Here is a 72,089-nt window from a genome sequence, read left to right as displayed (position 1 = left end):
CAAGTAACTGCATCCTGACAAGACTTTCTGTTTCAGTCGTCATTTCGTCAGAAGATTCTCGATTCGTCGTCAACCGAAGCTTCGGATACATCGAGATTCAAATTGGTAGAGAAGGGATCATTATGTTCAATGTAGCCCTCTTCCAATATACATCACTGATTTCAAATTTGTACAGATCTATGGAGTCTTGCCATTTGCAGACTACCATTCTATCAAATCAATTTGAGCTTTTTATCCAATTATTTGCACTCTTATTTGTTTCAATTCAACAAATGTTTTGCATGTTTTAAATTGATAAAATGTCATTGTTTTAAACAAATCAATTTTTCAAAATTTTTGTTTTAAACAAAGTGAACATTCACAAGATTGAAAGGATACTCAAGAATATCTCAGTGCTCTCCCGAGGGTGGCATGATTTCCAACAGGTAAGACATTCGTTCATATTCCTGGTTTGGTTGTATTTTCTTTCTTCAGATCTTTGTTGGGGCTGTTCCTCAAACAAAGTTGTTGTTGGGGTTGTTCCCCAGTACAGTCGCAAGCAGAGTGTTGTTGAAGACTTCGCTTTCTCCAGCAGCAGTTTTCCCCTAGCATGAGTGTTTTATTGTGAAGTTTCGGCGGTTGATGGTTTGTCATCTTGGTGCCCCGTCACTTTCTCCAGTGGGTCGTCTGCCCCAGACTTTATCTGTCTCCTCAGCACAGTCATGAGTATAACTGATTGATTGATACTCCCCTCGGAGTCGCGAGTAGAGCTGTTATTAATATCCCCACCAGGGTTGCAAGTGGAGTTGTTACCGCTTTTCCCCGTGCAGTGTGCCAGCAGGATCTGTCTGTTTCCTCAGCACGTTTGTTTTCTTTTGAAGACTCGGTAAGTCAGTGGTTTGATACCCGGTACTTTACCTCTCCCCGGCGGAGTCGTCTGCGGAATTGTTGCTATCTCTCCATCAGAGTTATTCTCTTCAGCAGAACAGGATTTATTTTCCTACTCGATGTTTGATTGGGTTGGTATCTCAGTATATTTCAACCATCTTTTCCTCAGCATAGTCTGCAGAGTGTTTGTTGCGGCAGTTTCGCCTGTTGAATACTCTTTCAATCCCCAGTATGGTTGGATGATGGCTCTAGCCTCCAGTGAACGGATTTATTTCCTGACTGTTTGTGATCCCCAGTAGAGTGGCTTATATTGCAGAATCTACGTGTTGTGATCAGTTTACTGTGTATTCTCCCCGAGTGGAGTGGTTCGTTGCAGAATCTTTTTGTTTGATCTGTCCTCCCTCAGTGGTTTGTTCCCGAGAGTAGCCGACAGTTTTCCCCAGTAGAGTTGCTTATGCAGTTACACTCTATTTGGATAATATCATTCTCCCTCAGTGGATATTCCCCCAGCGGAGTTATGTGGAGTTGCTTCTACAGCAGTTTGTGCTTATGCATTTGTTGTTTCTCAGTTTGACACTGGGATCCCCTGCAGATATCTTGGGTTTTCTCTTGTTCCCCTACAGATTCGTCTTGGTGGCCGTTTCGCCCGTTGTGACTTTCGGTACCCTGATTGGGTTGTTTCCTGATATCTATGACTCTCTGCTTCTTCAGCAGTACTCACAGATCTTTGCTCTTCAGCATGTAGATCTCCGCAGATTGGCTCTCCAGCTGGTTTTTCCCCTGGAAGTATAATACCGGACGTTTTGTTCCTGAACCTGTTTGTGTTAGAATTGTCTGTTTTGTCAGCATTCATCGAACATAAATCACGCATATTCATGCATATTCATAAACATTCAGATATTCATGTTGCATGTCTCGCCATATATCTTTTGTTTGTCGTGTCTCCTGCTATGGTGATATAGATCTCTTTACAGATCTCCCCAAGCAGATGTCGGGTGTTTAAAATCTCTCCATATAGAGTCAACCCCATAAGCAGAAAATGTTGTCTTTCCTTCTGCAGTTCCCCACTGAGATATATCCTCGTGGATGACGGTTTCTTCCGTTTCCTCCCAACACATGTATTGGGATGGATTTTCCTATTTGAGTTACATCCTCATTAGGACGTGTCTTTATTCAGTCCGTCTTTTCGGATCATTCCCGAATTGGCTATTTGTCAGATATCTTGTGCTTCCCAGTGGGTTGTTCCCCAGTGGAATGTTTTTGGGCCTCTGCCTACAAACCAGCAGTTGTAAGTCCTACTTTTCCTGGCTTTCTTAACAGAATTTGTGGTTATACACCTTTTATTCTCCAGCCAGAGTTTTTGGTTTTCTACCTACTACCCGGTAGTTGTAAATCCTATTTTCCTGCTCTTCAGCAGTTTGTGGTTTGTTATAAACCCTATTTTGGTTCCCGTGCGGATTTGTGATTTGTTCTATCCCCACGCGGAGTTTTTGGTCTTCTACCCCGTTTTCGGTAGATGTAAACCCTAATTTTGTGGTTATCTTCATCTAGTCTTTGATGATGATTTTCCTTTGCTTGTATAAGTTGCTCAGATCAGCACTTATATCCCTAGCAAGTCTTTTGTGGATAATTGCCGTATGCTAGCAATTTTATCCCCATTGGGTCTTTTCACCGTATGCTAGTGATTTGTTCCCCGGATCATTGGTTGTTTACCAGTGCATCCCCAGCTAGTCCCTGTGGAGAATTGCCGAATGCTTGCAATTTATCCTCAGCAGATCGCCTTTCATTTACCCTTTTGTTGGTAATGTCTGTTGCTCCTTTTGATTGGTTATCATTATATACCTGATTTGGTATCCCGATGCCTTTCTGTTCGGTTGATTTATCCTTTGTTAACCCAGTAACCGGTTGTGGATAGTCTTCCATGCGAGTATATTATTCACGGTTTGCCGGTAATGAATAATATATCTCATGCACTCTTCAGTCGAAGCCCTTTTGCGTTTCCCTGTTCGAGTAAGATTCGTTATTTCCCTTTGTGGAGTCGAATATTCTTGTTGTTGGATAATTGCCGGATGCTTGCAATTTATCCCTTGAGTTGTCTTTCGTTTACCCGTATGCTTGGTATCGATTGTCTCTCTTTTTGGTTAGTCACCTATTATATACCCAGTAACCGGTATCTCTGGTGTCTTTTCCTTTCGAGTGTATTATTCACGGTCTGCCGGTAATGAATAATATTTCTCATGCGCTCTTTAGTTGGAATCCTTTGTTGATTTTCCCCAACTGAGCAAGATTCGTATTCTTTGTAGAATCGAATAGCCATCCTTTAACCAGTTTGCGTTTTGGATGATGAGTGTTTTGGAAGTGAAAACCAATTCAAGTTTTCGGTAGATCACCTATTATATGCCCAGTAACCGGTATCTCTGGTGTTTCTTACCATGCGAGTTTATTATCTACGTTCTGACGGTAATAGATAATATATCTCATGCGAGTATCTTATCCACGGTCTGCCGGTAATGGATATTGTATCTCATGCACTCTTTGGGTTTGTGTCCCCAGTTGAGTAAGATTCGTTTTCCCGTTGTGGATTCGAATGTCCATCCTGTAAGTCGATTTGCTTTTTCAAGCCCTCCTTTCGGATGATGAGTGTTTTGGAAGTGAAATCCAATTCACGTTTTCGGTAGGTCACCTATTATATACCCAGTAACCGGTATCCCTGGTGTTTCTTGCCATGCGAGTGTATTATTCACGGTCTGCCGGTAATGAATAATATGTCTCATGCGCTCTTTGGTTGGAGTCCTTTGTTGATCTTCCCCAGTCGAGTAAGATTCGCATTCTTTGTAGAATCGAATGTCCATCCTTTAACCAGTTTGTGTTCAGGATGATGAGTGTTTTGGAAGTGAAAACCAATTCACGTCTTCGGATTTTATCCTATAAACAACCCAGTAACCGGTTCAGGATAATTTTCCTTTCGAGTATATTATTCACGGTCTGCCGGTAATGAATAATATGTCTCATCTGAGTATTCTATCCACGTTCTGACGGTAATGGATATTATATCTCGTTCACTCTTGGGTCAATCTTTTGTTGTTTTCCCCTCAGAGTAAGATTCATTTTCTTTGTGGAATTGAATATCCATCCTATAAACAAGTCTGCTTTTCTAGCTCTCTTCAGGGTGATGAGTGTTTTGGAAGTGAAATCCAATTCACGCTTTGGTCGGTCACCTATTATATACCCAGTAACCGGTATCCTTGGTGTTCCCTCCTTTCTGCTCCCTATTATGACCTCGGTCCCCCTGTGGAGTCAGATTTTCCTGAGTTTGTTACCCGTATGCCTGGTAACATCTTGTTTTCTTTGCTACTTCCCCAGTGGAACCTTTTGTTGCTTCTCCCCAGGAGTCAGCTTGTGTTTCTCCAATGGATTTATTTTCCTTTGGAAATCTTTTCCCAGTGTGAGTCCTTCACTCCCCAGTGAGTTCTCCAGTCTGTTTTCCGTTTTTCTAATCAGAGTCGTGTCTTGTTCACGCTGTGTCAGTTTCGTCTTTCCCCAGTTGGGAGTCGTGTATTGTTCACACATTTCTTTTTCTTTTATTATCCCCATAGAGTCTTGTTAGAGTCTCTGTTCCTGGTGAGTGTACTACTCCGATGGATCGTATTTTCTTCTGTGTGAATCATATTCCCCACAGAGTTTGTGTCTTTTGCATACATACATTCGCATCATGAGGTCTCTTAGGGACCAAAATTTGTCTCATTACTGTTATTTAAGCCCATTCTACCGCGTCGAGATGAAGATTTCTAAACTTCACTTCTCCGGCTAGAATGACCTTAAATAGGGGCATCTGTAAGACCCCAATTTTGGGCCCTAAGATCCCTCATGGCCCATATCATTCATATCATGGCCTCAAGGATCAATGCATGCCTTTGCTTTCCTCTTAGTGGGTGATTGCCTTGTGGGTTTGTTTCTTGATCACCAAGCATACTTTGCATTTGTATATCTTTGCTTTCATATGTTTATTAACCAAAAAGTACAAAAATATTGTCAGTCTAACCTTGTTGATTGCAGATGAAGCAATTAGGTCAAAATCAGTCAAAGTCAGTCATTGCAGTGGATGGTGGCCATTCTTGCAGAATTTGGGTACCATGATCAATAATCAAAGGTTCATACATCTTGGGACATCATTTGGAGTCAAGTTCTCAAGGAATTAGGGTTTGGAATTCATCAGAAATGCTTCAGTCATTCAAAACCCTAGAAAGGTCAAACTTGGTCAACTGTTGATTTAATCAGAGATTTGATGGATAGAATTGATTTGAAGAAGTTCATTCATGCTTGTATAAGCCTCATCTATCATGTTCAACCTCATCATGGAAGAAAATCAAGTAGAATCAGAAAATTTCCAGAAATAGAAAGTGGACCTGTAATTTCAACTGCCAAAAATGGAAACTTCTTGATCCTCAACTTACATCATGATACAAGCTTCAAATGAATTTTTGCCCAACATGAAAGTTGAAGATCTTGTCTTCCCATTTTCAAAAAGTCCAAGAACTCTCAAATCCCATGTATGGTGGTCAAGATATGATCAATTCATTTTCACCATTTTTTTGAACTTCAAAGAGCCATATCTCTCAAACCATAAGGCCAAATTTGGTGGGGTTTTTTCCTACAAACCACATTTTTCATCCTCTTTCCAAAAATATAAATTTCATAACCTAAAACCTTACCATTCAAAATGGCATTTTTGGACCTTTTGCATTTAAATTCAAAGTTTGACCAAACTTTGACTTTTTGAATTAAGACTTTTTTCATCAATTGGCCAATTGGGAAAGGTTTAAAATCACATTTGAAACTTGCCTCAAGTCCTAATTCATGCACATTCCATCACCATACCACAATTTTGGATAAAAATGCAAACTTGGCAATTTTGCAAAATGGCTTCAAAGAGTAAAACAAAGTACAGCAATGCATGAGTAACATCCAACAGCAGAAGTGTGGTCTGTCTACAGCCTGTTGTGAGGCCCATTTCGACCAAATTCACACCTCCATTTTCCACATTTTCCAAGTTGGCAATTTGTACATTTGGTTTCAATAAGCAAGGACATGTTAACAATTGATGTGCAGACCACAAACAGCATTTTGTTTGGTCATTTGCTGTCTGTACCAAGGCCCACTCGACCACAAATACACCTCCTCATTCACTTGTTCCACAATTAGCAAAATGTGCATTTGGTTGTTTTAACATAAGTAGGATTAAGCATCCCTTAAACCAACTCTAAACAGCCACATATAAGGGCATTTTCCTGACATTTCAACCCTAGTTTTGACAACCACCAAGTTCAGAAAACGGTTTTCTCTCACTCTTGCATTTTTTGCATTTGAGATTTTTCTGCCAAATTTCCCAAAGCCCTCGAGTTCTCCTTTGTTTCATTCATCATCCATCATCATTGCAAGCTCATTCCAAGTGAAGAATACCAACTGGAAGTGAGGGTTTTGTTCTGTTTTTCTTCAAGCTCTTACCATGGTGAAATCGAGATTTGGAATTGTCAAGCAAGTTTGAGCTAAAGATTTTCAAGAGTCCTTCATTTCAGACCAAGAGCTCCACCTGTTCAAGCTCAAACCTACAAACAACCACTGCTCCACACTTTTCTTCAAATCCAAGTAAATTTTCGAAACTCTAATTTCTTAAATCAATGCTATGCCATGTGTAGAGTGTGTTCTTGTGGTTACATTAAGCTTGAAATTACCAAAAATGGTTAAGTATCATGCTAGTTATGTTGAAATGAAATTATGAAATGGTTTATGTTCTTGCTCGATTTGTGACAACCAATGAGTTTTAGGGGAAATGGTTGGTAGATTCATGTTAGTTAGAGCTTGCTGGTCAGTTGTGTGCCTTTGCTTTTCATTTCTGAAAAAATTGTTGTTAAGCTCGATTGAACATGATGATGATACCCTGTAGCTGCAACCTTAAACTATGTCCAGATTTTTTCTCATGATTTTGTTTGGTCTGTTGTTTTCAAATGTTGTATGAGGATAGTGTTCCATGACCATGTTTGTTTATTGTTGCTGTTTACCTGGTGATGTTTTGGTAGTAACATGAATATGCCATGCTGCTTGTTTTGAAAACCCTAAGGCTCATTTCCAAAATTCATGCTTGTGTTGTTTTGTTGGTCATGTCATGAAGAACATGGTTACTACCATGCTGTTTGCTTGATGTTTGTTCATGATGATTACATGATTGATGTTCATAATGCTGTTAGAACCCTAGCAATGTTTCAGCAACTCGCATGAATGTTCTGGTTTGATATTGTTTGTTGTATAAAACATTAATGTCCTGCTGTTGTTATTGGTATTTGCATGATCATTTGTTACTGCTATGCTGAAAATGATGCTTACCCCTGCTGTTTTGCTGCTATTTTAAGCTGCCAAGAAAATCTCATGAATATGCTTATGCTGTGTTGGTTGATAATGCATGATGGTTGTATGTTTGGTCGAATCATGTTGTTTGATGTTGGTGATGATTGCTTGAAGACACCATGAAATTGATGCAAATTAAACCCTGCTGCTGTTCATACCAAACCTTCCCTGGCCAGAATTCTCATGTCTATGTGTGTTTTGCTGTTGATTAAAGCTGCTTAATGATGATATTTCATGGCCATGATTTTTGTTAAAATGCTGTTGTTCATGTGTTGATGATTTATATGATGAACATGATGATGATGTTTGTATGCTGTTGTTTCTAAAACCACTTGTCCTGTCCAGAATTTTGCCTGAATGTTGTATTGGTGTGTTGCTGTTTAGATGTTCATGAGTATGGTTGCATCATTGCCATGATTGTTTGAATGCTATGTTGAGATTTCAATTGCTTTGATTTTGCTTGAAAATGCTGAAACCATGTTGCTGTTTGTTTAAACCTTGAGCTGTCCAGAAAATCCACATGATTGATGTTTGATTGTGTTGGTCGTGGATGCTTGACTTGTGTATTGTTACATGTTACTGTTATTTGATGTTTTTTCGATTGATTGCTTGAGAATGCTGAGCCATGCTGTTAGAAACCCTAAGGGTTTATGTGAAAACCAGAACTTTTGGATTGTTTAGCCCATGCACTGTTCCATTGGCTGAAAGCCAATAGGAACATTTCGTTCCCCCCCCCAAAACGATGCAGTTTAGTTAAGTGAACCCAGAATTACTAGAATGCCACCGTTGACTTCATGTTGACCCCATATGCCATGCATTTTGTTCATGCTTGCCTCCATATTTCATCCAACTTCAATGAATTATTTCTCATTCAATTTAATTCAAAAAATCCTGAAATTTTTTCCATCATGATCACAATTGAGTCTAGTATTTTATGGTGAATTTTAATTAATTTTCCATGTTCTGGATTTTAAATGATAAATGATTTTTCAACATGTATGCCAAAATGATACATTGTGCCATTTCAATTGTGAAATACTCATGTTGCACCCAATGAGCTTGAAATTTTTTGTGGTGAAACTAGACACATTGACCTTCATTTCCATATAAAGTTTGTGCATTTATCATTTGTGGATTGAGAGTTATGATTTTCTGAAGTTATGTGTTACATTTGGTGCTATACCATGATCATGTATTTTCCCAATTTTTGTTCACATGCTTCCTCTTATCCAAATAACCTCAAATTTTGCATGAATCATCTATCACATGTCTAGTTTGTGTATGAATTTTCTTGGAATTAATCATGCTGTTTTCCATTTGATTGTGAATTTTCTTCCATGCTTAGTCATTTGTTGACTTTTTGTGCTATGCCTTGCCAAATCTTTTGTGAAATTCTCAAATCTTATTGTATGATCATGAAATTTCATATGTGATAACTAGACATCTCAAGCTTTGCATTGGTGTTAATCTCATTCATTTCTCTTCTGTTTTCAAATTGATATGATTTTTTGAAGTTGACCCATGCTTGTTGACTTTCACCATGCTTACTTGACTTTGGTTTGACTTCATGATTTTACTTGACTGCCTTCCTCTCATCCAAATGCCATGAAATTTGACATGTATACCATGTTAGATGTTAGGATTGAGTGAGATTTATTTCATGATTTTTGAAAATGTTTGAGTTGACTTTTGAATGAAGTCTTTGCTGTTGACTTTTGTATGCTTCCTTTGCCATGATTTGACTTCTTTGGTTTACAAAATGACAATGATGCATGATTTAATTATGAATCCAATTGAGAATGCTTCTTGAATGTTTAGACTTGGTTTGGGTTGACTTTTCCTTGCTGCCTTGACTTTTTCTTCCATCTTTGACCCTAGGCTAGTCCTAGTGGTCTTCTAAGCTTATGTTGAGTTCATCTGTTTCAGGTTAAGCACCAATGCCTTGAGGATCACTCAAATGTGTTTTAGTTTGATTGTTTAATGTGCTAACCCTTGTTTTGTAGGTTGACTCATGTACTTGAGTCCTTGTGCCTTGCACAATTGGTCCCTCTGGGGTTGACTTTTGTTTATCCATTTGCCTTTGGTTTTGACTGTTGAACTGTTTGCTAATAAGTTTGACTTTTTCAGGTACTTTAGTTGCTTAAGTTCTTTGAACTTGCTTGCTTGCTTTGCTTTTTAGCATTTGCTTTGAGGTATAAACCTTTCTTCTTCATGTAGTCTGGAGACCCGGTCTGTTATTTGACCGGGCAAACTGTCTGAAGTCCTCCTTAAGAGGCAATGCCTGTGTTTGTTTATATTTGTCCTAAACAGGAAAAGTCCTTCAAGTAAGGCAATTGGTGGAAGGTAGGGATAAGTAATCTATCCCCCACTATTCAGTGTGTCCTCTCTTTGCTCCCATTACATGGTTGAAGCAATGAGATAAATACCCAAGATCTAATCGAGTCAATAATGTGGAGAGAGTTCCTACTTTCTGAACTCCCACACTTTCTTTTATGCTCTCTCTGACCTGAGATAGAAGCAATGAGGCACACCCCTCATCTCCTTTTCATCTGCTTCACCTGAGCCTCTCAATGGCAAGGTTAAGAGCGACCTTCACCTATTACAGTGGACTTTCAAAGTCAAACCCTCTTGTGTGAGCCCCCATTGTTTGGCTATAGAGTGTGTTGTTTGCTATTCATTGATTGATTGATTGCTCCATTTGCATTTGTTTGCTTGTATGTTATGCATCTATCATCATCATCAATTGCCATTAATGCATGATCATCTCATTTGCTTTTTGTGATGCTATCATTGTTGTTTGCTCATTGAGGTCAATTGTAAGTCCATTGCTTTGGCATTTGCTCCTATGATATGGAAGGATAGAGTGTAAGACCTCATTGGTCACTTATATCTTCTGTTTTATCTGTTTGCATGTGAGGATACAGTTATAAGTCCCTGTAAGTTGGCATCTGTTGTCCTGTGATCATAATCTGATTTGTTTGTATGTGAGGATACAGTTATAAGTCCCTGTAAGTTGGCATCTGTTATCCTGTGATCATAATTTGATCTGTTTGATTTGTATGTGAGGATACAGTTATAAGTCCCTGTAAGTTGGCATCTGTTATCCTGTGACCTGTTTGGTTTGTTTGTTTATGTGAGGATACAGTTATAAGTCCCGGTAAGTTGGCATCTGTTGTCCTGTGATCATAATTTGATCTGTTTGATTTGTATGTGAGGTTGCAGTTATAAGTCCCTGTAAGTTGGCATCTGCTTTCCTGTGATCATAATTTGATCTGTTTGATTTGTATGTGAGGTTGCAGTTATAAGTCCCTGTAAGTTGGCATCTGCTTTCCTGTGATCATAGTTTGTTTTATCTGTTTGTATGAGAGGTTGCAATTATAAGTCCCTGTAAGTTGGCATTTGCATTCCTGTGATCATATTGTTGCTTTTGTTCTTGTATGTGAAGATCCATTGTAAGTCCCTGTAATGTGGCATTGGATTTCCTAGGACCATACTGTGGAGTTAACCTAAGTCCAGATAGATTGGCAGTTGACTTCCTTGTTTCATTCTTGTTTTCTTTTGAGGAGATTAGTGTAAGACCATTGAGTGGCATCTGATATCCATTTCTGTTTTAGGAGACTGGTGTAAATCCATCTATTGGTATCCGGTATCCGCTTTTATTTCTTTTCCTGTGGAGATTAGTGTAAGTCCATTGAGTGGCCTCTGATATCCCATTTTATTTTAGGAGATTGGTATAAGACCAGTGATTGGCATCCGGTATCCGCCTTTCTGTGCTTTGTTTGTTTATTATTATTCATTGCTATTCCAAAGGACACACTTGAATCATTTGCTATATGATTTCAAGAAGTGAACCTTCTAAGAAGTTTTACTTTCCATCCTTATCCATTCATCATCCATTATGTCCTGAACCTTTTCACACTTTATCTTTTAAACTTGACCTAAGTGTTGTGCAAACATTCTCATTGTTTTCTAACTAAAAACCTGGACTCAAGTCCTTGACCTTTTTTCAAACTTCATTTTCATAATACTTATTTGAATTGATCTTAATCATACTTTGACTCCATTTTCATAATCATAATCAGTAACTTCACTCATTCACTTGTTTTGGCTTTGTCCATTAATCTTTTCATACATGAGCTATAGGTTTGATTTATCTTAGTGGTTGATGTTAATCTCACCTTCTGTCTTTAGTGATTGAATTGTAAGCCTTCCTTGCCTATTATAGGGTTAACTCCTCCCTGGCAAGTTGAAGCCGTTCTCACATGGTGGACGTTGTTGTTTGTATAAGGTTGAGTTTTCTCCCGTGGATAACGTAAGACCTAGGGTTTGTGTTTAAAATTGAACCTAACCCACTTTTGGAAATCTTTTAGCCGAACTACGGCGTTTTGATCCTTACCTTTGATGGAAGGTACGTAGGCAGCGGGTTCATCCGTTCGAACACAAAAATAAATAAAACCCAATAACCCAATAATAAAAATGTATATTCTTTTCTCATCATCCCAATCATGTTTGCACAATATTTTTGTCATAACAAATAACAATTTAGCATAACAAGTGTGAAAAGGGCTCCCTAGGAGTACCTAGGACGTAGTGGGTGCCTAACACCTTCCCATTGCGTAATTTACCCCTTACCCAGAATCTCTGATCTTTTTATTAGTTTTCTACGTGTAAAACTTCTTAGGCTTTTGTTCGCTTTTTAGCCAATCCTTTGGATAAATAAAAGTGCGGTGGCGACTCGAAATTTCAATGTATCTCTTAGCTTATGGTTTAATCGATAGATCATATAGCGACGAATACACCGTCACAAATATCACTCCTTTCACCATCCAATAGTGAACATCCACTTTATTTAGTTTCCCAATTTTACCCTCCAACGGTCTTCTCCTTAAGCTATATAAGTGGGTGTAGCGGTAAATTCATGACCATTAAGTTATGGATAAACTTAACGTCAATAAAACCAGAGTCGCCACCGCACTTTTATTGTTTCCAAAGGAAAAGGGAAAAGTACGAACAAAACCAAGAGATGAGAAGTTTTCAAATCAAAACTAATAAAATGCCAGAGATTACAGATAAGGGGGTTGGTTACACAGAGGGAAGGTGTTAGCACCCAAAGTGTCCTAGGTACTCCTAGGGAGCCCTTTTTTATGTGTGTATGTGTTTTTGGTATAAAATGATGTTTGAGAGAAAAAAAATAGAGTGTGGGGATGAGAAAAGAATTCATTGATCATATTTTTGTGTTTGAAAAGACCTTCGGACTTGTGCCTACGTACCAACATAAAAATGAGGGATCAAAACCCCGTAGTTCGTGGTATCAATTTCAAAACGAATGGATTGCTTTAAGTCAATATGGTTAAGTTCATTTACAAGTTTGATTAAGGAAATAGTTTAAAAATGCAGTGACATAAGGCCAAAGTTTCTAGTTTGGAATAAAGTCTAAGTTTAGAAATCACAAGTAAAGAAGATTTTGAAAGGGGGGAGAGATTTGAAATTTAAGAAATGGGAGGAAATGAAGAGACTAACCCTAAGAAAAAATTTAAAAGTTAAGAGTTGAAAAGATCTGACCAATGGGATGCAATCCAATAGACAAGAATGTCATATAGAAACCCCATTTTCCCTTGGGCTTTGAATAAAGCAATATCAAATAGGCAAGTAGCAAAATGGAGAGCAAGGCATCAAATAAAGATAGACACAAATCCAAGCTAGCAACTTCATAGTCTTCTTCTTAATCTTCCCATGTATCAAATGACATACTCCATGAATGGCTCAAAATAAGGCATTAGACACAGGTTCAAAGTAACATTTGAATCAAGACCATGTAGCAGATGAACTCAAGTGGATCCCAATACTTGCATAAGAAGAAAGCTCAAATCACAACAACTTGGTTTCAGAGATGTTGCATTGGCCAATTCCTTTTGCATAGGTAATATTGCCCAATTCTAAGTCCAAAGCTCATATCACATTCAACAGTCCACACAAACATTTTTTAGGGTTTTTGTTGTTTATTAGGTATTTTAAGGTCCTAATACCACAAACACAAACAAGATACACAAACAAATATATACAACTACAATATATGACTCAAATGAGTAAAGTGAAAATGGAATAAACATAAACAAGTTAAATGATATGTAAATGGAAAATGAAATGGTAAATGACTTGAATTTAAATAACATAAAGTAAATGACTTGAAATTAAAAGCAATAAGAGTAAAAATTAGTCAAATGTTAGTTGATTAGAGGTTAGTGAAGTTTTTCTTTTCAATTGATTAAGTCATTCTTTGGAGAACACTTAACCCTCTATTCACAAGCATGGATCCTTGAACCAAGACATCTTCCAAAGAAAGGAAAAAAGGCCAAGTTTCCATACAATACCATGAAAGGGGGGGACTTACAATCCAACTTACTAGAATGTTATGCCTTTAGGGTCAAAATTTATCTCTATGTTAAGCAATCGTACTTGGACTTATATAGAAGTCACAACTATCTGAGGCCGGGAAATAGAAGTTTAGGTGTTAATGCATGTTAGAGATATGGTATAATGAATCACACTCCTAAAACATACCACACTCAAAAAGAAAATGATCAAAGGATGGACCTAATCTCATCCACACTTGTATTGGTTCAAAGGTTATTGATGAACCAATTAGCCTTAGGATATTGAGATGTCATTGGTCAATGGAAGAGATATGATAGAATAGGATTGAAGATGAATAAGGAGGGGAAATGAGACAAACACAAATTGGTCATGAGAGGAGTTTAATCAAATTAAAATCATTCATTCATATTGGGAGATGAAATATACATTTCATCAATCCCCTAAATCCAATGATTTTAATCCAACAAAACTCAAATCAACCTTGACCAAGGCCCAAACTCATAGTCAAACCTCACAAGTGAATATAAATGGCTCAACGCAATTTCTACACGATTAATCAATTAAAATAATCAAATTAAAATGCATTTAAATTAAATTATGTTTGATCAAAAACCTAAAACCTCTTCAAAACACCAAATAAATGGCCAAGAGGATTTATCCTAGGTCAATGAGGGTCAAAGGACCTTGGACAAAAAAATCATAATTTTCGAAAAGTCAGAAGTATTTTTAAACAATTAAAAATATGCACAAAACAATTAAATCATGAAAAATATCAATATTAATCCAAAAAGTAATTTTAATTCAGAAAATGAAAGAGGAAAATATTTGAAAATATTTGGTGAAAGTACCACATTTTTTAGATTAATAATGAAATTAATATGAATTAATTAAAAATAATGGATTAAATGAAATATTCAGAAATTCAAAAAAATGAGAGCCATCTGATCTCCCTCATTAATTGAGGTGGCATATCAGATGGATGGAAACGCGCGTTCTACATGCGCTTCAATCAACTGTCCCACACGCGTGGTAGTTATTTTGGATGGATGAGATTAGAAACTGTGGACCATATCAGATGGTTGAAACCTTTCCAACACACCACCAGAGCCCTAGCTTTGGTCGTCTTCTCCGGTGAGGACCACCAGACTGGTCCAAGCTCAACTCAAAGAAAAATGGAAAGTAAGTACACTATTTTGAAGGAAAAATGCTCAAGAGCACGAATCTGGCCTCCATTTTGTCCAATTCCAAGTATATAAAAAGATACAGAGATTTGAATTTTGAGGATCATGAACTGAGTTGCTTCGATTTGACCTCAAAACAACTCAATCTTTTTGCCTACATAGATAGGACTCCAGACAACCAAAAATCACAAAGAATGGTGAAGGATTGAGAGAGAATCAAAGAGATGAAGTTTATGAAAAATCACCTTCGAGTTGATCCAATTCCACTTGATCTTGATCTGGATTTGATTGCTTTCTCTTCCTCTTGCTTGCAGAAGCCAATTGAGATGAAAAGGGAAGTGAATTTCTGGAGTTTGAACTTCCAAATAGAAGATGAAGTTCAAGCTCGATTAGAGAAATCTTCAAGAATTCTATGGCAGTGGGGGTTTGAATTGGTCTAGCAAAGCTTAGGCAAGGTGTTGATGATGATTTTGAAGCCTTGAGCTTGTTTAAATAGGCAATGCACTTGATATTTGCACCACTTGAATTTTGACCAATTTTAGAAACTCTCTTGCATGGGTGCATGATCAATGATTTGGGCCTTAGAAATGATGCAATCCACTTCCAATTCGTGTGCAAAGTGTGTTGAATCCATCGTGTGGAAGCATGCAAAAGAGAATGATCACTTGAGTTCAAATCTTTCCAAAACACTTCCCACAATGAAGCCATGTGCAAGTCCCACAATTTTGATCCAAATGAGATCATCTTAGACTTTTTGTAAAGGTGAGATCAATGGGAACAACTTTCATGTTTAACACTTTTTTATTTGAAGCTTGGATCATGATGAATTTTGAGGTGGAAATTTTGGAAATAAAAACTATTTGAAAATTTTCTAAGTCCCAAGTCAAATGTTCACTTGTTCCACCTTGAATAACGTTTTCTATGGACTTCAAATGAGAAAGGTTCCTTCATCAAATTTGTATCTCTTTCAAACCTATTCAATTTGGTCACAAATTTGACCTTTTTTGTATTTGGCATGAAGGATTTATATATTTTAGAAGTTGAGGAAAATCACTTGTTCAATGGTATTGGTCAAAAATGACCTATAATGTTTCCTCTTGGAAAATTCATTTGCAAGTTGAATTTGCACTTCCTCCAAACATAAAAGTATAAGTAGGCATCTTGAATTTGATCATTCAATTTGAATGGATTTAATATCATAATAATTGAGCAAGTTATGGTCTTGGGAAGTTGACCTCCAAACTAGGGTTTAGACAAAATTACCTATAATCGGTCAGCATAAAAGATGACCTTCTAAGCAAAACTAGATCTTGACTTAAACATGAAAGTTGTTTGAAATGTATTTAGAGTAACGTTTATCTTGGAATCATTTTCATATGATAAAAATTGTAGGAGATAGGGTCCAGGGAACCCCATTTTTGACCAGTTGACTTTTTTGGTCAACCACCATGAGCCAACTTGCTAGCTTGATATTCTATTGACTTTTGGGACTCATGGAGGATCATATATGTGTAGGATGATGTAATTTGAAGTATCCCTTGAAAAATTTGATCAATTGTTGAAGAAGCTTGTTGAAAAAGTCACACAAGATACCCATATGAATTAGGGTTTCCAAGGTAAACAAACTCCAAACTCTTGATGATTTCTTGATCAAAATAACATGTGAAGATCATGGGGATCCATATATGATACTTAGAGACAATGTGAACCATTTCTTGATTGAGCTCCTTACATTAAGGGTCTTAAACCCTAGACATGAGTTTGATAGAGCATAGGTGAATATACACACTACCCACAAAAGCAACAAACTATACATTGACATAATTTTGGTATTTTGGTTAGTAATAATGAAAAACAAAGTATGATACAATCTAAAGTTCTTGGTGATCTCTCCCAATGCAAACCCAATGAATGAAGGGTAAGGAGGATGCCAAGGTGTGATCCTAATGCCAATGCATATGATGAGATGGTCATGAGGGATCTTAGGGTCAAATTTGGGATCTTACAGCTGCCCATAGATGAGGAGATGAAGGTTAAAATCTCTGTATTGACTCAGTAGAATGGACTTAAATAACATCAATAGAAACAAGTTTTGGTCCCTAAGAGACCTCATGATGCATATGTTAAAAATAATCTATGTGGAGAACATGTAGCCACAAAGGAAAAAAATCTTGAGAGACTGAAAGTCCACGGGAGTATAATGCATTCCGTAAGGAAAACTCACTGGGGAGACAGAGACTCTGGGGGATAAAAGGTTGTGCGTAGGCCAGGCTACTACTTAAAACAGCTGGGGGACACGAGGGATTCCATCAATGGAAAGACTCAGCCGGGGATAAGGGGGAAAATCTGCAGGCGAAACAGGTAAATCAGAACAAAGCTGAAATGTCTGAACCAAACAAGAAATGGAGATTTCGCTTGAAGAAATACGCACTCAAACTCAACTGGGGAAGAATGAACTTCAACACAGGAGTGATAGAAGTATATTATCTACTACCAGTCACTAGGTAAGGAGATAACATAATCTGGTAGAGAATACATCCGTTACCGGTTAGGGTAAACATATCAAGGATGACTCACTGAGGGCAACAGAAGGTGTATTCATCACCAGATATTGGGTAAGAATAACCTGCTGGGGAAATTCTAAATAGGATTTACAACTACCGATTACTGGGCAGAAGACCGCAAAGAGAATATTTGTCACTGGTTAAAGTGAACATATCAAGGACAAACTCAAGTGGAAGAATATCTGTCATTAGTTAAGATGAACATATCAAGGATGGACTGCCAGAAATAAAGTAGGGATTACATCTATCAGTTACTGGATAGAATACCCAAAAGAGAATATATGTCACCGGTTAGGATGAACATATCAAGGATAGACTCAAAGGGGAGGGATAGGAATTACATCTATCATTTACTGGATAGAAAATTGAGAATAGAATATATGTCATTGGCTAGGATGAACATATCAAGGATAAAATCCACAAAAGGGGGAGCAGGATTTACAACTACCGGTTACTGGGCAGAAGACCGCAAAGAAGAGGAAACCTGTCATCGGTTAGGATGAACGTATCAAGGATTAACCTTCTTGGGAATAAAATAGGAATTACAACTACCTTTTACTGGTTAGAATACCAAAATGAGAATATTTGTCATTGGTTAAGATGAACAGATCAAGGATAGACTCAGAAAGAAAGAAAATTTGTCATCAATTAAGATGAACATATCAAGGATAGACTTTCGGGGAAACGTGAAAACGAATCCGCTGGGGAGAATAAAGGAAGTAGATTACTTTTACCGGGTAACAGACTCTCGGGGAGTCTAGGTATCTATCTAGGCAAGATCTAGAAAGAAAAGGTCAATCAACGACTCAACCCAATGAGGATATAACTCAGGGGGAGTGGTTCCATCCAGATAATCAACTAGGGAGGAAGCTAAAATAATGATCATCCACGAGGAAATAACTCAGTGGGGAATGAGAAAGGTTAAATTCTTCCTACTTAAGGGGATGACACTCTACAATTGAGGGAGGACAGACATGCCAAGTCTGCATGGGGGAAAAGGATACCACCATAGTAGAGGATCGTAAAAGAATGAATCACAAAGTGCAATAATAATGCAATAATGAAATCTATGAATGTATATGTAAATGTATATATGATGATTATGTTGGCAAAATAATCACAAGGATATAAATGTCAATGATCTGAATCATCGTTATAACACTCAGCCAATCTCAACAGGATGGAGGCATCTGGTGGAGAAAGAGTTGTTAAGGATGAATAGGAATCACCCGTCCCGAGAGCTCAATCTCGACTGGGGAAAGAGGACAAATTTGTCGAGGATCTCCATCATCAACTCTGCGAGGAATTTTAGGTCAACACCATATTAAATGGGAGATGTAGAGGTAAATTCATGACCATTAAGCTATGGATAAACTTAACGTCAATAAAACCAGAGTCGCCACCATGCTTTTATTGTTTCCAAGGGAAAAGGAAAAAGTACGAACAAAACCCAAAGATAAGAAGTTTTCAAATCAAAACTAATAAAATTCCAGAGATTACAGGTAAGGGGGTTGGTTACACAGAGGGAATGTGTTATCACCAAAAGTGTCCTAGGTACTCCTAGGGAGCCCTTTTTTGTGTGTACATGTGTTTTGGTATAAAAATGATGTCTGCAAGAAATAGAGTGTGGGGACGAGAAAAGAATTCATTAATTATATTTTTGTGTTTGACAAGACCTTCGAACTTGTGCCTACGTACCAACATAAAATGAGGGATCAAAACCTCGTAGTTCGTGATAACAATTTCAAAGTGAGTGAGTTGCTTTTAACAAAATTTGAAGTTTGAAAGAGGCACAAAGGGCCTAAAAGAGCTTGGATGAGTGTTAGTTATTTTTGTATTTTGAAATTTTAAGTCAAGTATGGTTAAATTCATTTACAAGTTTGATCAAAAAAGAGGTTTGAAAATGCAATGGCATAAGGACAAAGCTTCTAATTTGCAATGAAGTCATAGTTTAGAAATCACAAGTAAAGAATGTTTTGAAAGAGGGGAGAGATTTGAAATTTAAGAAGTGGAAAGGAGATAAAGAGACTAATCCTAAGCAAAAATTAAAATTTAATAGTTGAAAAGATCTGACTAATGGGATGAAATCCAATAGACAAGAATGTCATTTAGAATAAAGCAATGAAAATACACATAGCAAGACGAAGAGCAATGCATCAAATCAAGATAGCCACATTCAAGCAAGAAACTCCATAGTCTTCTTCATAATCTTCCCCATGTATCAGATTAAATAATCCTTGAATAACTCAGAATAAGGCATTAGACACGGGTTCAAAGTAACATCTTCATTAAGACCATGTAGCAGATGAACTCAAGGGATCTCAATACTTGCTTCAGATGAAAGTTCAATTCACAATGACTGGCTTTAGAAAAGTTGGCATTGGCCAAGTCCTTTTGCATAGGGAATATTGCCTAATTCTAAGTTCAATGTCTCATATCCTATCCAACCATCCACACAAATCCTTTTTTAGGGTTTTTGTTGTTATTATGTACATTAAGGTGAAAAGACAACAAACACAAACAAAATACACAAACAAGTATATACAATCACAATATAATCACAGGATATGGCTCAAGTGAGAAAAGCGAAAATGGCATTAAAGTAAACAAGTTAAATGATATGAATAATGGCAAATGATAAATACTTGAGTTTAAAGTGCAAAAAGTAAATGACTTAAAATTAAAAATTAATCAAATGTTAGTTGATTAGAAGTTAGTATTGCTTTTGATTTTTTATTGTTTAAGTCATTCTTTGGAGAACACTCAACCCTCTATTCACAAGCATGGATCCTTGAACCAAGACATCTTCCAAAGGAAGGAAAAAAGGCCAAGTTTCCACATAATACCATGAAAGGAGGGAGACTTACAATCTCACTTACTAGAATGTTATGCTTTTGGGTCAAAATTTAGCGATATGTTAAGCAATCGTAATTGGACTTATGTAGAAGTCACAACTATTTGAGGCCGAACAATAGAAATTTTAGTGTTAATTCATGTTAGAGATATGGTATTATGAACCATACTCCTAAAACATACCACACTTAAAAGAAAATGGCAAGAGGGTGGACCTAATCTCATCCATACTTATGTTGATTTTGTAATCAACTAGGCTTAGGATATAGAGATATCATAGGTTAATGAAATGGATGGGATAGAATGGGATTGAAGATGAAGAGGGAGGGGAAATGAAATAAACACAAATTGGTCATTGGATGACTTTTATCAAATTAAAATCATTCATTCATTTTGGGAGATAAAATATATATTTCATCAATCCCCTAAATCCAATGATTTTAACCCAACAAAGTCAAATCAGCCTTGACCAAGGACCAAGCAACAAAAGTCAAACTCAACAAGTCAATACAAATAGCTCTACACAATTCATTTCAATCAAACAAATTAAAAATCAATTAAGAATGCATTAAATTAAATAATGGTTGGTCAAAATCCTAAAACCTCTTCAAAACACCAAATAAATGGCCAAGACATTTATCATAGGTCAAACAAGGTCAAAGGACCTTGGAGAAAAAATTTCATTATTTTTGGAAACTTAAAAGTATTTTTAAAAAATTTAAAATATGCCCAAAAACAATTAAATCATGAAAAATACTATTATTGATCCAAACAAATAATTTTAATTCAGAAAATGAAAGAGAAAAATATTTGAATTTTTTTGGTGAAAGTCCCATATTGTTTGGATCAATATTAAATTAATATGAATTAATAAAAATAAGTCAAATAAAATAAAAATCAGAAAATGCTAAAAAAACGTGGACCACTTGATCTCCCTCATAAATTGAGGTGACAGATCAAGTGGATCAAAGCGTGCTATCCATGGTGAGCCTTAGTCAATGTTCCACACGCGTGGTAATCAATTTGGATGCTCAGGATTAAAACAAAATAGAAGGATCATGTGGTCTAGAGACATGCCAACACATTCCCGGAGCCAGAGCTCCGGTCTTCTTCTCCAGTGGACCTCACCGGACTGGTCCTCCTTCAACCATCACCAAAATAAAAAAGGAGGACATGGATTTAAAGTAAAAATTCTCAGGAGCTCGAATCTGACCTCAACTTTACCTAACTCCAAGTATATAGAAAGATACAGGGCGTTGAATTTTGAGGATCATGATCTGAGTTGCTTCGATTTGACCTCTAAGCAACTCAATCTTGTTGCCTACATTGGTAGGACTTCATACAACCAAAAATCAACAAGAATAAGGGAGAATTGAGTGAGAAGCGAAAAGATGAAAAATTCAGAAATTCATCTTTAATGCAGGTTCAGATGGACACGATCTTGCTCTCAATTGTGCTTAGCCTTACTTCAGATGCTAGATGGAGAGGAAATGGATCAATGAAGAATAAGGACTCTTGGAGTTTGAATCTCAAAACTGTGGGAGATTTCAAACTCGGTTTCCAATGAAAATCACCAAGCTTATCCTTTGAATGTGGAGGTTTAGGGTTGTAGTTTCAAAGCTTGCGCGTCAGGGTCTCTAATTCTGAGCATGGAGGGTTCTATTCATAGGCCAAGTGATTGATAATTGAACACTTCTTTCAAAATTCCAAAAATAGAATTTTTCCTTTGTATGGGCGGGTGATAAGCCCATGTAATGATGCATTCAGGTCCAAAATTGAGTGTAAGCAATGCTGAAGTCATGTGGAAAGGCCATGCATTCGTGTGTGGAAAGTGGAACTTCAAATCTCCCAAATGGTCCTTCAACTTTAAGCCATACGTAAGTCATTCATTCTTTGTCCAAATGGGATGAATTTAGACCTTTAGGAAAGGTTAGATCAAGAGGAACAACTTTCATGTTGAACACTTTTTCATTTAAAGCTTGGATCATGATGCATTTTGAGGTGGAAGTTTGGAAAATCAAACATGTTAAAAAAAAATCTCAGTATCAAGCCATATGTTCACTTCTTCCATCTTGAGTAACTTTTTCTAGGGACTTCAAATGAGAAAAGTCCCTTCATAAAAGTTATATCTCTCTCAAATTCCTTAAAATTGGTCACAAATTTGACCTCATTTGGATTTAGAATGAAGGAGTTATGCATTTCAGAAGTTGAGGAAAATCACTTATTCAATGGTATTGGCCCAAAATGACCTATAATGTCTCCTCATATCGCATGCATTTAAAAGATAAATTTGCACTTCCTCCAAACATAAAAATTTAAGTAGACATCTTGAATTTTATCATGCAACTTTAATGGATTTCATCTCATAAAACTTGAGAAAGTTATGGTCTTGCGAAGTTGACCTCCAAATTAGGGTTTAGACAAAATGACATATAATCTTTCACCATAAAAAATGCTTTTCCAAGAAAAACTAGATCTTGACCTCAACATGAAAGTTGTTTGGAATAAAATTTAGAGTAATTTTTCTCTAGGAATAAATTTCATATGACAAACATTGTAGGAGATAGGGTCTAGGGAACCCCAGTTTTGACCAGTTGAATTCCTCTGGTCAACCACCATGAACCAACTTGCTAGCTTAACATTCTCTTGACTTTTGGGACTCATGGAGGATCATATATGCATAAGATGATTAAATGTGAATTATCCCTTGCAATATTTGATCAATTGTTAAATAAACTTGTTGAAGAAGTCACACAAGATACCTAGATGAATTAGGGTTTCCAAGGCAAACCGACTCCAAACTCTTGATGATTTCTTGATCAAAATGACATTTGAAGATAATGGGGATCCATATATGATACTTAGAGCCATAATAAACCACTTCTTTATTGAGCTCCTTGCAATGAGGGTCTTAAACCCTAGATATGAACTTGATAGAGCATAGGTGAGCATGTGCACTACCTTCAAAAGAGTTAAACTATACAATGACATATTTTTGGTATTTTGGTTATTAAATAAAGAAAAATGAAGTATGATACAATCGAATGGTGCTTGGTGATCTCTCCCAATGCAAGCCCAATGAATCAGGGGTAAGGAGGATGCCAAGGTATGATCCCAATGTTAATGCATATGATGAGAATAACATGAGGGATCTTAGGGTCAAAATTGGGGTCTTACAACTGCTCAAATTTAAGGACATTCTAGCTGAGGAGGTGAAGGTTAACATCTTCGTATCGACTCAGTAGAATGGACTTAAATAACAACATATAGAAACAAATTTTGGTCCCTAAGAGACCTCATTATGCATATGATATGAATGTTAAAATAATCTTTGTGGGGAAAATGTTGCCACAAAGGAAAAGAATTCGAAGAGACTGGGAGTCCACAAGAGTGTAATGCATTCCATGAGGAAAACTCACTGGGGAGACAGAGACTCTGGGGGGATAAACGGGTTGTGCGTAGGCCAGACTACGACTTAAAACTGTTGGGGGACACGAGGGATTCCATGAGAATAAGTCAATGGAAAGACTCAGTCGGGGAATAAAAAGAACATCTGCAGGGGAAACGGGTAGATTAGAATAAAACTGAAATACTCGACCCAAGCAGGAAACGACGATTTTATTAAGGAAATATGCACTCAAGCTCAACTGGGGGAAGAAATGATCTGCAACACAGGAGGAACAAAATTATATTATTCGCTACCAGTTACTGGGTAAGGGTTTAACAAATTCTGACAGGGAGGACATATGTTACCTGTTATGGTAAACATATCAAGGATGACTCACTAAGGGCAACCAGGAGATGTATTTATAACCAGTTATTGGGTAAGGATAACCTACTGGGAAAAGCCAAATAGGATTTATAACTACCAGTTACTGGGCAGAAGACCGCAAAGGGAGAGAATATATGTCACTAATTAAAGTGAACATATAAAGGATAGACTCAAAGGGGAGGAATATCCGTCATAGGTTAGGATGAACATATCAAGGATAGACTTACCTGGGGACATTAGGAAGGATATCTGTCACCGGTTAAGATGAACATATCAAGGATAAACTGCCTGAAAAAGTAGGAATTATATCTATCTGATATTGGATAGAATACCAAAAAGAGAATATCTGTCACTGGCTAGGGTGAACATATCAAGGATAAACTCCGAGGGGAGAAATAGGGATTACATTTATCAGTTACTGAATAGAATACCGTCATAAGAGAAGGAAACCCGTCACCGGTTAAGATGAACATATCAAGGATTAACTCTATGGGGAAAGAAATAGGGATTACGACTACCTTTTTACTGGGTAGAATACCAAAAAGAGAATATATGTCACCGGTTAGGATGAACATATCAAGGATAAAATCTGTCATCGGTTAGGATGAACATATCAAGGATAAACTTCCTGGGATACGTGAGAAACGAATCCGCTGGAATAAAAAGGTTACTTTTGTCGAGCATTGGGAAAAAAGTGAAATATTCACAAATTGAGGAGAATATTACCAGTTATTGGGTAATAGACTCTCAGGGGACCAAAGGCACCTATCTAGGTAAGATCTAGAAAGAAACAGTCAATCAAAGACTCAACCCAATGAGGACATAGCTCAAGAGGAGTGGTTCCATCCAGATTATCAACTGGGGAGAAAACTAAAATAATGATCATCCACGAGGAAGTAAGTCAGTGGAGAATGAGTAAGGTTAAATTCTTTCTGCTTAGGGGGATGCCGCTCTATAATTGAAAGAGGACAGACAAATCAAATTTGCATGGACGGGGAAAAGTATAGCACCGTAGCAGAGGATCATAAAAATAATGAATTACAAAGTGCATTATGTAATGATGAAATCTATGAATGTATATATATATATATATATATATATATATATATATATATATATATATATATATATATATATATATATATATATATATATATATATATATATATATATATATATATATATATATATATATATATATATATATATATATATATATATATATATATATATATATATATATATATATATATATATATACATACACGTATATATATATATATATATATATATATATATATATATATATATATATATATATATATATATATATCTGTGTGTGTGTGTGTATATATGATGATTATGTTGACAAAAAACGATCACAAAGGATACAAATGCCATTGGTCTGAATCATCCATATAATACTCCGCCAATCCTCAAAGGAGGGAAACAACTGCTGGAGAGAATCGGCCACCTCAAAGGCTTAACCCTGGTTGGGGAAAAGAGGAGAAGATCTGCTGAGGAAACTATATTATCAATTATACGGGGAATTTTAGGTCAACGCCATATCAAATGGGAGACAACCTTGCAGAGGATCGAAAATATTGCTCAAGAAAATCTGCCGAGTCGTCCAAACTACTGCAAATAACGCGCCTATAACTCGAGGGAGACAATTGCGAACTCAGCTGGGCATACCAACATAATTCGGCTGGAGATGCTGAAAAGATGCTGGGGAAGAAACAGAGATCACGCCAACTGCTTGAGGAAAAACCAACAATGCTTCGCATTTAGGGCTTACTGCTCTTCAAATCGCTGTTGATATTCCTTTAATTGCTTTTTAAAAGTAACTTCTTTTATTATTTAAGAAAACATGCTTTTTATTTTAAAACTTTAATTTCAAAATTATCACAATAAAATTTAATTCTATTTAGCTAAATAAAAAAGAGTGGAAATAATTGGATAAAAAGCCCAACTTTATTTAATAAAATGGTAGTTTGTAAATGACAAGACTCCATAGATCTTTACAAAAGTTGAAAAATGGTAATTTACATGGAAAAGGGCTATATTGAATACAATGATCACTAATCCTTCTACCGCCTTAAATGTCCATTGTGCTCTTAGCTTTGGTTGAAGATGAATCAGAACCAATCATTATGCTCAAGAAAGTCTTCCAAACTGAAGATCAACCAGCTTGCAGTTACTTGCCATAATCCCTAATTTTTGCATAAATTTCCCTAAGGTGGGGTACTTAATTTATCGGGATAATTTTTTTTCTATTTTATGTCTCTAATTTTTGCCTGAATCGCCCTTTCGAGTTTTAACCCACCGAGACGCTCTTTTTTGCCTGGATCGCCCTTTCGGGTTTTCAACTTAGCGAGTTGTTCTTTTCTTTTTTAGGCGAAGTATTTCTTGACTGCATCAGCATTCACAGGACGTGTGAACTCTTTACCATCCATAGTTGTAAGAATCAAAGCACCGCCTGAAAAGGCCCTCTTAACAACATATGGGCCTTCATAATTAGGAGTCCATTTTCTCCTAGCATCTGGTTTGAAAGATAAAATCTTCTTAAGCACAAGGCCACCTTCTCTGAACACATGAGGTCTAACCTTCTTATCAAATGTTTTCTTCATTCTCTGCTGATATAACTGACCATGACACATGGCAGTCAATCTCTTCTCTTCGATCAAATTCAGCTGGTCATACCTGGTCTGACACCATTCAGCTTCAGTCAACTTGGCTTCCATCAGTACACGCAATGATGGGATCTCAACCTCTACCGGGAGCACAACTTCCATGCCATAAACAAGTGAGAGAGGGGTTGGCCCTGTTGAAGTGCGGATGGATGTACGATACCCGTGCAAGGAAAATGGGAGCATCTCATGCCAATCCTTGTATGTCACGACCATTTTCTGAATGATCTTCTTGATGTTCTTGTTTGCAGCTTCAATAACCTCATTCATCTTCGGTCTGTAAGGAGAAGAATTATGATGTGCAATATTGAAGTCTTTGCAAAGAGCTTCTATCGTATTGTTATTCAAGTTCGATCCATTATCAGTAATGATCTTACTTGGCACACCATACCGACATATAATCTGATTCTTGATAAACCTTATAACAACATGTTTGGTTACATTCGCGTACGATGCTTCTTCAACCCACTTTGTGAAGTAGTCAATAGCCACCAGAATGAAACGATGTTCGTTTGATGCTTTGGGCTCAATCATACCAATTCCCCACATGGAGAAGGGCCATGGGGAGGAAATGGCGTTTAACAGTGTCGGAGGAACATGGATCTTATCTACGTATATTTGATACTTGTGGCATTTTTTCATAAACTTGCAACAGTTAAATTCCATTGTCAGCCAATAGTAACTTGCTCTCAACATCTTCTTAGCCATAGCACGCGCATTGGAATGAGTACCAAAGGAACCTTCATGGACTTCAGTCATCAATAGGTCTGCTTCGTGTCTATCCACACATCTGAGCAGAACCGTATCGAAGTTTCTCTTGTACAGCACATCACCATTCAGGTAGAAGTTGTCGGCTAATCTCCATAAAGTCTTCTTATCTTTCAAAGATGCCCCAGGCGGGTAAATCTGACTTTGGAGAAAACACTGGATATCATAATACCACGACTTTTCATCTTTGATATCTTCAATAGCAAACACATGAGTTGGCCTATCAAGACACATTACAGTCAAATTGGGAACTTCATTCCAATACTTCACCATGATCATTGAAGCCGACGTTGCAAGAGCATCTGCCATCCGGTTTTTATCTCGAGGCATATGATGGAATTGAACCTTTGTGAAGAAAGTTGAAATCCTCCTCGCATAATCTCTATATGGTATCAAACCGGGTTGATTCGTCTCCCATTCACTTTTGATCTGATTCACAACCAAAGTTGAATCTCCATAGACGTCAAGATATTTGATTATGAGATCAATGGCCTCTTCGAGCCTCATAATGCAAGCTTCATACTCAGCCATATTGTTTGTACACTTGAATGTCAATCTAGCTGTAAATGAAAAATGGGTACCTTAAGGAGTAATAATCACTTCCCCAATGCCATTACCATATTGATTAATAGCTCCATCAAATATCATGCCTTAATGGGAACCAGGTTCTGGCCCTTCTTCCAGCAATGGTTCATCACAATCTTTCATTTCCAAGTACAAAATCTCTTCGTCAGGAAAGTCATACTGCACTTATTGGTAATCTTCAATCGGTTGGTGAGCCAAATGGTCATCTAAGACACTACCTTTGATCGCTTTTTGAGATCGGTATTCAATATCATACTCGGATAACAACATCTACCAACGGGCAATCCTCCCAGTTAAAGCAGGCTTCTCAAAAACATACTTGATTGGATCCATTTTGGATATCAACCAAGTGGTATGATTCAACATATATTGACGCAGACGCTTAGCAGCCCAAGCCAATGCGTAACAAGTTTTCTCAAGCATAGAATATCGAGTCTCACAGTCGGTGAACTTCTTACTGAGGTAGTAAATAGCATATTCTTTCTTTCCAGTTTCATCTTGTTGACCAAGAACACAACCCATACTCTCTTCAAGAACAGTCAAATACATGATCAATGGTCTTCCTTCAATAGTTGGAGACAAAATTGAAGGCTCAAGCAGATACTCTTTGATATTGTCAAAAGCTTTCTGGAAATCCTCGGTCCAATCACAAGACTGATCTTTCCGAAGAAGATTTAATATAGGCGCACACGTGGCAGTCATGTGTGAAATGAATCTTGAGATATAATTCAAGCGGCCGAAAAACCTCTGACTTGCTTCTCAGTTTTGGGCGCAGGCATCTCTTGTATTTCTATGACCTTGGCTGGATCAACTTCAATACCTTTCTCGCTGACAATGAAGCCCAACAACTTACCAGAATGAACACCAAAAGTACATTTATTGGGATTCAAGCGGAGTTTATAATGACTCAAATGTTGGAATAGCTTCAACAAATGCTCAATATGTTCTTCTTCATCACTGGATTTAGTAATCATGTCATCAACATAGACTTCGATCTCTTTAAACCGAAAGGCATCACTCCATAATAGAATTTTCCCTAGGGTGTAATAAATATGGTCTTCCCCATATCCTCGGGGGCCATTTTAATTTGATTATATCCAGAAGATCTCTCCATAAATGAAAATACATTGAATTTAGTTGTATTGTCTACCAACATATCAATGTGTGGTAGAGGGAAATCATCTTTCAGACTAGCTTTGTTTAAATCTCTATAATCAACACACATACGAATTTTTCCATCATTCTTCGGGACATGCACGATAATGGCCACCCACTGCAGATACTCAGCGGTAACATGGAAATCAACATCAATATACTTTTTCACTTCTTTTTTGATTTTCACTACCATATCAGGATGAGTCCTCCTCAACTTCTGCTTGACTGGCGAGCATTCTGGCTTCAACCGTAATCTATACTCCACAATCTCAGAATCTAAACCAGGCATGTCTTGATAGGACCAAGCAAACACATCTGAATACTCTCGGAGAAGATCAATCAACCCCTTCTTAACCTCTGGACATAGTTGAGACCCAATCTTGACTTCCTTCACATCATCTTCGGAACCCAAGTTGACTAACTCAATCTTCTCTTCGAATAGATGAATGGTTTTTTCCTCGTGCTCAAGTAGATGAGACAATTCATCATACACTTCTTCATCACTTTCTACCTCGGCCTCAAACACAGGGAAATCAAAATTTGGAGAGGGAGCGGGATCATTGTACTCAATGGGTTTAGAAACCAACCTGCATAATGATTTGATATTTTGATTTTAGAGAAGTGAATTGTGACCAAATATTATGCAGATGGACAATTATTATTTATTTATGTTTTTTGTGATTACCATTTTTTAGAAAAGAAAAAAGTAAAAATAAAAACATCATAGATGTGGATGAATATAATTGCATTTTATTAATGATAATTGATAAATGCCCAACAATGTTCACTTCTCGCTTAGTCATAGGAGAAGGATTTTTCTTAAAATAATGAAAACAAATTACTTAGAGCGATGGACAATAATAGGAACATCAACAGCAACCCGATTGTCGCAAGTCTTTCCATGCGTCACAAAATTGGCGCAGTCTCCATCTTCATCACCCTCGATCACGACAGCTGAGTGTTGTTCATTACCATGGATGAACCTTTCGCTATGGAAACTCGGTTGCACATCTTCATCTTTAACATGAGACGACCCTTGCTTGAATCCCAACCCAGCTATACTCTTGTTCTCAGAGATCTCCACAACACGACCCCACTGATCAGTACTTCCATCTTCAATAATTTTCTGCGCATCTTTGAAAGAGGATATGGGTGCCCCTATTTTCTTCACTTCAGCAATAGATGGAGCTTGGAATGGAGGTCCAACCTCCTCCTCAGATTCCACATACGTAAAAGCTGACAGATGGCTTACCATAAGTGCTTTCTCTCCACCCACAATGACAAGTTTTCCATTCTTCACAAATTTCAATTTCTGGTGCAGTGAAAGTTAAAACTCCAGCTTCATGGATCCATGGCCTTCCCAACAAGAGCTATAGGCTGGGTGGAGGTCCATTACTTGAAAAGTAATTTGGAAATCACTCAGACCTATCTCTATCAGAAGGTCCACTTCTCCTATAACAGTCTTGCGAGAACCGTCAAAGGCCTTGACGATTACACCACTATACCTCATTAGGGCGCCTTGATAGGATAATCTTGACAGATTTGATTTGGGGAGTACATTAAAAGAAGAACCAGTATCAACCAACACATTTGACAGTGCATCTTCCCTACAATTCATCGATATATGCAGTGCCAGATTGGGATTTCTGCCCTCCTCGGGAAGTTCTTCATCATAGAAACTCAAGTTGTTGCAGGAAGTAATGTTAGCCACAATGTGGTCAAATTGATCCACAATTACGTCATGCTCTACGTAGGCTTGGTCCAACATCCTTTGCAATGCTTCTCTGTGCGCTTCAGAATTCATAAGCAGAGACAACACTAAAATCTTTGAAGGAGTCTGGAGCAGTTGCTCCACCATATTAAATTCACTTTTCTTGGTCAATCTTAGTACCTCATCATCATCATTAGGCTTCAATTTGCTGGACTCGCCAAACTGACACAATGGAACACTAACCAAATTCACCACAGACACATCAACTTTCTTACCAACTGAAACATATTCACTCACTTCTTTCGGGAAAGCGGGTCCAAAAACATGACCACTAAGGGTCACCTTCGTAACATCAGCAATGTTCACAACAAAATTGGTTGTGGGCAACGAGACCTCTTGACCGTTTTCTACCATGGTAGCATTATATTGGTACATAACAACTTTATTGGATGCATACGGGATAGGGCCTGCTAACCGTATCACTAACGGTGATACCGATCTATTGACGTTATTACTGCTGCTGCTGTTAAAATGAATCACTGCCCACTCCGGGGTCTTAAACACTGGTACTATCACATTCACATCATCTATATCCCTCGACTGTTGAATCTAGATTACATTCTCATCCATCAACTTCTGGATATCTCTCTTGACGATTGAACACCCACGGGGTTTTACACCGCAAATTGCACAACCGTCATGGTCGTGCTCACAATCACTGATGGTACACAGGGTCTTATGCATCTCTACCAAGGACCGACGAATATGTCGCACATCGAACACTCGGAAACTTCCTGGACATCCATCTACCATATTAATAGAGGAATTACCATGAGTGAGCAAAGGATTGGCTTTCACATTCGGTGCACGGTCCTCAAAGGACACCATCCCATTTTTTACAAGCTTTTATACCTCATACTTCAACGGGTAGCAGTTTTCGATATCATGGCCAAGAGCTCCTTGATGAAAGGCACAACGTAGTTCGGGCTTATACCACCATGGAAGTGGTTCTGGAATTTGAGGAGGATTTCCTGGCTGGAGTAGGTTCTTCAGAACCAAAGACGGATATAGTTCGGCATATGACATGGTCAAAAGAGACCTTTTTCCTCTCGAAGATTGGTTGTTGTTGATTATTGAAGTTATTGTTGTAGTTGTTTGTTCTTTGTTGCAGTTGTTGTTGACGTTGTTGTTGAATTGGAATTGATTGATTGTTTGAAAATACTGGGATAACTGATGAAACTTGATGATGATGCTGATGTGGTTGCGGATTTTTTTTTACATGAGGCCTCCTCTGCCTCCCTACTATCACTGCATTGGTTTCACCTTCCTTCTTTCTAGCGAAACTACTTCCATATTTCTTGCTTTAATGACACCTCTTCCTTGGACAGACATCCCTCTCGGACTCCTTCCTCTAATCTCATCCCTTTGTTTACCATTTCGGTAAAATCACTGAGGGCACTAGCAATCATTCATTTGTAATAAAACGAACTCAGGGTATTAAGAAAAATCTTGGTCATCTCCTTCTCTTCCAATGGAGGATTAATCTGAGCAGTAAGCTCTCTCCACCTCTGGGCATACTCTTTAAATGTCTCTTTGTCCTTCTGAGACATAGACCTCAACTGGTCTCTATCTGGCGCTATATCCACGTTGTACTTATACTGTTTTACAAAAGCTTCACCCAAATCATTAAATGTGCGAACACTTGCACTATCTAGCCCCATATACCACCTCAAAATGGCACCAGTCAGACTGTCTTGAAAGTAGTGAATCAATAACTGATCATTATCAATTTACGTTGACATTTTCCTAGCATACATGACGAGATGGCTAAGTGGAAAAGTATTTCCCTTATACTTTTCAAAGTCAGGGACTTTGAACTTCATCGGGATCTTGACATTCGGCACTAAACAAAGTTCAACATCACTTTTCCCAAACAGGTTCGTTCCTCTCAGAGTCTTCATTTCCTTTCGCAGCTCAAGGATTTGATCTTTCATTTCGTCCATCTTTTCATAAACATCCGGACCCTCAAACGGTTTGGAGGCGACACAGACATGACCGGGTTAGATGCCGACATGGAAGCAAAAGTAGGCGCAAACCCTTCAGGCATAAAATTCAGTGGCATCCCCCACGGGAATCCAGCAGGCATAGACGGACCAGGTTGAGTAGCAGCGACAAGCATAGTCAAGGCAGCAACCTCGGAAATAACAGTCCTCTAAGGAGGAGGAGTTGTAGGAGTTGGAGAAGGCTGATTCTAAGAAGCTATGGCAGACTCCATCATAGAGGTCAAGAAAGCAATATCATCCTTCAGTTCTCAGTTCCCTTATTCTAAGTGCTCCATGATTCTAGGTTAATTGGCACGAGTGTTGTATCGATGAGTTAGCTTGGCTGAAGCACATAAGAAGAACCAATAAGACATCTGGCAGAAGAAACCTGTTATGCAAATGATGCATGAAATACAATGTTTTGTTTGTTTTTATTTTTAAGGAACGTACTATTTTATTTGAAAATATATAATAATAACAAATTGATTGACCACAAGAATCTCTTTTATTCATAAAAATTTGGAAGGATTACACTGAGTACAATTTCAGAAACCAAAATACAAATACAAGAGAAAAGGAAACTAATCATCCTAAGGATCCCCTAACAACGGTGTCAGATGATCTGCATGTGTGTGCATACTTCCTTCGGATGCGTCGAATCTCGGACTCAAAAGAAGTCTTCATCTAAGCCTTCTCAAGGACAAGTTGATCAACAATCTTCTTCCAAGCACCGAAAAGCTAAGGCCTACTAGAGTGAAATTCTGGTATCATATATGAGATGTTGAAGGTAATGTCACGACACTAATATCTGAGTAATGAAAAATGGAATAAAGATAGAGAATAGTAATGCAAGATACACAAGCAATTGTTAACCCAGTTCGGTCTAACTCACCTACATCTGGGGGCTACCAAGCCAGGAAGGAAATTCACTAAAATAGAATCAGTTCAAAGACTCTCCATACACTTCAACAAGTTATAGTCTTTCTCACCTAATCTCTACCCGTGCAATTTCTACCTAAGCACTCTTAGATATGAGAACCCACTCACTTCCCTACAATCACACCTGTGATTTTAAACAACAATCCCTTGAGAAAAGAAATCACTTTTCAATAACACACTCTTGATTTAACTTCACAGTTTCAATCAAGAAGACACACTCTTGATCTTGCTTAACAACTTTGATCAAGAAGACACACACCTGATCTTGCTTCACAGCTTTGATCAAGTAGACACACACTCTTGCTTAACAGCTTTAGAGTGACAAATTACAACCATAAATCAGTCCAATTCAATAATCAAAAGATGACTTGAATGGCTTACAAGTCTCACGAGTAAACAGACACAAACCCTAGCTCTCTCTCTTTATATTTCGCTCAGTATTGGTTGTGTGTTCAAACAGGTTTTCTAAGTCCCTTTTTATAGAAGCTTTCAGCTGGGCTTGGACATCTTGAAAACCCTAAATCTATTTTCCAATCAAATCTTCTTATGACAACTGGTTAGATCTCCTTGGAAAATAAGTAAATCAGGTTGTAATCAATGATTGAATGCGCCTGCAAATCAGATCTTCAATCATACATAGATTGCCATTAATTGTGCAATCAAAAAATACCAGACATTCATACTGAATGTTCTGTGTACAGGATGTCATGACATCGGGTCTGACATCCTGGAACAATTCCTGCATAACTTCATAATTCCTATTATAAATTCCAGCAGGTACAACCATATCAGATGCCATGACATTGTGTATGACATTCTGAAACAATCCTGCATGATCATGTCTTCCATTTGAACTCCAGCAGGTACACATCATCAGATGCCATGTCATTATGACATTCTGAAATAATCCTTCATGATCATGTTCTTGAACTCCAGCAGGTACATAGGATATCTCATGTTAAGACATCACACATAACATCTTGTGAACACTCTTTGTTATACCAAAAGTGTTGCCAACACTTAGAACCAACAAACTCCCCCTTTGGCAAAATTTGGCTAAAACATATATCTGTCCTTTTTGTTCACAAGGTAAACTATCAGCAGTTAAACAACATAACAGTAGTTTAATCAGCAGCAGAAGCAAATACAATTACTAGTTATAGATACTAGTAATACACACATGTACAAGGGTACTTCTCCTCCCCCTAAATCTGTGCAACACAAACAGAATTACTAGTTATGGATGCAACTAGTAAGACACACAAATGCACAAGGGTACTCTTTCTCCCCCTAAATCTATGCATTCATCTCCTTTGTTAATAACAGCACATGTAACTACAACACCTGTAACAATCAGAATGTCATTCTGACATCTGCTTCAACATCACCACCTGTGCACCATCACATCAGACATTCCCCTTTGACATCTATAAAACAAAACAGAAACCGCATTCTGTTTAATAATAGTTGTCCACCTGTCCAGCCACATAAGAAACAGCATTCTGTTTAACAATAGTTCTCCACCTGTCCAGCCACATACATCTCCTCACAGCTCCAGCTTCACATAAACACTTCTCCCCCTTTTTAGTCAAAATTGACCAAAGGTGACCAATTCTCATAACATCAGCAACACCAGAACACTCTTCACTACTCTATACCTCACAAAACTCCTTGCTCTTTTTGTGAGAACTATCCACAGACTCCTTTGATTGCTTATAGATTCTCATAAAAACAAATCCCCAATTTCCCTCTTAAACATTCAAATTGATTGGCATTCAAAGCTTTTGTGAATATGTCAGCTAATTGCCTCTCAGTAGGAACATGCTCCAGTGCTATGATCTTCTCTTCCACAAGTTCTCTGATGAAGTGATGCCTAATATCAATGTGCTTTGTCCTACTGTGCTGAATAGGATTTTTGGAGATATTTATAGCACTAAGGTTATCACATTATAATGTCATGACTTCTTGTGTGACATTGTATTCAGACAATATTTGTTTCATCCAGACCAGTTGAGAACAGCTACTTCCAGCTGCTATGTATTCAGCTTCAGCAGTGGATAGAGATACACAGTTCTGTTTCTTGCTAAACCATGATATCAAATTGTTACCTAAGAAGAAACATCCTCCTGATGTGCTTTTCCTATCATCAGCACTCCCCGCCCAGTCAGCATCATAGTATCCAGTCAACATAGATCCCGATCCATGAGTATATAACATCCCATAGTCACTGGTGCCATTGACATGTTTTAGTATTCTCTTCACTTGGTTTATGTGACTGACTTTTGGTTCAGCTTGATATCTAGCACAAACACCAACAGCAAATGCAATGTCAAGTCTGCTTGCTATGAGATATAGCAGACTGCCTATCATGCTTCTGTATAGACTCTGATCTACACTTACACCATTTTCATCTTTGGAGATTTTCACATGTATAGGAGCAGGTGTCATTTTATCGCTTGAATTCTCCATGCCAAACTTCTTCACAATGTTCTTGGCATACTTGCTTTGAGATAGGAAAATAGAGTCTTCCATCTGTTTGACTTGTAGCCCAAGAAAGTAGGTCAGTTCTCCAACAAGGCTCATCTCAAACTCAGATTGTAGACATCCCACCAAATACAATGTCATCTACATAAATTTGTGCCACCATGAGCTTCCCTCCTTCATTCTTCACAAACAGAGTTTTGTCAATACCTCCTTTTCTGTATCCATTGTCAGTGAGGAATACTGTGAGTCTCTCATACCAAGCCCGGGGAGCTTGCTTCAACCCATAGAGGGCTTTCTTTAATTTGTACACGTGTTGTGGAAGATTTGGATCTATGAATCCTTTAGGCTGTTCAACATACACTTCTTCATTCAGGTAACCATTCAAGAAGGCACTTTTTACATCCATTTGGAATAGTTTGAATTTCAGAATACACGCTACTCCAAGCAATAATCTAATGGACTCAAGGCGAGCTACAGGAGCAAAAGTTTCATCAAAGTCTACCCCTTCAACTTGAGTGTATCCTTGAGCTACTAATCTTGCTTTGTTCTTAGTAACAATCCCTTGTTCATCAAATTTATTCTTATATACCCACTTTGTACCTATGACATTTACTCCTTCAGGCCTAGGAACTAGTTCCCATACTTCATTCCTCTTGAATTGACCTAATTCCTCCTGCATGGCATTGATCCAGAACTCATCAGTCAAGGCTTCCTTGACATTCTTAGGTTCAATTTTTGACACAAAGCAGCCATGTGAGATCATTTCCCTTGATCTAGTAGTGACTCCTTTAGTTTGATCTCCTATGATAAGATCTTTGGGATGATCCTTCTGAATTCTGATAGAGGGTCCCTTGTCAAGTTTGTCGTCTTCAGGTTCAGTTTGAGGAGGTTCACTTTCCTTATTTATGTCTGAGAAGTCAGCTGGGGAATCATTTAGAGATGTCTCAACATCGTTTGTGACATCACTCTGTTGGTCATCAACCACAACATTAATGGATTCCATCAATACATTAGTTCTGGAATTAAAGACCCTGTAAGCTCTGCTGTTTGTAGAGTAGCCCAAAAATATTCCCTCATCACTTTTGGGGTCCATCTTCCTTCTCTGCTCACGATCAGCCAAGATATAGCATTTACTACCAAATACATGGAAGTATTTGATTGTAGGTTTTCTTCCTTTCCAGACTTCATATAGGGTTGTGGGAGTTCCTTTCTTTAATGTCACTCTGTTGTGAACATAGCAGGCTGTGTTCATGGCTTCAGCCCAAAAATGGTAGGGCAACTTCTTAGCATGTATCATAGCTCTGGCTGATTCTTGAAGAGTTCTATTTTTTCTTTCCACCACACCATTTTGCTGAGGAGTGATGGGAGATGAGAACTCATGGTGAATTCCTTCCGAAGAGCAGAATTCAACAAATTTGCTGTTCTCAAATTCCTTCCCATGATCACTTCTAATTTTGATGACAGGGCTTTCCTTTTCTCTTTGTAGTTTTACACAAAGCTCCTTGAAGACTTCAAACACATCAGATTTTTCTCTTATGAAATTGATCCAAGTGTATCTGGAGAAGTCATCCACCACCACATACGCATACTTCTTCCCACCAAGACTTTCTACTTGCATGGGTCCCATCAAATCCATATGGAAGAGTTCCAAAACTTTGGTAGTGGTGTCAAGTCTGAGCTTCTGGTGTGACATCCTTGTCTGTTTACCAATCTGACATTCTCCACAGATTTTTTCCTCATTAATCTTTAGGTTGGGAATCCCTCTAACAGCTTCAACATATATGATCCTTTTCATACCTTTAAGATGCAGGTGGCCCAATATTTGATGCCATATCTTTACTTCTTCCTCTTTGGCTAAGGTACACATTGAAGAGTAACCAGTTTCTTGAGAGCTCCACATGTAGCAGTTGTCTTTTGATCTAACTCCTTTCATGATTACTTTATTTTCTTTGTTAGTAATCAGACATTCAGTTCAAGTGAAGTTTACATTCAGACCTTGATCACACAGTTGACTGATGCTTATTAGATTAGTACTTAATCCCTTAACAAGTAGGACATTGTCAAGGTTAGGAACTCCAGGGCAGTCCAGCTTACCCATTCCCTTGATTTCACCCTTTGCTCCATCACCAAAGGTAACATAACTTATGGCATGAGGGTGAAGGTCAGTTAGCAGATTTTTGTTTCCAATCATATGTCTGGAGCAACCACTTCCAAAATACCAATCTTCTTTGGCTGACACTCTAAAGGAAGTGTGAGCTATTAGACTTGTTACCTTTGTCCTAGGAACCCATTGATTTTTGTTGACAGGTCTGTGAGGTTTAGATTTTGATTGATATTGAGTCTGCTCAGGGGTAGGATAACCATATAGCTTATAGCATAAGGGCTTTAGGTGGCCAAATTTTCCACAGTAATGGCATCTCCATTTTTGATGTTTTTCTTTCTGCTGTTTTCCCTTCTGATGTTGAGACACATGATATGACATCTCAGGTTTGTTTTTAGCATGGTTGTACTTAGGTTTGGATTTTGGTTTGCAACCAGTGTAACTGCACTCATTGAATCCCTTAGATTCATTGAATCCAATGCCAGATTTGTCCCCTGTTATTTGACCAGTCTGGAGAATCTTGTCTAAGATGTCAGATCCATTGTTAAGCATTCTTACATACTTGGTCATTTCTTCTAATTTGGAATTTAAGAGAACTGCTTCAGTTTTTAACTTAGAGATGGTTTCAACATATTCTTCCTTTTCATTTTCCAGCTGAGCAATCACTTTCCTCTGAGTTTCAACTTGTCTGCACACTCCTGCACTTTTGTGGCACAACTCTTTGTAGGTAGTGGCCAGATCTTCAAAGGTTACTTCATCATCTCCTGAATCTTCATCAGAACCCTATCTTCCTGTCAATGCAGTCACATGATTTACAACTTCTTCTGTTTCACTTCAATCAGACCAAGAAGCAGCAAGACTCCTCTTTTGTTTCTTGAGATAGGTCCCACATTTAGTTTTAATATGACCATGCCCATTACACTCATAGCACTGAACTTCTTTGGGCTTTTCTTCAGACCTTGTTCTTCTGCCAGAACTGTTGGATTTACTGATGTCAGATGTGATGTTCTTGACATTAGATCTCACATCAATCTTTTTTATCAGTCTGTTGAACTGTCTTCCCAGCATTGCTACCTCTTTTGCCAGATCTTCATCAGTATCTTGACCACCTTCCTCATCTTCCTCTTTAGTGTTTGACATGAAGGCTATGCTCTTGGCTTTCTTTTCAGATCCATCACATATTCCCATCTCAAATGTTTGGAGGGATCCAATTAGCTCATCAACCCTCATATTTGAAATGTCTTGAGATTCTTCTATGGATGTTACTTTCATAGCAAATCTCTTAGAGAGTGATCTGAGTATTTTCCTTACTAACTTTTCATCTATCATCTTCTCTCCCAAAGCTCCAGAGGCATTTGCAATTTCAAGGATACTCATGTGAAATTCATGAATGTTTTCATCTTCTTTCATCCTTAAGTTTTCAAACTTGGTGGTGAGCAGCTGTAGTCTAGACATTTTAACCCTAGATGTGCCTTCATGAGTGGTTTTGAGAATGTCCCAAGCATCTTTAGCCACTTCACAATTGTTTATCAACCTGAAGATGTTTTTGTCCACTTCATTGAATATGGAATTCAATGCTTTACAATTTCCAAGGGCTAGATCATCCTCCTCCTTGGACCATAGTTCTTCAGGCTTCTTGTCAGTTGTGGTTGCTCGTTCCTTAGTAATTACTGGATGTTCCCAGCCTGTTAACACAACCTTCCAAGCCTTATTATCCAGAGATTTTAAGAAGGCTAGCATTCGAGGTTTCCAATAGTCATAGTTAGATCCATCCCAAATTGGTGGCCTGTGAACAGATCCTCCATCTCTTTCCATTTTACCAGAAAGTATTGCCCCTAGATCTCACCCAGAACCAGAGCAGGATGCCTGCTCTGATACCAATTGAATTCTGGTATCAGATATGAGATGTCGAAGGTAATGTCACGACACTAATATCTAATTAATGCAAACAGAATAAAGATAGAGAATAGTAATGCAAGATACACAAGCAATTGTTAACCCAGTTCAGTCCAACTCACCTACATCTAGGGGCTACCAAGCCAGGAAGGAAATTCACTAAAATAGAATCAGTTCGAAGACTCTTCGTACACTTCAACAAGTTACAATCTTTCTCACCTAATCTCTACTCGTGCAATTTCTAACTAAGCACTCTTAGATATGAGAACCCACTCATTTCCCTACAATCACACCTGTGATTTTAAACAACAATCCCTTGAAGAAATAAATAACTTTTCAATAACAGATTCTTGATTTTACTTCACAGTTTCAATCAAGAAGACACACTCTTGATCTTACTTAACAGCTTTGATCAAGAAGACACACAGTTGATCTTGCTTCACAGCTTTGATCAAGTAGACACACACTCTTGCTTAACAGCTTTAGAATGACAAATTACAACCACAAATCAGTCCAATTCAATTATCAAAAGATGACTTGAATGGCTTACAAGTCTCACAACTAAACAGACACAAACCCTAGCTCTCTCTCTATATTTCGCTCGGTATTGGTTGTGTGTTCAAACAGGTTTTCTAAGTCCCTTTTTATAGAAGCTTTCAGCTGGGCTTGGACATCTTGAAAACCCTAAATCTATTTTCCAATCAAATCTTCTTATGACAGCTGGTTAGATCTCCTTGGAAAATAAGTAAATCAGGTTGTAACCAATGATTGAATGCGCCTGCAAATCAGATCTTCAATCATACATAGATTGCCATTAATTGTGAAATCACAAAACACCAGACATTCATACTGAATGTTCTGTGTACAGGATGTCATGACATCGGGTCTGACATCCTGGAACAATTCCTGCATAACTTCATAATTCCTTTTATAAATTCCAGCAGGTACAACCATATCAGATGCCATGACATTGTGTATGACATTCTGAAATAATCCTGCATGATCATGTCTTCCATTTGAACTCCAGCAGGTACACATCATCAGATTCCATGTCATTATGACATTCTGAAACAATCCTGCATGATCATGTTCTTGAACTCCAGCTGGTACATAGGATATCTCATGTTAAAATATCACACATAACATCTTGTGAACACTCTTTGTTTTACCAAAATTGCTGCCAACACTTAGAACCAACATAGAGGAAGATGAACCTTTTGGCTCTCTCTGCCTCTTCACTTCTCGGTCTTCAAGAAGTTCGATAAGTGCATCCTTGTCTTTAGATTCAAGCTGCAACTCCTCATGCTTTCGGCTCAAAGCATGGAATCGCTCTTCCCAAATATCCTTCTCTTTTTTCATCTTGGCGAGTGCATATTCCAACTCCTATACATCTTGGTTAGGGAGAGTTAATGTCTCAGTCACAACCATATACAGAGGTCTCTCAGAAGCATAAGGCATCTTCAACTCCAAAGCTCTTTTCTTTACCCAATTAGCGTAAACTTCCAAAGCTACATAGTTTTGCGGACCAAACTCAAATCTTCCTTTCCTGTTCACATTATGCCAAGCATGTACTATCTCCTACTTCAAATGTTAGGGATCTTTACCCTCTTGAAAGAAAAGACCTTCTAACTGAGTGTTATTAGGTTTGTCTCTCAAGGGGAACCCAAGTTGACGACGAGCCAAAGCAGGATTGTAGTTGATTCCTCATTGTGTACCAATAAGGGGTACATTAGAGAATTCACCATAATTGTCAATAATCTCCAAGCTACTCAATGTGGAGTCATACCAAACTATATCATCATTAGTGAGATACATAAGTCTCTGAGACCATCGTAGACATTGTTTGTTCTCCATAAAAGCAAGTGTCTGAGGCAAGTGACAAATAAACCACTTGTATAAAAGATGAACACAACACACAATAGTCCCTCCACTTTTAAATTTCCTCAAATGCAAAGAGAAGTACACATCACCCAACAGAGTAGGCACATGATTCCCAATCAAGAAGATTCTAATGGCGTTAACATCAACAAAACCGTCAATGTTAGGGAACAAAGCCAAACCATAGATGAGCAACACAAAGATAGCTTCAAAATCATCCATACTACCGGCTTGAGCAAAAGCAATAGCTTTCCCTACAAGAAACTAAGAACTCAACCCAAACATTCCTCCTTTCTTCACCCATAAGCTGATAATCAGGAAAAGTAAAGCAACGGTAGAGAGGGTCATAAAACTGAACCAACACACTCAAGAGTCCTTCAACCACATCAGCAAATAACACAAACAAAAGCTTCTCATGGCATTGCTTGAAGCCCAAGGGATCTAATACAAAGGATAATAACTTCCTTAGCACTTTCAAATCCGAACATTTGAAATTGTACTTCTTAGTGTTCCTTCGTCCATAATCCATGGTCTGAAAATATTTGCAAATAAAACCTCAGTTCCTTGAAGCTATTTTTCGTGTGATGAATGTTATGATGCGCTTGAATGTATGAATGCAATAATCACAAATAAGGGATAACACACAAGGCAAACAAAGTTCAAGGGATGAATCATGTCATTGTCAAGATCAATCATCCATTTTGGTGGATTGTGGTTTTCACCTTATCAACACCCAAGTTCCATTGATATTGACAAGACTTGATTGGATCAACCAAGAATCAAAAGGTTTGTTGTGAGTCACGAGTATGGAGTCAGGTTAAGAACCATCCCAAAGGAGTGTACTAAGGCTATAAACCTATAGGTCATGTTCTAAAAAGTTCCCAGAGTCTTAATTTCATCTATCGGATATTTTAGGTTAGGATGACTGACTCATCAACCCATAATATTCTTAAGAGAAACTCATCTGAGTGTAGTATCGCGTAACAACTATTATCAAGTCTACACCTGAACAGTCTTTGCACTACGTCCTAAATAGGCCAAGTTGGGTTAAATGTTTTACAGTCCTCAGCTGCTCGGACCCCCAAATCAGAGAAAGTAATGCCTATCCACAAATAACTTGTGTGACATCATTAACTCCAAAAGGGTCTCCACTAAGTAGATGGATCTCAAGTCAACTTGTTAAGGACTACTCCATACAAGTCTAACATGACTATACCATCCTCCTATCTTAATTATACTCAAGTTCGGGTTAGAACTTATCTCACCACTCAGAGATCAACAAGCACAACAGACAAATTATATCAAACAAACAAATATACAAACATCAAATATACAAATATATACACATAGAAAAGTAGGCTAAACCCACTGAGGACAACTCCCCAGCAGAGTCGCCACTTAATTTTTGTAGCGGTAAATTCATGACCTTTAAGCTATGGATAAACTTAACGTCAATAAAACAAGAGTCACCACCATGCTTTTATTGTTTCTGAAGGAAAAGGGAAAAGTATGAACAAAACCCAGAGATAAGAAGTTTTCAAATCAAAACTAATTAAATGCCAGAGATTACAGGTAAGGGGGTTGGTTACACATAGGGAATGTGTTAGCACCCAAAGTGTCTTAGGTACTCCTAGGGAGCCCTTTTTTATGTGTGTATGTGTTTTTGGTATAAAATGATGTTTGAGAGAAATAAAAAAATAGAGTGTGGGGGTGAGAAAAGAATTCATTGATTATATTTTTGGGTTTGACAAGACCTTCAGACTTATTCCTACGTACCAACATAAAAATGAGGGATCAAAACCTCGTAGTTTGTGATATCAATTTCAAAATGAGAGGATTGCTTTTAACAAAAATTTAAATTTAAAAGAGGCACAAGGGGCCCAAAAGAGTTAGATTGGATGTTAGTTCTTTTTGTCTTTTGAAATTTTAAGTCAATATGGTTAAGTTCATTTACAAGTTTGATTAAGGAAATAGTTTAAAAATGCAATGACATAAGGCCAAAGTTTCTAATTTGCAATAAAGTTTAAGTTTAGAAATCACAAGCAAAGAAGATTTTGAAAGGGGGAGAGATTTGAAATTTAAGAAATGGAAGGAGATGAAGAGACTAATCCTAAGCAAAAATTTAAAATTTAAAAGTTGAAAAGATCTGACCAATGGGAGGAGATGAAGAGACTAATCCTAAGCACAAATCCAAGCTAGCAAATTCATAGTCTTCTTCTTAATCTTCCCATGTATCAGATGACATACTCCTTGAATGGCTCAGGATAAGGCATTAGACACAGGTTCAAAGTAACATTTGAATCAAGACCATGTAGCATATGAACTCTAGTGGATCCCAATACTTACATCAGATGAAAGCTCCAATCACATGAACTTGGTTTCAGAGATGTCCGTATTGGCCAAGTCCTTTTGCATAAGGCATATCGCCTGATTCTAAGTCCAAAGCTTAGATCACATTCAACAGTCCACACAAACATTTTTTTTAGGGTTTTTGTTGTTTATTAGGTATTTTAAGGTCCTAAGACCACAAACACAAACAAGATACACAAACAAATATATATAATCACAATATATGGCTCAAATGAGCAAAGTGAAAATGGCATACACATAAACAAGTTAAATGATATGTAAATGGAAAATGAAATGGTAAATGACTTGAATTTAAATGAAATAAAGTAATTGACTTGAAATTAAAAGCAATAAGAGTAAAAATTAGTCAAATGTTAGTTGATTAGAGGTTAGTGGAGTTTTACTTTTGAATTGATTAAGTCATTCTTTGGAGAACACTTAACCGTCTATTCACAAGCATGGATCCTTGAACCAAGGCATCTTCCAAAGAAAGGAAAAAAGGCCAAGTTTCCTCACAATACCATGAAAGGGGGGACTTACAATCCCACTTACTAGAATATTATGCCTTTAGGATTAAAATTTAGCTCTATGTTAAGCAATCGTACTTGGACTTATATAGAAGTCACAACTATCCGAGGTCGGGCAATAAAAGTTTAGGTGCTAATGCATGTTAGAGATATGGTATAACGAATCACACTCCTAAAACATACCACACACAAAAAGAAAATGATCAAAGGATGGACCTAATCTCATCCATACTTGTATTGGTTCATAAGTTATTGATGAACCAATTAGCCTTAGGATATTGAGATGTCATTGGTCAATGGAAGAGATATGATAGAATGGGATTGAAGACGAATAAGGAGGGGAAATGAGACAAACACAAATTGGTCATGAGAGGAGTTTAATCAAATTAAAATCATTCATTCATTTTGGGAGATGAAATGTACATTTCATCAATCCCCTAAATCCAATGATTTTAATCCAACAAAAGTCAAATCAACCTTGACCAAGGCCCAAACACAAAATCAAACTTCACATGTCAATAAAAATGGCTCAACACAATTTCTACACAATTAATCAATTAAAAAATCAATTTAAAATGCATTTAAATTAAATTATGTTTGATCAAAAACCTAAAACCTCTTCAAAACACCAAATAAATGGCCAAGAGATTTATCCTAGATCAATGAAGGTCAAAGGACCTTGGACAAAAAAAATCATAATTTTTGAAAAGTTAGAAGTATTTTTAAACAATTAAAAATATGCACAAAAACAATTAAGTCATGAAAAATATCAATATTAATCCAAAAATTAATTTTAATTCAGAAAATGAAAGAGGAAAATATTTGAAATTTTTTGGTGAAAGTCCCATATTTTTGGATTAATAATGAAATTAATATGAATTAATTAAAAATAATGGATTAAATGAAATAATCAGAAAGTCAAAAAAATGAGAGCCATTTGATCTCCCTCATTAATTGAGGTGGCAGATCAGATGGATGGAAACGCGCGTTCCACATGCGCTTTAGTCAACTGTCCCACACGCGTGGTAATTACTTTGGATGGATGAGATTAGAAGCTGTGGACCAGATCAGATGGTTGAAACCTTGCCAACACACCACCGGAGCCTTAGCTCCGGTCGTCTTCTCCGATGAGGACCACCGGACTGGTTCAAGCTCAACTCAAAGAAAAATAGAAAATGAGTACACTATTTTGAAGTAAAAATGCTCAGGAGCACGAATCTGGCCTCCATTTTGTCGAATTCCAAGTATATAAAAAGATACAGGGATTTGAATTTTGAGGATCATGAACTGAGTTGCTTCGATTTGACCTCAAAGTAACTCAATCTTTTGCCTACATTGATAGGACTTCAGACAACCAAAAATCACAAAGAATGGTGAAGAATTGAGAGAGAATCGAAGAGATAAGGTTTCTGAGAAATTACCTTCGAGTTGATCCAATTCCACTTTATCTTGATCTGTATTTGATTTCTTTCTCTTCCTCTTGCTCGCAGAAGTCAATTGAGATGAAAATGGAAGTGAACTTCTGGAGTTTGAACTTCCAAACAGAAGATGAAGTTCAAGCTTGATTTTAAGAGAAATCTTCAGAAATTATATGGCAGTGGGGATTTGTATTGGTCTAGCAAAGCTTGGGCAAGGTGTTGATGATGATTCTGAAGCCTTGAGCTTGTTTAAATAGGCAATGCACTTGATATTTGCACCACTTGAATTTTGGCCAATTTTAGAAACTCTATTGCATGGATGCATGGGCAATGATTTGGGCCTTAGGAATGACGTAATCCACTTACAACTCATGTGCAAAGTGTGCTGAATCCATCATGTGGAAGCATGCAAAAGAGAATGATCACTTGAGTTCAAATCTTTCCAAAACACTTCCCACAATGAAGCCATGCGCAAGTCTCTCAATTTTGATCCAAATGAGATGATCCTTGACTTTTTGGAAAGGTGAGATCAAGGGGAACAACTTTCATGTTAAACACGTTTTCATTTAAAGCTTGGATCATGATGAATTTTGAGGTGGAAGTTTGGGAAATCAAACATATTTGAAAATTTCTAAGTCCTAAGTCAAATATTCACTTTTTCCACCTTGAATAACTTTTTCTATGGACTTCAAATGAGAAAGGTTCCTTCATCAAAGTTTTAGCTATTTCAAAGCTCTTCAATTTGGTCACAAAGTTTACCTTATTTGGATTTGGCATGAAGGAGTTATGCATTTTAGAAGTTGAGGAAAATCACTTGTTCAATGGTATAGGTCCAAAATGACCTATATTGTTTCCTCATGGCACATGCATTTGCAAGTTGAATTTCCAATTACTCCAAACATAAACATTGAAGTAGACATATTGAATTTGATCATGTAATTGTAATGGCTTTCATGTCATAAAAATTGAGCAAGTTATGGTCTTGGGAAGTTGACCTCCAAACTAGGGTTTAGACAAAATGACCTATAATCTTTCACCATAAAAGATGACCTTCAAGCAAAACTAGATATTGAATTCAACATGAAAGTTGTTTTGAATGTCATTTAGAGTAAAGTTTCAATTGGAATCATTTTCATATTACAAAAATTGTACGAGATTGGGTCTAGGGAACACCAATTTTGACCAATTGACTTTCTTTGGTCAACCACCATGAGCCAACTTGCTAGCTTGATATTCTCTTAAATTTTTGGACTCATGGAGGATCATATATGTGTAGGATAATGTAATGTGAAGTATCCCTTGAAAATTTTGATCAATTGTTGAAGAAGTTTGTTCAAGAAGTCACACAAGATACCCAAATGAATTAGGGTTTCCAAGGCAAACAAACTCTAAACTCTTGATGATTTCTTGATAAAAATAACGTGTGAAGATCATGGGGATCCATATATGATACTTAGAGCCAATGTGAACCATTTCTTGATTTAGATCCTTGCATTAAGGGTCTTAAACCCTAGATATCAGCTTGATAGAGCATAGGTGAACATACACACTACCCACAAAAGCAACAAACTATACATTGACATATTTTTGGTATTTTGGTTAGTAAATAATGAAAGACAAAGTATGATACAATCTAAAGTGCTTGGTGATCTCTCCCAATTCAAACCCAATGAATGAAGGGTAAGAAGTATGCCAAGGTGTGATCCCAATGCCAATGCATATGATGGGATGGTCATGACGGATCTTAAAGTCAAAATTGGGGTCTTACAGCGGGACTTAGAGACTTGAATAAAAACAAGAATATTGAAGCACTGCAAAACTTGACAAAGTTTATTTGTCAAAAGCTATCATTTTTATACACAGTTTATCTTTAAGTATTTCTTTATCATTTGTGTAAAATCTTCTTGTGTAGAAGCAACTTGTAACACACAAAATATTATTCAAACTATTTGTTTGACTCCTTAAGAAGACTAAGGTATAGTCGGATTCTTAAGAAGACAAGAAAGTTATTCTTAGCGGGTCATTAAGGAGACTAGGGTATAGTTGGATTCTTGAGAAGACAAAGAAGGTTATTCTTTGTGATTATTGTAATCAGTTGATTATAGTGGATTAAGTCTTTGTTTATAAGGCAAAATCACATTGGCGGGTGGACTGGAGTAGCTTTGAGTTTCAAGCGAACCAGGATAAAAATACTTGTGTTTTTATATCTTTGTTATTAAAGTTTTAGTGGTGTTCTTGATTTGGTAAAAAAAATTGTTTTTAAAACTCAACTCAAACCCCTCTTTCTTGTGTTTTTCACACCTTCAGTCGCAACCAAATTGGACTTAGAAGTCGATTATGCAATGGGAAGGTATTACCATCCCTCACGTTCGTTGAAATCAACGAGGACTGTTTATTTAGTTTTACGCTTAAGTGTTAGCTTTCAAAATGTTTCTCTTTCTTGAGTTATTAAAAATTCAAAGAGAAAAAAGAAAACAGTCTTACTCCTACGTATCTCCGGGTGCGATGGAGAACTCCAAGCTACATAGTTCTGGGTAGAAAATGTTTGTTTTTTGGTAGATTTTAGTGAAAGTTATTTTGTCATAATCGATGAAAATAATTGGTTACCCAAAAGAGTTTAGAGGAGCGGACGTTTGCATCACATTGAATGGATTTCTACATATCCACATTCAGGGGAAAATTTCACTTATCTCAACTCACACATTTGTGGATGAAGCGTTGTTTGTATCGTCTCAAGATGGAATATATTTCGTTTTTGAAAAGGGTTTTTGATTACACGGTGGCGAGAAAAGAGTTTGATGTGTTGGAAGTATTTTTGGGTGATGACGAGTTTCAGATGGTCGAGAACTACATCTCTTATCCTAACTCTCAGGAGCTCGTGGACTACACCGTATTTTCTTTTCATCATATTTGAGAAAGAGTTTGATACTTTTAGGTGTTTTTGGTTTAATTTGAGAAACTGCACTCGATGTTGATCGTGTTTTGTTTAGCATTGCAGAATAGCTGTGAAATGATTTGAATTAAAAATGAAATGGTTTGAAATTTGAGTGGATGTGAAATGTTTGGAAATTGGAATAATGGCAACTTGGTGTTGACAAAGTGTTTTTGAAAATTAAACTTGGTGTTGAGCAAATGTTTTTATTGATTGAAAAAAGGTTGATTTTATTTTGGACCGATTATTTAATTAATTAATTTAATCTAACTAAATGTAAGAAAATAAAAGCAAAAGAGTAAATACAAATTACAAACAAGGCATGGGGGTACATTTTTTCATTTGAGGAATAATGAAGAATGAAATAAAGCAAATAATAATGATAAATAAAACTAAATAATTAACAAAACCAAAATAAAATAAAAAGTGGTGCAAGATAGAACATGGGAGAGATAATACCTAATTAACTAAACTTTTCCAACTCACAACGCCACCGTTTAAGCAGATCACATAACTAGATTGCGATCTAAAGTCATCCTTATCTGTCTTGAAGCTAGCATCAATGTATCCAATTACAACAAGCTCTTATTGACCTTCATATATCAAGAATGAGTCCTTAGTCCTTCTCAAATACTTAAGGATATTCTTGACAGCTACCCAATGAGCATCATCGGGATCAGATTAGTACCTACTCGTTGCACCTAAAGCATACGAGACATCTGGTCGAGTACATAACATGGCATACATGTAAGTTCCTATTGCAGATGCATATGGAATCTTATTCATGTGATCCCTTTCTTACTTAGTTGAAGGGGATTGTGTTTTTGATAGACACGGGTCATGTTGCATAGGTATGAATCATTTCTTGGAATCATGCATATTAAAGCGTCTCAATACTTTGTCTATGTATGTACTCTGACTTAGGCCAAGCAGTGTTTGTGATCTATCTTTATAGCTCCTGATTCCAAATATATAGGTTGCTTCACCTAGGTCCTTCATAGAAAAGCATTTCCCTAACCCGGTCTTTACTTGTTGTAGGGTAGGGACATCGTTTCCAATGAGTAATATGTATTGGTTCTAAGTGTTGGCAGCAATTTTGGTAAAACAAAGAGTGTTAATAAGATGTTATGTCTGATGTCTTAACATGAGATATCCTATGTACCTGCTGGGGTTCAAGAACATGATCATGCAGGATTGTTTCAGAATGTCATAATGACATGGCATCTGATGATGTGTACCTGCTGGAGTTCAAATGGAAGACATGATCATGCAGGATTGTTTCAGAATGTCATAATGACATGGCATCTGATGTGGTTGTACCTGCTGGAAATTAATAATGGAATTATGGAATTATGCAGGATTTTTCCAGGATGTCAGACCCGATGTCATGACATCCTGTACACAGAACATTCAGTATGAATGTCTGGTGTTTTGTGATTGCACAATTAATGGCAATCTATGTATGATTGAAGATCTGATTTGCAGGCGCATTCAATCATGGATTACAACCTGATTTACTTATTTTCCAAGGAGATCTAACCAGCTGTCATAAGAAGATTTGATTGGAAAATAGATTTAGGGTTTTCAAGATGTCCAAGCCCAGCTGAAAGCTTCTATAAAAAGGGACTTAGAAAACCTGTTTCAATACACAACCAATACTGAGCAAAATATAGAGAGAGCTAGGGTTTGTGTTTGTTTAGTCGTGAGACTTGTAAGCCATTCAAGTCATCTTTTGATGATTGAATTGGACTGATTTGTGGTTGTAATTTGTCACTCTAAAGCTGTTAAGCAAGAGTGTGTGTCTACTTGATCAAAGCTGTGAAGCAAGATCAAGTGTGTGTCTTCTTGATCAAAGTTGTTAAGCAAGATCAAGAGTGTGTCTTCTTGATTGAAACTGTGAAGTAAAATCAAGAGTGTGTTATTAAAAAGTGATTTCTTTTCTCAAGGGATTGTTGTTTAAAATCACAGGTGTGATTGTAGGGAAGTGAGTGGGTTCTCATATCTAAGAGTGCTTAGGTAGAAATTGCACGGGTAGAGATTAGGTGAGAAAAACTGTAACTTGTTGAAGTGTACGGAGAGTCTTTGAACTAATTCTATTTTAGTGAATTTCCTTCCTGTCTTGGTAGCCCCTAGATGTAGGTGAGTTGGACCGAACTGGGTTAACAATTGCTTATGTTTCTTGCATTATTATTCTCTATCTTTATTCTATTTGCATTACTCAGATATTAGTGTCGTGACATTACCTTTGACATCTCATATCTGATACCAGAATTTCAATTAGTATAAGAGCAGGCATCCTACTCTGGTTCTGGGTGAGATCTAGGGGCAATACTTTCTGGTACAATGGAGAGAGATGGAGGATCTGTTCACAGGCAACCAATTTTGGATGGATCTAAATATGACTATTGGAAACCTCGAATGGTAGCCTTCTTAAAATCTCTGGATAATAAGGCTTGGAAGGTTGTGTTAACATGATGGGTTCATCCAGTAATTACTAAGGAAGGAGCAGCCACAACTGACAAGAAGCCCGAAGAACAATGGTCCAACGAGGAGGAGGATCTAGCCCTTGGAAATTCTAAAGCATTGAATGCAATATTCAATGGGGTAGACAAGAATATTTTCAGGCTGGTAAACAACTGTGAAGTGGCCAAAGATGCTTGGGACATTCTCAAGACCACTCATGAAGGCACCTCTAGGGTAAAGATGTCTAGACTTCAGCTGCTCACCTCCAAGTTTGAAAATTTAAGGATGAAAGAAGATGAAGACATTCATGAATTTCACATGAGTATCCTTGAAATTGCTAAGGCCTCAGGAGCTCTGGGAGAGAAGATGACAGATGAAAAACTGGTAAGAAAAATACTCAGGTCACTCCCTAAGAGATTTTCTGTGAAGGTGACTGCCATAGAAGAGTCTCAAGACATTTCCAACATGAGGGTTGATGAGCTAATTGGTTCCCTCCAAACATTTGAGATGGGATTAAATGATGGTTTTGAAAAGAAAACCAAGAGCATGGCTTTTATGTCAAACACAGAAGAGGAAAAGAGTCAGGAGGTTGATGAAGATTTGGTCAATGAAGTAGCAATGCTGGGAAGACAGTTCAATAAACTGTTGAAAAAGATGGATGTAAGATCTAAGGCAAATGTCAAGAACATTTCATCTGACATCAGTAAATCCAACAATGCTGGAAGAAGAGCAAGATCAGATGAGAAGCCCAAAGAAGGAAAAGAGGTACAGTGTTATGAATGTGATGGGTGTGGACACATCAGGACTGAATGTGGAACCTACCTCAAGAAGCAGAAGATGAGTCTTGCTGCCACTTGGTCTGATGAGAGTGAAACAGAGGAAGCTGTAAATCTTGTGACTGCCTTGACAGGAAGATGGGGATCTGATGAAGACTCAAGTGATGATGAAGTAACCTTTGAAGAATTGGCCTCTACCTACAGAAAGTTATGTCACAAAAGTGTAGAGCTGTGCAAATAGGTTGAAAGCCAGAAGAAGAAAATAACTCAACTTGAGAATGAGAAGGTAGAATACTTGGAAACCATCTCCAAATTACAAACAGAAGCAGTGGTTCTGAATGCCAGGCTAGATGAAAATCAAGAAGCTGAAAGTCAGAAGATAGCACAGCTGGAGAGTGAGAAGGAAGACCATGTGGAAACCATCTCCAAGTTAAAAACTGAAGCTTTGTTCTTAAATGCTAAACTGGAAGAAATGACCAAGTATGTAAGGATGTTAAACAATGGTTCTGATTCTTTAGACAAGATTCTCCAAACTGGACAAATAACAGGAGACAAATCTGGCATTAGGTATAATCAGTCTAAGCCTGAGAGCAGACATCAAGCCAAACCCAAATGCAGCCATAGTAAAAGTAAACCTGAGATGTCACAACATCAGATGATACAGCAGAAAGGGAAACACCAAAGATGGAGATGCCATTACTGTGGGAAATTTGGTCACCTAAAGCACTTCTGCTATAAGTTGTATGGTTATCCTAGCCCTGTTCACTACCAACCCAAACCCAAGCAACACGTGCCTATCAACAAGAAGCTATGGGTTCCAAAGACTAATGTTACAAGTCTAATAGCTCACATTCCCCTCAGAATCTTAGCCAAAGAAGAGTGGTATTTTGATAGTGGATGTTCTAGACACATGACTGGAAACATAGACTTGATAACTGAACTACACCTTCATGCCATAAGCCATGTAACCTTTGGTGATGGAGCAAAGGATGAAATAAAGGGGATAGACAAGCTTGATTGTCCTGGAGTTCCTAAACTTGACAAAATACTACTGGTTAAGGGCTTGACTACAAATCTAATAAGCATCAGTCAACTATGTGATCAAGATTTGAATGTTAACTTCACCAAAATTGAATGTATGATTACTAACAAAGACAGTGAAGTAATTATGAAAGGAATCAGGACCAAAGACAACTGTTACATGTGGAGCTCTCAAATTAATTATTCCTCAAAGTGTACCCATGTCAAAGAAGAAAGGATGAAGATGAGTATAGCTGCTAGAGGAACTCTCAAGAGTGATGAAAGACAAGTTTGTGGGAAATGTCAAACAAGGATGTCACACCAAAAGCTCAGACTTAAACTCACTTTCAAAGGAAAAAAGGTCATGATGGCTCAAATAGCTGAGAAGTTGGATCAAATAGGTGGACATGTGACTAGTCATATGCAGTCTGAAATTGGAAAGAGCCTTGTTGGAACTGGACCACAAGGGACTATGTGTACCAAGAACAATGAGGAGAAGTTTGAGATGGAGAGTGAAAGGAATCATGCTACTATACATTTGAAAGATAAAAATGGTGTATATAATGAAGATATATCAGATGAAAGCAGTTGTTCTCAACTAGGTTGGATGAAACTACTGATAATTGCATACAATGTCACACACGATGTCATGACATTGTATTATGACAACCAGAAGGCTGCAACTATGTCCAAAAATCATATTCATCACAGTTGGACCAAGTATATTATTTGCTGTCATCATTCAATCAAAAAATGTGTGGAAGACAAATTCATAGTTCTAAAGCATGAAATGCAACTAGCTGACAAGGTTGCAAGGGATGTGGATGATTTTCAATTTGAATATGTAAGAGGGAAATTAGGAATGTGGATTCTTGAGAAATCATGGCAATTAATATGGAAAGGAAGAGGTAATAAAAATATTGTCTGGCCAATTAAAAGAAAGAGCCACATTAATGATGAATCATTACCTTGTATTGGAAATAGTATCTATGTTATCTTCACACGCTACCTGAACACAACTCCTTCCATCTTTATCAAACTGCCCAGAGGACCTCTGCTAGGGCAAAGAAATTTCTCTCAAAAGTCCAACAACATGTCTCAACATCCTTCATCGTCTGGATCAAAACCCACTCAGCATGAAAAGACTCCTTCCATGGAGTTTCTAGATGAAGACGTGTTGGACGTCACTCCTCTTTGTATGATACCCGGTGACGCACCAGGCCCTTCTTCCACAACTGGAAGTAAACCACGTAACATCCCTGATAAATCTCCTCTTCCAAAAGACATGCATTATGTTGATCGTGCCATTAGGAACCTAGTGACTATGATTCTAAGTGAAGGACGTTTAGTCAAGGGGGTTTCTACCCCTCTGTCCAGAAGGGACCCCTCACCTGAGGAGGAACCCCATGCTGATAAAGATGATGACTCATCTAGATCAGAAAAGGAAGTGGCTGCTGAGGGGCTATGCTCTCTAGGTAAAACCCTACCTAGCAAGAAATCAGCAAATATGTCTCAGGAAAATATTATTGACCTAGAGGAAGAAAGCTCTGAAGAAGAGGATGACACTTTGGTCCATCTTGTAAAACAAAGTGTAGTTGAGAAACTGAGGACTAGAAAAGGGAAAAGTGTGGCTAAAATGAGAACAGCAAGAAGAGTGAAGAAGGTTGTAAGACCCTCAAAAACCTGGAGTAAAGTTGAGGTTAGGAAAAGGAAAGAAAGAGACAGTTCTGACTCTAATGAGGATGTCGAAGACGATGTCCCAGACATCTCACCTGCAAAAAGACCGGATGTTAAGAAGTCTCCTGGCAAAACTGTTGCTGTGCACCTAGACAATATCTCCTTCCATTTAGAAGATGGTGCTGCAAAATGGAAATTTGTCGTTCAGAGGAGGGTAGCCTTTGAAAGAGAGCTTGGAAAAGAGGCTATAGAGGTAAAGGAAGTACTTGATTTGATCAAAAATGCTGGACTAATGAAGACTGTGGTTGCTCTACCCCAATGTTATGAGGGGTTAGTAAAAGAGTTTATTGTGAATATCCCTGAGGATATTTATGAAAGAAGCAGCAGAGAGTTCTGCAAGGTGTTTGGAAGGGGTAAATGTGTGAAATTCTCACCAAGCATAATCAACAAGTTCCTAGGAAGAGGAACTGATGGAGGAGTGGATCTAGAGACTACATACAATGAGGTCTGTAGGACTATTACAGCTGGCCAAGTTAAGGAATGGCCTAGCAGGGATCACCTATCAGCTGGCAAGCTAACTGTCAAATATGCCATCTTGCACAAGATTGGATCAGCCAACTGGGTGCCTACTAATCATATCTCTACCATCTCCATTGGTCTTGGGAGAATTATTCATGCTATTGGAACTAGGATGAACTATGACTTTGGGAGATTTATGTTTGACCAAACTATCAGACATGCCTCCACAAATGCTGCGAAGTTGCCCATTGCCTTCCCATCCCTTATTTGTGGTATAATCTTGAGTCAACAACCAAACATACTTAATAGAAGTGATACTCCAAGCAGAAGAAAAACCCCTCTATCCATTCATTATAAGTTGTTTGAGGGAAGTCATGTCAATGATGTTGTCATGACATCTGCCAGAAAGGAGCCTGCATCTCAAGGGAGTTTAATTGATCAGTTGAAGGAAACCTGCAAGGAACTGGATAATGGTATAAGGGTAGCCAAGGAAATAAGTGGAGAAGGCTGGTGAAGATTCAAATGCCAATACCTCAAGAGAGAGGTCAAAAGCTCAATCCAGTGGCAACTCTAAAAGCTCTGAAGGTGAGGGTGATACTTCTTCCTCTAATTGATGGTTCCCCCTTTTGTGTTGAAGACTAGTATGCTATGGTGAAGTCTGTGAGGTGTGCTGTGAAGACTGGTGTTTTGGAAGTTGTTCTGGTGTTGCTGTTTGGAAGCTGAAGTTTTTTTTAATTGTTGAAATGTTTGTATTTTGTGGCAGTCCTCATTGATGCCTATTTATAATATTTTGGGCTCTTAATGAGCTCCTTTGATTTGTTCATTATCTCAGCTATCACAGCTGTGTATGATAATGGTTTGTATCACCTGAACAATTATGCTTTAACATTTTTAATGTTATAACATCTGTGCTGACATTCTCTCCTAGGCTAATTGACATTTATTTTGTCTAATTGGTCCCCTTTGGTCAATTTTGACTAAAAAGGGGGAGAAGTATGTGGAGCTGGAGCTGTGAGGAGATGTATGTGGCTGGACAAATGGACCCGGTGTCATGACATCCTGTACACAGAACATTCAGTATGAATGTCTGGTGTTTTGTGCTTGCACAATTAATGGCAATCTATGTATGATTGAAGATCTGATTTGCAGGCGCATTCAACCATGGATTACAACCTGATTTACTTATTTTCCAAGGAGATCTAACCAGTTGTCATAAGAAGATTTGATTGGAAAATAGATTTAGGGTTTTCAAGATGTCCTAGCCCAACTGAAAGCTTCTATAAAAAGGGACTTAGAAAACCTGTTTCAATACACAACCAATACTGAGCGAAATATAGAGAGAGCTAGGGTTTGTGTTTGTTTAGTCGTGAGACTTGTAAGCCATTCAAGTCATCTTTTGATGATTGAATTGGACTGATTTGTGGTTGTAATTTGTCACTCTAAAGCTGTTAAGCAAGAGTGTGTGTCTACTTGATCAAATCTGTGAAGCAAGATCAAGTGTGTGACTTCTTGATCAAAGCTGTTAAGCAAGATCAAAAGTGTGTCTTCTTGATTGAAACTGTGAAGTAAAATCAAGAGTGTGTTATTGAAAAGTGATTTCTTTTCTCAAGGGATTGTTGTTTAAAATCACATGTGTGATTGTAGGGAAGTGAGTGGGTTCTCATATCTAAGAGTACTTAGGTAGAAATTGCACGGGTAGAGATTAGGTGAGAAAGACTGTAACTTGTTGAAGTGTACGGAGAGTCTTTGAACTGATTCTATTTTAGTGAATTTCCTTCCTGACTTGGTAGCCCCTAGATGTAGGTGAGTTAGACCGAACTGGGTTAACAATTGCTTGTGTATCTTGCATTAATATTCTCTATCTTTATTTTGTTTGTATTACTCAGATATTAGTGTCGTGACATTACCTTCGATATCTAATATCTGATACCAGAATTTCACACCTGGAAGAAGATCATGCTCCCACTAACCTTCTTTTAGACATAAGGCTCATCTTCATTCTTGATGAATCCATATTGTTTTACTATTTCATCAAACAAAGATTTCAGCTTCTGGATACTTGCTTCAATCCTTAGGTTGATCTCTGTAACTTGCATATCTTTTGGGCTTCTTCTGGTATGTCAAATCCTTCAGGTTGTGTCATGTACACAACCTCGAGAAGATTCCCATTAAGAAAAACAGTTTTGACATTCATCTGCCATATTTCATAATCGTGATATGTAATGATAGCAAGTAAAATCCGAATAAATTTAAGCATTGCAATTGGTGAAAAGGTTTCATCATAGTCAACCCCATGAATTTGTTTACATCCTTTTGCAACCAGTCTTGCCTTATACGTATGTACCTTACCATACATGTGAGTCTTCCTTTTGAAGACCCACTTGCATCCTATAGGGTTAACTCCTACAGAACTTTCTACGAAGGTCTAATCATGGTGTGTGTACATGGAATCCATTTCAGATTTCATGGATTCTAGCCACTTCTCAGACTCAGTACCAGTTATGGCCTCTTGGTAGGTCACAGGCTCATCTTGATCCATGAGTAATACATCACCTTGATCAGTTTTGAGATATTCATATCTCTCGGGTAAGTGACGTATCCTGCTTGACCTACGATGGTCTTGTTCTACTTGAGCAGGTCGCTCTTCCACAACTACTTGTGTTTCATGCTCTAATTCCTCCGTAAGTGTATCAATGCTTTGTGATTCATGAATTTCTTCAAGCTCTACTTTCCTCCCACCGATTCCTTTGGAAATAAAATTCGTTTCTAGGAAAACTCTAGTTCGAGCGACAAACACTTTTCCCTCAGAAGGATTGTAGAAATAATACCCTCTTGTTTCTTTAGGATACCCCACAAATAAGCATTTGTCAGATTTTGGCTCAAGCTTAGTTGAAATTTTTCGTTTCACATAAACTTCGCAACCCTGAATCTTCATGTAAGACGTATGTGGTTTCTTACCACTCCATATCTCATATGGTGTCTTCTCAACCTTTTTGTATGAAACACAGTTAAGTGTGTAAGCTGCTGTCAATAGTGCATGTCCCCAAAAGGAGTTTGGAAGATCAGTGTGACTCGTCATGGATCAGACCATGTCTAACAAGGTTTGATTTCTTCTCTTAGATACATCGTTCCATTGGGGTGTTCCAGGAGGATGAAGTTGGGATAGAATCCCACACTCTTTCAGATGATCATCAAACTCTAGGTTTAAATATTCACCATCTCGATCTGATCGAAGAGTTTAATATTCTTAATTAGTTGGTTTTGTACTTCATTCTTGAATTCCTTGAATTTTTCAAAGGACTCTGATTTGTGTTTCATTAAATACACATAACAATATCTACTAAAATCATCAGTAAATGTGATGAAGTACTCAAAACCTCCTATGGCTAGTATGTTCAGTGGTCTGCATACATCAGTATTGTCATACCCTAAATTTTCAACTCAATTTTTCATCTGCATTAATTTAGCTACATCTCATTTGCATCACTATACCTTAACCATTTCATTTGTTCATTGATATATCATTAGCATGCATAAAAGAGAAGTCAACAATTTGACTTTTTCATCTAAGCATTGTCTTATGAATCATGCATCTTCTTACCTATAGCTTCTAATTTTCACTTTTTATTTCAATTAGGGTGTTTGGTTTGGGATTAGGAGCTTAGGTTTATCACTTCAATTTCATTCATAGCCTCGTCCATTAATTCATACATACATTTCAAATTGCATACATAATTTTGGTCTTATTAAAAGCAAGTTCCAATTCTAGTTCATGTATACACTTTATGAGTCATTGGAGAATTTGACTTTTCATGGCATGTCATTTGTTTTGTGATTTTTGTTTGTTATAGGCAATAATGATTTCAAGTTCATATATCCGAACACGTCATGTTAAAAGTTTAGATTCAATTAAAGCATTACATCCATTTTATTTCAAATATGTTCAAATGTTATTATTACATTTCATCATTGAAATTACAAAAATAGAAAAAACTTAACATTTGCAATTATCAAATTACATTGTGTGGAACATTTAGATTTATGACATTACAAAAATTGGGTCTTAATTCTTCAATGTACCAAGTATTCAATCTTCAACATGTTTTAATTTCTCCATCATCAATCCATCTCTTCTTCAAGCCAAATTCAAGCCCGCCAATCTCTAATAATCCATTTTGTGAGTCATTCATGCTTAAAGGACCTAACACCAAAAGTGAATTTTTTTTGTCAAATACAAACCATTGGGTTAATGCAATGCAATGTCAAAATATATTGTGCAATAAGCCCAACCAAAGCAAAATAAAAAATCAGAATTTGAAAATTTGAAAAGTAGAGGGAAGAGTTCATTACAAATAAGTTTAGCAGGAAGGTACAATGACAAATTTACACTAAATTGGCAAGACCAACTTGAGCATCTTACAAAGTTCAGCAAATTCATTACTAGGAATGACATTCATACACCAACAAGCCCTAGTCATCCCTTAATATAAAATAAAAACATGACAACAACAAATGAGGGGGCAATAATTTTACACAGTAACAATTTTACACAGTAACAATTTTACACAACAACAAATTTTTCACAAGCAAAATTTTTGACAACAACAAAATTTTCACAATAACATTTTTCCACACACAAAAAAACCTAAGTTGTTATTTGGTTCATACATTTGATACAAAGAAAGAAACAGAAATAGTGGAAAGCAAGAGAAATCAGATTATCCGGGTTTCTACTCGTGAGTTTCCTTATGTCTTCATAATTTATCTATTTTAACCTCTGTGTGATTAATGTCGTTTCGTTGAGTAGTTTGATGTTTGCCTTGATTATCTTTTCGCGAGCAATGTGAACACTGTCAAATGTTGTTGTGTTGAGGTTGTGACGTCATGAGTACTGAGTGCGAGCATTTGACGGTGATGAAGGAGGACGCGGTCGGGATTCGTGGTCGCGTAGGGTCGCCGTCACGAGTACGCAAACGACTAGGACTCATGGTCGCGTAGGTCGCCGCCACCGTGCGTGAATGGCCAGATTTTTGGTCGTGTTAGGTCGTTGTCGTCGTACGCAAACAATCGGATTAGTGGCCGTGTTAGTGTCGCCGATGTGAATCCATGTGAGATTGATAGGAAGCGATCAGAAGAAAGAGAGCAATGAATGAGTAAGGTGGTTTTGATTTGATCACTATTTTCTTGGTTCGGATTTTCGTTTCCATTGGAGGGATATGAGGGTTTGTGTAAGTGTTCTTGAGAGGAGTTGAATCTTGGGATAACAGGGAAGAGTTTTTCTCAAAAGGAAGAGAAGAACGGTCGTACAAAGTTTTAGGGTTTTTGTCTTGTTAGTATTTGCTATAAGTTAACTAAACCAGATAATGGAGCAACCCAACCCGCGCCTAAAATCCCAACATGACCACCCTTTTGGGCTCTTTTTTCGGCCAAGGCCCATTTTTTTATTTAAAACTCCGTTGAAGTGTAATATTTTTTTTTATGGGTGAACTTAGTTTCCAACTAAGCACTCCTGGCCTGGTGGTTAAGACTTCTCTTGTCTCCCACCAGGCCCCAAGTTTGATCCTTAGCTTTGGTTTTTGTGTGGTTTCGTTAATTTTATTTTCTTAAAGATAGTCTTTCTTTATTTTATTTTTCTTTCGTAATTATTTGGTTTAGATTAAGTTTTTTTCTCGTATTCCCTATTTAATTCAAAAAAGCATGGTTGCTTTATTCTATTTTCGTTCATTTTTATTTTTTAAAATGCGTCAAAAGAAGAAAAGTTATTTATTTATTTATTCATACATTTATTAACTTATTTATAATCAACTTATTTTGGGGGTTCTTGTATATCATGTTTTTTTAGTGAGGGGATCCATTCAACTCCCTTTGTTTTCCAACCCCCATACTTCGATCATTTGAATCTCAAACCTTCACGTTATCCAATATTCAAATCTTTTTCTCAATAAAATCTAAAGAAAAAGATTACCCTGGATGGAATATCCAGTCGTAATCCCTAATATTAGGCCCAAGTTGTAAGAGCTTGCAAGCCATAAGTATTCGTCTTCTCTTCAAAACACTCCAATATTCAAATCTTTTTTCTCAATAAAATCTGAAGAAAAAGATTACCCTGGATGGAATATCCAGTCGTAATCCCGAACATTAGGCCCAAGTTGTAAGAGCTTGTAAGCAGTATGTATTCATCTTCTCTTCAAAATATTTGTAAATATTCAAACGTCTTTTCTCAATAAAATTGGAAGAAAAAGATTACTTGGGTGAAAGGTCCAGACATAGTCCCGAGTATTAGACCCAAGTTGTAAGAGCTTGCAAGTCATAAATACTCGTCTTTCAAGCCCAAAAATACATCCAACCAATCAAACTCTTTTTTTCGCCGTCGTACGGTTGATCGGAAAAACATTTTTCATAAACTAAAGACATCTTGTCTTAAGATAATGCAAAGAAATGCTTCGTCCATAATTGTTAAGTTGAGATAAATGACGTTTTTCCGAATGTTGATTTGTAAATCCATTCGATGTGTGGTATACGTTCGCTCCTCATCTGTTTTAGGTAAAACAATGTTTTTTTATCGATTAATATAATATAGCTTTCGCTAAAATAGACCAACAAACAAACATTTTTCTACCCATAACTATGTAAGCCTTGAGTTCTCTATTGAGATACGTAGGAGCAGGATTGTGAAATCTTGTCAGGCTCATTAATAAAAAACTTAGGTTTAGTCCCTTTTGTTGCAAAAAAATCCAAAAACATTTCCTCCTTTCTTGTGATCATATTATTATTTCCCTCATAATAACTTGAGCAGCCTGACATTTCAAGCTAACACTAACACACACAATTAACCTAATGGTTCCCGTTGAGTACAACGGACGTGAGGGGTGTTAATACCTTCCCCTTGCGTAATCGAGTCTCGAACCCTGATTTGGTTGCGACGACCATAATCATTGTCGTTCTTTCTTGGGTTTTATCGATATTTCCCCTTTTCTTTTTAGGAATAAATAAAGTTTGGTGGAGACTCTGTTCAGTCCATCATGTGAGCGTGCAATTGCGATTTGCTAAGGCGTGTTCTCATTTTTCGAGGTGCGACAAGTATGTATGAGTTCCAAAAGATCATTAGCTCTTTCATCTTTTCCTGTGAATGGAGAATTTGTCATATTTCCAATTAAATAAGATTTGCATGTCTCATATGATTCATAATCAAAAGAGTCCAAGAGTCCATCTTTATGGAGTTTGGAAATTGTTTCTCGTTTATGTGGCCTAATCGACAATGCAAAAGGTAAGTTGGATTTAACTCATTAGGTTTCATTCTTTTAGTATTAATGTTATAAATAGGCATTTCAAGATCAATTACATATAATCCATTGTTCATTTGTGCAGTAGCATAGAATATATCATTCAAATAAATGGAGCAACAATTATTTTTTATTATGAATGAAAAACCAAGAAATGGAAATAATATTCCTACTAATTGCATGTACATAACAACAGTTCTCTAACTGAATTATTAAACCACTAGGTAAAGTCAATACATAAGTTCCTATGGCTAAAGCATCAACCTTTTCTCCATTTCCAACTCGTAGGTCAACTTCACCTTTTTCCAAATCTCTACTCCTTTTTAGCCCCTGCACATTGGTACAAATGTGATAATCGCATCTAGTGTCTAATACCCATGATGCAGAAGTAGATAGATTAATTTCAATAACAAAAATACCTGAAGTTGAAGTCTCTACTCCATTCTTCTTATCTTCTAGGTACTTTGGGCAGTTTCTCTTCCAGTGTCCGGTCTTACCGCAATGGAAGCAGTGTCATCCTTTGTTATGCCTCCACTAGGCTTCAAAGCAAGAGCAGTGGGTTTGGGTTTGGAACCTTCCTTGGCTTTCCCTTTACCACCCTGCTTGGTGGGCCTTTTGTTCTATTTCTTTCCATTTTCGATCATCAGAATGGACATCCCTTTTGACTTCAGATTCTGCTAAGTAGTTCTTAACATGCCTAGAAGTTCAGGAAAAGTTTTGTCCGTGTTATTCATGTTGAAATTAAATACAAATTAACTGAAGCTCTTTGGTAACGATTGCAAGATCAAATCAGTCGTAAGTTCCTTTCTGAGAGGAAAACCCAACCTCTCGAGGTTCTCCATATACCCAATCATCTTGAGCACATGGAGACCTACAGGGGATCCCTCAGCTAACTTTCCTTGAAAAAGGGCTTTTGAAACATCAAATCTTGCATGCCTTTCCTGCTTTTGATAGAGCATCTTCAGGTGTCTTATCATATCGAACGCTGCCATGTTCTCATGTTGCTTTTGTAACTCTGAGTTCATGGTAGCTAACATGAGGCAAGCAACTTCATTAGCATCATTGACATGCTTCTTATAAGAATCTCTTTCTTCCTTAGGTGCAGAACTAGGAGGTTCCTCTTCAGGAACAGGTTCCTCCAAGACATACAACTTTTTATCATGCTTGAGGACAATCCTTAGATTTTTCCTTATCAAGGATTGATCGTAAAATATTGTTAGAGGTGTTTGTTTTCATGGTAATCTACATGAAAAATATGAAAATATAAGTATCATTAAAATAACATATTCAATTAGGCCTTTAATTAAATATGCTCCCCCTATTTTACTTAAAACAAATGACCCTCACCATTTGATTCGGAAAATCTCATTGGAAGATTTTCTAGTGGGTCGAGATCCACATTTCACTTTGTTTTAAGTCCGCGTAGGCGGATTACATAAAACTAAGTTATTTAGGTAGGAACTTTCTCCAATTGTATCTAATACAACTCTCGAATATTTTAGTTGGGTGAATAACTCCTTATTCAGATCCATCATATGGATCATTTCTAACTCTTGCTTCTAAACGTATATAATCTTATTTTAATTTGTTTAGTTAAGTTTGACCCATTGTTTTAGCAATTGGATATTACAATTATCCCATCGCACCTTACTAATATAGAACATGCACCTCGCATAGGCGAAACTTACATTATTCGATACTAGTCTTGATGAGTGTTAAAACTTGGAAAGCATAAACTTAATATTTAATTTGAGGGAATATGCAATTATTTTGATCTCATCGACTTATTTATCATATAAATTGTCTCTCACATGCATCAACGTACATTCACATGCATCAACATACATACAAAATGAAACAGTTATGTCCCTAGCACAATTGTTCTCCCAAGCCAATGAGAGAACCTATGTTAACCTAATAACGATCTAAGTTTCTCCAAGCAAGATCTTCAAGGTTGTCCTCATTTGATATTGTATTCTTATCTTTCTTCATAACATTACATTACATAAAAGAAACTCGTTTTACATACAAGGGAGTGAGATGAGAAAAGAAGTCACATTAAGAGATTAAAACAGAGGCACAACACGTAGGCCGTATTTTAAAATCCCAAAAACAAAATAAAGGAAAACTAAGGCCATAATTGATCACCACCAGACAATAATAATAATAAACACATTATTATTAATTTAAATTCTGTTAATTAAATAATCCAAATTAAATTTCGGCAATAAATCACATTACGCAAAATTAGTCGGGGGTTCCGCTTCCCGGTCAGTGGATGGTGGTTCCGCAAAATTTTAATGAACAATTCATTTGAAACCGACATCATTTTTCGCATCAACACTCGATACATTAAAGCATAACTCTTGTGCAGTCACAACCTTAATCGCATAACTCTTTGACAGCACAACCCTTGTACCGTCATGAACCCTAATGCAGCAATTTCATACCGTCAAACACAACTCGAATGATAATTCAATATGATTGATCAACACATCACTGCTTCACCATACTAATGTCGGATTCCAGAGCAAATGACCATTGATCGCTCAAAGGAATAACAATCATTAAGTGTTTGAATGAATGAAATAGAAATAATATATCATATATACCATATTTTGCATCATAATTACTTATATCATATATATAAATTGATCGATCTCATTTGTGTAACCTATGGACGATTTATGTATCGCTGCTTCACCATACTAACGTCGGATTCGGAAGCATAGTCAACATTAATCATCCAAATCGTACACACATGATGCCAAATTTAATTACTCGTTTATTATTTAATTCATTTTTTCCTTTAATCGTATTAAACAAGAAAATAAAGAAAATAAATAGTTATCAGATGCATGGTTTCGTAAGTGACTCTGATACCACTGAAGGAAAACTGCGATCCAAAATGCAGCGGAAATTAAAAAAAAAATCCTTTAGTGATCCTTACGAATGAGCATGATCAGTGATTGAAACTGTTACCTCATGTGTCGATTGAAACCTTTGATGCAGATCTAAGGAGTGATCACGCGCATTGAATAGTGACAACGCCTATACTCGGTCCACACGAACGGATTTCGTCAGTCTCAGTACTAGTTACTACAAATGAAGGCTTTGAATGAGTGAGAGAGATAGAGAGAGAGAGAAACTAAATTTCATCAAGTTAAATGCTTCAGCATAAGGGTTCTGTTTATAGAACCACTTGTGTAAGCTACAAGCTAAAAAGCTCACTTAAGTGTATGTGGCCCATATCTTATGGTATACCAAAAATCACTTAAGCGTGTGGTACCTTACCACATTTCATATTCTACTTACGATGCATTGTCCCTTTTGTGTGTGACCCTGTAGGTTTTCGCGATATTGACAATTATATTAAATCACGTATTTATAATAATAAACAATGAGCGGTATCTAGTAACACGTCACTGCTACCCAAGACACGAACATTTCATGTGATCTGACAAATCCCTTTTTGTGATAATACTTGTGTGTACAATTACCCTTTTTTCCCTTATGTCTATATTGAACACAAGGCATAGACCGTGTAATCCTTGTCCAGTTCAATATTGGGCCCTTAGACATTTATCCTGTTATGCAGGATGGGCAAATTCCATCTAGGTCACTCATGTTCCTCAGCATGCTTTGTGGAGTACACATCAATTGTCTTTATAGTCATCCCGTTACGGATAACGTTTGATAAACAATAAAGCACTCGACTCTACATCTAGAGTTCATTGTGGTTTCAGGTCGAAGGGTGGTATACACCACTATCACCATGAGAATAACTTATGACACTTTGCATAACATTCTACGTATTATTCTCATAGCGGGTTAATCCAGTATAAATATTACTCCTAATATTCATACCTATGTTTAAGAGTTGATAACTCCTTATCCATGATCCATGAGATGTGATCATCAGTCTATATACATAATAGTCTTAATGCTTTAATGTTATCCCACTTCACGAAAAAGCTCGACTACAGATACTTTAAGAATAGTGTCCTTATGTTTAATAGGATCTCATGATTAAGTCACACTTGATACATTAAACGGACTAGATATTCTAGGGACTTTATTAAACAAACATAATAAATAAAAATCCTTTTATTATTATTAAATAATTTGATACAATCACCAAAAGCATTGGCCTCTAGGGCTTACACCAACATATAACCCATTTATTTTGGATGGTCCTATGATCATCCTTTGATTTTTTATAGAATGAATATTTAGAAATTTCATATGCACTCCAAGTAATTACATTAAACTTAGACATACATGACAACCATTTGCAAAGATCTGGTGCACTACTATCTTTAGAAATACTTTCATTAAACTTATTTATGAAAGTTTTGTTATGCTCTATCAACAACCATTTTTCATTCATCTGGGATAATTTTTCCTTTAAAAGACTTTTGTGAGCGGCTAAGTAAGGTTGAACTTCACTAAGGTTATTCAATATATATAAATGTGCTTGAAGAAATACTTCTTGGGAAAATGTCTTAACATTTATGAAGGTGAGAAAAACAAGAAAGGGAGGTTTGAATTGTTTTTAGAAAATAAAAGCTTTTTCAAAAGTAAGAACACACAGAATTTTATACTGATTCGCTTATAACACAAAGCTACTCCAGCCCACCCGGCCAAGGTGATTTCGCCTTCAAAAAGGACTTAATCCACTAATCTTGGAAGATTAATACAACCAAACGTCTAAGAGAGTGATCTCTTAGTCCTCCCAAGTATACAGACTATGCAGAGTCACTTGAGGAACAAAAGAAATTTAGCAAAAAATAGATTTATAATCGAGAGTTCTTCTAAGAGTAAGCAAATATTACAGCAGAGTAAGCAAGCAAGTATTTTCTCGTATGAGCAGTAGCTCGTGAAAAACTAAAAGAGAATGTAAAGAATTTTCTGTGCGTTGTTGTGTGTCTCTCACTGAAGTATGTTGTCCTTTATATAGTGGTAAAAGGACCGTTGGAGTGATGACAGAATATTGGCCTTTGATGAGCATTCAATGTCATTACTTCTGTGTTTTTTGTCATAACCAATTTGTCTCCCTGAATAACTTCTTTCTAAATATACTTTCTTTCCATTTGAAGAAGTTCTTTTCGTTACTTATTTCTGGATTTGGAGAATCTTCATCAGAGTCTTTGTTATCTCGGAGTTGCTATGTCAATCGGAGATTGCGTTGAGGTTACGTCAGAGCTGCTAAGAGTACTGGTCTTTTAAATCATCAGAACTGAGTCCAGTGGTAGTTTAGAGCTTCTGGTCTTTCTGCTGTCTTGCTTTGCCCAGAATCAGAACTTCTGGAGCGCACTTCTTCTTCAGATGCTTTTGATCTTCTAATACTTTGTATTTGATCAGAGTTGGTATCTGATAAAACGATCAGATTCCTTTATTGCTGTTCAGAGTCCTGCACACTTAGAGAATTTTCGTTAGGGTGCCATTTTTGGTTCCATCCTTTGTTATCATCAAAATCCTGGAATTCTATTGTAGAACTAATTTTGTTCTTACAATCTCCCCCTTTTTGATGATGACAAAACAATCTTAATTAAGAGATGAAACATTTTATAGATAGGAAATATTGGATCAGATAGAAGTGAGCTCCCCCTGAGATGAGTCCGGGAGTTCAGAAGTTTTTACCGGAGCTTCCATGAGATAGTGTTTCTAGATACTCTTCTGTAAAATTCTAAGTCAAAAAGGATTAGACCGAATTTATTTAAATAATGTTTGCAGAGTACTGAAGGATTTAGATATGTTTTCATCAGAGCTATTTTTAGTTCTCCCCCTTTTTGTCAGAATCAAAAAGATAGTAAAATAAGGGAAAGGCAAATATATATATATATATATATAAATATATATATATATATATATATATATATATATATATATATATATATATATATATATATATATATATATTCATATAGAGAAGCACAAACAGCAGAAAGCGAGAACAAACATAATCAGAAAGCAACAAGCAAATCGGCAATCAAAAGGAAGATCCTAGGTGCCTAAGGGTTTGGAGGTGGAGGCATCCTCTGAAGCAGCTGGGTCAGCAGATTCTGAATGTTGACATTGACTGAATCATGTTGATCCAATCTAGCTCGGACTTCTTTCTGCTCCTTCTGAAGATCTTCAAGTGTCTTGAGAACCAGAGGGACAAAGGTTGAAGACTCCCCCTGAGTCAGAGCATCCGGTTCTACCCTGTTGGCAGATTCTTCAGCACGACAGGCTTCAGCTTCAGCAGCGGCTTTAGCTTCAGCTTCAGCAGGAGCTTTTGCTTCAGCTTCAGCAACAGCAACGTCAGCTAGAGCTTTGGCTTCAGCTTCCTTAAGTCTTTGCATTTCCTTTTGCCTTGCTTTTTCTTTTGTTTCCTTTCTGGCTTGCTCCCCAGCTTCTATGGCTAGGCGCTCCTGTAGTCTTACTTCAGCATCTCTGATGAAGTCGTTTCTGACTTGCTCAGAGAGGCTCTTCAGTTTGAAGGCTTCAGAGGTCATCCAACCAATAACTCTGTTCCAGTGTGTCCTAACAGCTGAAGGATCATCACTGATGCCAGAGTTGATGGTCAGAGACTTGACCTTGTCAACTGAGGCTCCTGCAAACAACATTATTGCTTCCTCTAGGGTTGGCAGGGTGTTTTCTAGTTCAGAGGGTGGAGGTGGAGAAGTGGGAGGGCTTAGGTTTAGAGTGGGAGTTTTTGGTTCAGCGGATGTATTTGGTGGGTGTATGTCAGAGTTATTTGGTTCAGAAGGTTGAAGGTCAGATGGTGTTGGGTTTGGTTGTTCTGCGGGAGGTGAAGTGACTTCAGGTTCAGGTGTGGTTTGGGTTGGCTGTTGTGAGGCCAGAGTTTGAGCTTGAAGTTGGGCCAGAGTGGGAGATGAGGGGTCAGAATGTTCTGTGTCTGTGGAAATGTTGTAGTAAGGGGGTGATTCTGGAGAAGAAGATGATGAGGTGGTTTCATTCAACATTTCTGCGTCAGAAAGAGGTAAGGTGGTGGTGGCAAGGTTAAATTTCTGGGATGGTTGATGAGATGTTTTGGTGGTTGAAGGAGGAGTTTCTGAGTGAGTGTAGATAGGTGTAGGTTGAGGGATAGAAGAAGAAATGGGTTGTGTTTGTGCAGAGGGAGCAAGAGAAACAGACTTACCATAAGGCCCATGCAGAGGTGCTGGAGGTCTTGAACCGGAGGATTCTCCTAGTCTTGCCTTCTTTGCTTGCCTCGTCTTCTCAGAGGGTCCTCGTGGATGCTTCATGAAGTTCGGAGGCTTATCTGGTAGATCGCTTAAGTGGAAGTCTGAGATATCCACTCTTTCTTTCTTCAGATTATCTAGATAATAGAGGATTACCTCTCGGGGGTCTTCCTTTGAGAACAGATAGAGTCCATTAGGCATCTCCCTCTGATCTTTGAGAGCTTCCCAGGAGGTGTCCAGAGTAGGTTTAAATTTGACCTGATCCATAATCCCCATGCTCTTCAAATTTCTGGCGTTGAGAGGTTTTCCAGTGTCGATCATCACGTCCTCCATGAGTCTGAACTTTAACAGATGGTCCACGAGACCGCTTTCTATCAGTACGTCAGAGATTAGCCTTCCCATAGGGATGTAGTTTCTGGGCTTCATATTGTTTCTTGTATCTCGTAAAAAATCTCTGAGGTATTTGAAGAGAAGTGCTGGAAGGCTGAGCTTCAGACCTTTGTGGATACAGTACAGAATGCACTTTTGGTCTGTGTTGATGTAGTCTGAAGAGTTTGAAGCTAGACGATGATGGATGGTACCTAGAATGATCTTCAGCCAGACACGGAGGTTCTGATGTAGCTCCTTGTTCTTGGAGAGGTTGCCTTCAGCGTTCTGCTTGAAAATTGTTGGGTTAATCTCTTGGGACATGTATTTTGCCCTAGGATTAATGTTGTAGATTCTTCTGCCTCCATCTTTTTCCATGCCCAGAAGAGCAGCAATGGACTTCTCAGTTATCACTATTTTGACTCCCAGAACATAGGAGACGATGAAGTGATCATCAGCATCAGCGAATCTCCAGAATTCCTTCACTAGATTTTTGTAAATAGGACCATAGAGACGTTTGAAGTAGTTTCCCCAACCTTGATTTCTGAGTTCTTCAGTGAGGTCAATGCCATTTCTTTGCATGTTGTCAAAATCCACCAAGGATTCACATAACACATCCAGTTTCTCAAATGGCATTGCAAGATTGATGTGAGGTTCACGATCAAGAATGTGAGGCTTTTTGTAGATGGGAGTTGTGACTACACCAGTAACCGCTGGGTTTGGGTTGCTTGAACTTGGAGCTTGTTCGCTTGAATCCATTTGTTGAGAGAAGTTGTAAACAGATTGTTGTTGAGCATCCATGAACGTTGTTAAAAGCTGGGATGAAGATGAAGAATGCTGCAGGAATGCCTTGAGAGAGCTGAGGTTTAAGAGTGCGTGAGAGTGAAAAGTGTGCAATGTGTGAAATGAATGTGTTTAAATACCCAAATTAGGGCGCATGCAAAACGACACACAAAAACAGAGTTTAGCACACAAACCAAGTCAGCACGTTTAGAGGGAAAATGATTACAGCTCATTAATGATGTCTAATCCCAACAGTTAGTACACTGCTCGAGGAGATCTCAAGAGACTGTTTCTTGATTACTGCTAGACAGCTGTCTAGAAGTTCCAAGGTCAGACGTAAGGTACTCCACGTGTTTGCTTTATCTGATCTTCAGGAATACCAAAGGATTGGTTCCTGGAGATTTCTAACTTAGATGACTTCTAACTTGGTAGGAGTATCAGAGTCAGAGGCAGAATCCATTGTGTTTACATCAGAATCTCATTTTACAACTTCAGAGGCACATATTATTCAGGGCAATTTTGA

This window comes from Lathyrus oleraceus, chromosome 6 (genome assembly GCF_024323335.1).
Source record: "Lathyrus oleraceus cultivar Zhongwan6 chromosome 6, CAAS_Psat_ZW6_1.0, whole genome shotgun sequence".
NCBI classification, from domain to species: domain Eukaryota; kingdom Viridiplantae; phylum Streptophyta; class Magnoliopsida; order Fabales; family Fabaceae; genus Lathyrus; species Lathyrus oleraceus.
The sequence above is the reverse complement of the archived record's forward strand: the minus strand, read 5'-3'. Positions refer to the sequence as shown.